The 67,623-nt window shown below is 34.2% G+C and overlaps 3 protein-coding genes and 1 non-coding gene across 4 annotated transcripts; 2 read left to right on the top strand and 2 right to left on the bottom strand.

Moving 5' to 3' along the window:
• Positions 1-1,396: 1,396 nt before the first annotated feature.
• On the top strand, positions 1,397-13,120 carry LOC104906291 (hypothetical protein). Its single transcript, XM_010695027.3, has 4 exons — positions 1,397-1,563; positions 7,387-7,847; positions 11,381-11,996; positions 12,463-13,120. The coding sequence occupies exons 1-4, from the start codon at positions 1,477-1,479 to the stop codon at positions 12,922-12,924; spliced, it is 1,626 nt and encodes a 541-aa protein (XP_010693329.1). The 5' UTR covers positions 1,397-1,476; the 3' UTR covers positions 12,925-13,120.
• Positions 13,121-25,744: 12,624 nt separating this feature from the next.
• LOC104906290 (translation factor GUF1 homolog, mitochondrial) lies at positions 25,745-44,056 on the top strand. The gene is made up of 11 exons (XM_010695026.4): positions 25,745-26,199; positions 27,318-28,068; positions 32,748-32,904; positions 33,000-33,054; positions 33,747-33,814; positions 33,907-34,011; positions 34,133-34,204; positions 36,154-36,267; positions 38,099-38,239; positions 38,345-38,404; positions 43,521-44,056. Exons 1-11 carry the CDS (start codon positions 25,894-25,896, stop codon positions 43,684-43,686), a joined length of 1,995 nt encoding a protein of 664 aa, XP_010693328.1. The 5' UTR covers positions 25,745-25,893; the 3' UTR covers positions 43,687-44,056.
• A 6,295-nt stretch (positions 44,057-50,351) lies between these two features.
• On the bottom strand, positions 50,352-50,457 carry LOC125495292 (small nucleolar RNA R71). Its single transcript, XR_007271931.1, has one exon. It is a non-coding gene; the product is annotated as a small nucleolar RNA R71 (small nucleolar RNA).
• A 1,745-nt stretch (positions 50,458-52,202) lies between these two features.
• LOC104906298 (probable WRKY transcription factor 72) lies at positions 52,203-54,832 on the bottom strand. Its single transcript, XM_010695035.4, has 3 exons — positions 54,275-54,832; positions 53,902-54,015; positions 52,203-53,449 (listed from the first exon to the last, which is right to left on the bottom strand). The coding sequence occupies exons 1-3, from the start codon at positions 54,809-54,811 to the stop codon at positions 52,505-52,507; spliced, it is 1,596 nt and encodes a 531-aa protein (XP_010693337.1). The 5' UTR covers positions 54,812-54,832; the 3' UTR covers positions 52,203-52,504.
• Positions 54,833-67,623: the final 12,791 nt, after the last annotated feature.

Genomic DNA, 67,623 nt, shown 5'->3' with positions numbered 1-67,623 from the left:
CTAAACCACGTCTTATTATTCATGATTTACCAACACATCATGTAAATTATTCATCATTATCATATATAGAACACTAAACTACATCTTATTATTCATGATTTACCAACACATTATGTAAATTATTCATAATTAAGCCAAGAAGAGTGTCAAGATACTTAACTAGCAGACTCAGCATCACTGATTTCACCATTGATATTGTTAACACCAACCGTAGGATGATTTGGAACATATTCATCATCATCATCGTCACTTACATCCTCTTTAGTATTTCCAGATTTTGGAACATTCATAATTAAGGTTTTTGCTGGTTTATTTTCTTCTGAACCATTATCATGATCCTCGAGAACTTCAGTCTTCTCAGATCTAGAACAGAGGATTTGACCACGAATTTTTCTAGAATTAGGGCTGAAAGTGTGAATATCTTCACAGTCGTTGCCTAATTCACAATACGGATATTCCGAACAAGAGTAGGTGTCACTTGGAATATCATCCTTTGATGAATGTGAAAAACCTAAACTCATCTCCAAAATCTCAACAAGGGACTGAACAGGGGACTTATGACAAATTTGAACGGAAAAAATCCAAACCAAATTGATCTGAATTGTGGACGCTTTCAAGCAAATTCTATCAAAAAAATTCAATAAAACAGTTTTTCGGATCTGGAATCAAGAAGGGGACGGATGCAAAATTTTCGAGCATAAAGATGCATTATATAGGGAACTTACAGTATATGAGATGAATAGATTTGGATCGAAATAATTTCCAGGTATGTAAATTGCAAATTCATTGAAGGAAATCCAGATGTGAACACTTGAAAAGAGATATTGACTAGACATTTTTAGAGTTTGTGTATGAACAGAGAAAAGAAGAGAGGAAATGTCAGAGATGTAGAGGAGAGAGAAAGTAAACAACAGTTACCAAGTTGTGAGGATTAATGAGAGAGAAAATGGTGTATAAACACTTACTCAGTAAAAGATTCCACCGAATGTCATTAATAGGATACATTTTCACATGCTGAACTGAGTACAAAAATGTAAATAAGAAAAACCAATTAGGGTATTTTAGGTAGAATCGTCTATGACCAAAAATATAACCAAGCACTATATTTTGGAACACCTGAAGAGAAAATGAAGCACTTTATTGTGGGACGGAGAGAGTATTTTATATATATATAATTAAAGTCGAGTCTCAAGAGAAGAAAACGAAGCAAAACTTAATTGTCAAACGCTAACGCAGGCAGTAACACATGTTTTGGTGCAGAAAAATGAATTAAGTACGCAATGTTCTAAAGGAAGCCTAACATGATACGCTAAATGGCAGACGTCAAGAAAATTTATTATAAAATATTAAAATGTAAACGAAGAAAGTTCCCATTAGTAAAAAAAAAATGGTTCTACTCTTTCAATTTCTAGTATATAAAAATAGGGGAAGCATCAACCATTAGATGTATATGTAGTTTCTATTTCTCTCTTGGAAATGGCAAAACGCCTAAGCCACTCTTTCATCCTCCTGGTTATTAGTATTACACTTCCATGGATTCTCGTAACAGCAAATTATGATCCTGTAAGTTTAATTCTCTTTCTTTTTTATTTTTTTCGTATGCATGTATTGAGGTAATGAATTAGGGAAGTAATAAAATGAAAATAAATGTGAGTGGTGATGACAAAGGATGATGTAGTTTTGTTGTGATAAGGAGAGAAAGAGGAAGAAACTATTATTCCTTGAATAAGGGTAATAATTAGAAAAATTTGTCAAAAAAATCTTTTAGGAGTTTAATTTTGCGGAAAAAAAAACTAATAAAACATTTTTTGCGAAAACAAATGAAAAAGTTAACTATTTTTGCAAGATGAAACCTGAGATCATTTTCCGTTGTTGACCCTTATCTTTCCGGCGTTGACCCTAGCAATTTCCCTCCTTCCTTCATAATCACCACCTAGCCACCACTACCAACACCTGCCGCCAGCCTCCCACCACACCAACCACCCCTCTCCCTATTTTCCTCACTCATCCTATCTCTCACTTTCCATGGCTCCTACTTTCTTCTCTCGCACCTCTCCTCCCCCTGTGTGTTGCCGCTTCAGACTCTAAGCCCCATCCCTTCCTGAATTACCTCCCTCTTTCCATGGTTCCCACTTTCTTCTCTCGCACCTCTCATACCCCTGGTCATGTGATGGTGTGGTGGGTTCAAATTTTCTAGGTTGTCGAGGGAAAGGAGATAGGGTAGGGGCAAAGGGGGGGGGATGGGGTTGCCGCCTGAGGGGCCGGGGTGGAGGGAGGGGTTGGGGGCTGCTGGTGGGGTGGGCTGTAGTTGGTGGGGGTTGGGCTGGGGGTAAAGTGGGGGGGGGGTGGCGATAGGTTTTGGTAGTGGTGGCTAAGTGGTGATTATGGAGGAAGAAGGGAAATAGAGGTGGTCGACGCCGAAAAGTATATGGTCAACACCGGAATATGGTCTCAGGTTTCATCTTGCAAAAATAATTACGGGTCGTTCGGTATTACTGTGGTTTTCTGTTTTTTGGTTTTTTGATTTTCAAAGTCATATGATATATGTCCTATAATGAATAAAAAAATTAGTCAAATTTATTGAAAACATGATGACTTTGAGAACTGACAACTAAAAAGTGAAAACTATTTTTTCTGGTTTCCTGTTTTTGGTTTTTGGTTTTTAGTTTTGAAAAAAAACTGAAAACTGAAAAGAAAAAACGATAACGAACTTCCCCTAACTTTTTGGTTTATTTTCGCAAAAAATTCTTTATAAGGTTTTTTTTTTCACAAAATTGAACTCGTAAAAGTTGTTTTTTGGAAATTTTTTCTTAATAATTATCGTAAAGGAATAGTAGATAGTGAGATAACTATTACCACCATAATAAGGAATTAAGGATAATAATTCTCCCCTTCTCTTTTCTTCTTGCCAATACTAGTTTATACTCATCGCGTCACTAAGATTGTGAATACTTTAATAAACTTAGTGTAACTATGTGCAAAATTTGAATCATCGTGTCGCTAATGGAAACTATGAAAATGTTTCTCTTTACAAAACTTTGTACAGAATTTTTCTTGAGTTTGTCTTGTAAGAGACCGCCTACTTTTAAATTAAAATTAGGCAATGCTAAGCCCAATATTGAAGCCCAATAGTTACTAGGTTAATTTATTTCGGTCACTAGTTTAATCCATTTAGTTAATTACTAGGTCTACTTTTATATTAAAATTAGACCGTCTCTTTTAATAATTTTTCATTTTTCTAATAAAATATACTAGATGTAATTATGAAATTAATTTTACTTTGATAATGATTTCGCACACATAACGTGTATATAAGACTAATACTCTCTAACATTACCTTATTCCTTTTATCTTCATGACCACCTTAGTTTGACTTTTGTTATTCCTAAATCCGTGACCTTAATTCAAGTAGGGCCTAGGGGTATAAATTCTTGGTTTAGACAGACAGTTTGATCAAAAATATTTATTAGATAAAATATTAGTTGTATAAAATATTAATAAACCACATACATAAGAAAAATAAATATGGAGCTTTATGAACATCATATATGTATGTTAATATATGATTTTGGACTTCCAAATTGTTACTCTTACGTGATTTAAATGGTTCTCGCTTGTTTATAAAAAAAACTTATTTCTGCCTTATATTATATTTGTATTTATATTTTTCATTTGATAATTAAGTATTAATGAAAATGAACCATAACTATATAGTTCTAAGAGTTATTACAAGGAAGCTTCAAACTCATATTGCTCATGGGTTAAAAATAGGAATAGAACATGAGATCGTCGTTATTTGATATAGGATATTGACTAAAGTTATATGCTGTGATGCACATTTTGCTTTTTTTGGTATATGTTATGATATGGAATATGAGTGTATAACCAGTATGTGCTTAGGAGTTTGATGATAATTGGTTCATTAATAATTATGATAAAACTTAGGATAATACCGAGATTAACCAAAATCAACTCTCCAATCTCTTAGGGATTATTTTATTTTAAAAAATTGATGGTTCATTATTTCATAAAAAAATATTTTCAAACTAAGTTACATTTAGTGTTAGTTTATGTTTATGTAATAGAATTAACACTCACGATCAATTATTTTAGGTGGAAAATTATTAGGATAATTGATTTATAATAGTTGATTGATGGTTAGGATGATTTGTTTTGGTTTTTATTTGCAATTGATTTTTGGAACATTGCTCATAGTCCGTCATGATTTTAAAAAAGCGAAAAATCTTTCATACTACATCTACTCCTATTGACTTAGATGTTGTTACCCATTTCTTTATTAGGATGTTTTCGCAGTTGCTTCTATTAGAAATATTACCTTCTTTATATAACATAAAAAAAAGTAAGAGAGGAGTAGTAAAGAAAGGTTTTCTTTGGATCTTTTCCCACGTCCACTGACCCCTAGCAACAACATAGAGAAACGAAAGGAACATTACTAAATACTAAGTTTTGACTTATATAAAGGTGAATTTGAAAGAAACAATGAAGGGAATTGTTGAATTTAAAGGTTTTCAAGGCTAGAATGAAGAACAAGATAAGAATAAATATTAAGAACTTGTTGTGTCGTGGCAAACAAACCACTGCCTTGAAAACATGATTCGGTGCAACCGGGTGCATAATGTACTTACCGATTCGTTTCCTAAGGTTTTCACAACTCTCAACACACAATGTCACTCTTGGGTGTGAGATGGAGTAACACTAGTACAGAAATAGTGATTTGCGTCAAACCAGGGACGCTCATTTTCATCGGACATCGGTTCGACGACACAAGTCTCGACGCAGATGAAAAAGATGGGATCTGTGTCGGATGAGGGTAGGACACATATGTTGAGACATTTGCGTCGGATATAACCCTACGTCCGACGCACATGATGCCTTGCCAGCACCAGCCAACGCCATTTGCGTCGGACCCTGCGCTATATGCCACGCAGATAAGTGCCATCTGCATCGCACATAGCGCAGGGTCCAACGCAAATGGGTATTATTTTATTAAAAAAATATGAAGCCATAAATATTGTAGAAGCTTCGTGCGCATTTCTGGTGTTTACCACTAATTATTAGAACATTCAAAATTTATTACAAACCACCATAATCATTTGAAAAAAATATGTAAAATAGATACAAACAAATTATATTGCAGTATGTAAATAAAATGTAAATCTAAAACTGAATCTAGAACAATCGAGGAAGTAATTGAATAGCCTATCATTCTGCGATGTTTTCCGCCAGCCAGCGCCACACATATATCATATGAACAACCTGTAAAATGAAAAAAAAATTCAGAATAGAAATAAAACGAAAATCCTAGGATAAATGCCAAAATAGATAAACAAAAAAATCAGATATAGGAACTAAAAAAACGAAAGGTCAAAATAGTAAACGAAAGGTCACCAACATCAGTAGAAATTTTTTAGTTTTCAAATCTAAAAATGCAAAAACGAAAATTAATCAAAAAATGAAAAAAATGAAACCCTAAACGAATCAGACCGAAAAATGAAAAAATGTTGAATTTGTGTAGTCGCCGAAAAAAAAAGGCAAATCGAGTAGTTGGAATAATCAATTTCTTCAATGGCGATTTCGAGTGTTTACCAGAAAAATCGAATTGGTCATGTTCTACCATTATCAATTTATTCAATGGCAATTACGAGTTCAACGATAAGAGACTAGGGTTCGAGTTCAGCGTCGTCATCTTGTTGGAAGAGAGAGAGAGAATTACATTCAGATGGGAAGAAGAGTGATTTTAGGGTTTAGAGGAGAGGATGAGAGGCGCTCAAGAGTTGAGAGGCGAACGGGTTTGCATAGTTAAGTTGAGAGGCGAACAGGTTTGATGAGAGAATGGAGAGAGACATGAGAGAGAGAGAGAGAGAGAGAGACGCTAGAAAAAAAGAACGGCTGTGAGGACAATGGGAAAGTGTGAGGAGACGTGCTAGGGTTTAAAAAAAGTGAGTTGGGCTTTTGGGTTGATCTGCGTCAGATGGGCCAATGGATCCGACGCAAATTAGCCTTTTGCAACGCATATTAGTTAAGTGTGACGCAGATATGGCTTCAAATTTTGTCACCTGGATGCAGCAATGTGCGTCGGATGGGCCTCAGTGTCCGACGCACATGAGCTATATGTGGCGTACATCAATATGGTACGATGCATATGGCTCGTATCTGGTGCTTACGCAATGATGTTTTGTGACGCACTCTAGCTTCATAGCATGCGACGAAAATTAGGTTTTTGCGTCGTTTTGCATTTCATGCGATGCAAATCGTCCTTTTTCTACTAGTGAGTCACTAAAACTAATGCCCAAAAGAGATGAAGAAAAGAAGAAGAGAGAGAGTGGAAAGATACATGTCAAATCAGAAAATGAAACATATTTATAGGAGTAGATCAGAAGAAGAAGTAACATCCCAAAAGCAATCAAAGGATTCCAAGGAATCCAATGATAAAATTAATCCACTTGGTGTCATGAAGATGAAGAATTGAAACTCTCATCATCAAGAGAAATAATTGAATAACATAAATTACCATCATAAGGATGAAAACCATCCTTAATCACGTAATTAAAAGGGGGTTACACAAAGCATCCGAGAAAATAATTAAAACCCGGGAAATAAGGTCTCTCGGCCTTCGGTCTAGCCCCGCCCGATCTGGTCCGAGACGAAAATCAAAAACCATCATAGGGATCACCCGACTGACCGAAACCCACCCGATCCGGCACAAACAGCGACTGTCCAATCCCAGCGCCCCATAATTTTCCCGTTTTCCATCTTTACTTCCAACAGGAATAAACATAATCATGGTACTCCCTTTAATTCTTAAGTTTTGTCCAATTCCATTTTGGTTATCTTTTTGTATGTGGGACAGTAGAAAAAATAGAGAGAGATTATAGGGATTATATCACCAAAAAAAAGAGACAATTTTTCAGGGGCAAGCTAAAATGGAAAGTGAGATAATACCTTAGATAGAAATGGATTATTAATAAAAAGAAGTGTTGAACACAAATCTCCGGCCTTAAATTTTCCGAACTCATGTACCACTTGTAAGTTGTAAGTGTGGCATAACAATTCATCGAGCATTATACGCTTGAGTGTATTTATAACACTCATTATTTTGGATCATATGTTGGAGAATGTGAAAGAGTGTAAAGTTACACTTGAATTTAAGATGTTAATTATATGTATGGGTTGTTATTATCACTATGATCCACCACTTTGTAATCAAAACTTTAAATCGCACAATAATTAACTAATAATAAGATCCTTACAAAGATTATGGAATAGATTATTTTTTTCTCCTATATACACAAGTAGCATCATGACACTCAATATAGTGATGTCAAGAAATAGTACATAATCATGCTTATTGCTTATTTATGACAGAAAAATTGGCTTAACCATGGAGGAGATTTACTGAATAGAAGATTTGCCTCCAAAGAGACCAAGATTAGTCCACAAACCGTTCATAATTTGAGACTAAAGTGGAGATTTGAAGCAGAAAGAGATATAACAGCAACCCCAGCAATATACAATGGAGTTGTATACTTTCCTAGTTGGGATGGCTATGTTTATGCAGTCAAGGCTTCAGATGGCTCTCTCGTGTGGAAGAAGTTCATTCAAGAGCTCACTAGGATTCCTTCACCGGGCATCGTCGCCAACGTTAACGTGACCGTTGCAAGGGCAACACCCACAGTAGCTCCAGACCTGGGGCTACTGCTTGTTGGAGTTTATGGACCATCTTATGTGCTTGGCCTAAGGATTAAAGATGGTTCATTGGTTTGGATGACTAGATTGGATCCGCATAATGATAGTATAATCACCATGTCTGGAACTTATTATAACAGGTTCGTTTTCGATCAATATTTGGTGATTGCATATTAAGATAAGGAAAATGATATACATAGCCCTTAGGGCTATGTATAAGGTGCTTAAAATGGAAATAAAATTTTTGAATCAAGTATTTATTACCTCAGTTAATGTGAAAATGTGTCTTGAATTCTTAAACTGTTTCCATTTAAAGAAATGTATTTAATGCTTACCCTTAAGATAATTGGTTTGTAATGTGAGATTCGGGTAGGTGAAATGGGCATGTGATCGGCCATCTTTGAAGGAAAAATCTCGGGAAAATATCATCCAAGGTGATAGGGTAACACTTTCAACTTTAGGAAAGGGTATAAACGTAATCTTACTTACCATAAAAAGAATTTCCACCAGGTTTCCACGAGGCTGTATAAAAATGCCCAAAGTGTCCTCATGCTTTTAATAATGCACCATGTATCCCTGTGTTAGAAAATTATTTTGATTTAACCTTATAATCAAGTCTCCTTAATTACAAATTTAATTTATTGACCAAATACCATGTACTTTTATCTAGTTTTATTTCTCCTATGCCTAACAAATAGGGATGAGTATGGGTCAGGACCCTACTTAGATTCGGTTGGACCTGGCCCATTTTTAAGGATCTGGGTCTAAAATTTTGAGCCTCATTAGGTTCGGGTCGGAGCTGTATCTAAGTGTCTAACAACGGATCCGAGTCTGATAATTTTAGACCCAGATCCGACTCAGAGACCCGGTGTGTTTTTTTAACATATAACATATAAAAAACAATATAGAATATATAAATTAATTTTACCTTAAATCTCTACACATAGGCCACAAGCCCACAACTAGGGATGGCAATCCAGTCCGGATCCGACCCTAGTCCGCTCCGATCCGAAGGAAAAAATCCGAGTTGACTCCGACAAAAAGGTAATCCGACTCCGTTTAAAAAGTCCGACTCCGAGTCGGAGGAGGGTCGGAGTCGGATCTCATAAAATAGTCCGACATCCGAATCCGACTCCGACATTGAGTCAATCAATCCTTTTTTCTTATTTATGTTAATGTATTATTTATGTATAAACTGACTTCGACTTTCAGCCAATTATATTATATATGATTTTCCCATTAAAGAAATGATTGTTAAAAATAATAGTAATATTTAGATTATTTGTACTATATAAGATGTCCATATGATTATTAAAACAAATTGTAATGATTAGATTATTGTATTATAGAAGACTATTCTATCATAAAAAATGGGCAAAAAATAAGTCGGGTCTAATTCAGAGACGGATGTTCGGATTTCAAGTCGTATGTTCGGATTTTCAGTCGGATGTTCAGATTTCAAGTCGGATGTTTGGATTTCAAGTCGGATTGGATTTGGAGTCGGATGTCCGGATTTTAAGTTGGGCCGGAGTCAGATTTTCGGAGTCGGATGTTGGAGTCGGACTCAGATTTAAAATCCGAATTCTTGTAGGGTCGGAGTCGGATTATGCATAATCCGGTCCAAGTCCGACCCGTTGCCATTCCTAGCCACAACCAACCACTTCGAATTTCGACCTTCCCGTTTCTCTATGTCTTCCTGCTTCACTTCGAACTTTGAATCCCTAGTTCTACTTTGAAAGAATTTTTATTATTATTATGAATTTGAGTAACTTAAACTTATTGTAGACCAATTGTGAGTTGTAACAATTTGGTATTACATTGTTGTGGTTGTTTAATTTAGGATATTTTGTGAAAGAATTAAACTACTATTTTATTTGTCCCATATCATTTTAATTACTAAGGAAAATGTGCGTAAAAAATCACAAAGTAAAAAATTAAATAGAAAGTCAAAATATGCTTGAGACCCATTTTGGACCCAAGACCCACCATACCCATTGGGTATGGGTAAGGGTCCAAATTTTTTAGACCTTGTGGGTCTGGACGGGTCTAGATCCAAATAAAAAAATGCGGGTTTGGGTTGGGTCTAGTTGGACCCGCCCCAAGTTTGGCTCATGCCCATCTCTACTAACAAATCAGCAAACGAAGTGATCCCTTCCCCTTTTCAATTTTGGCGAATCCTCCACTGATTCGGTGACCACCAACCATATCATATTACCTAATCTTATTGTTATTGTTATTGATATTAAATTGTTGTTGTTATTTTTACTATCATTTTTTTTGAAATAATAATAATAATTATTATTACTATCATTATTATTATTATTATTAGTATTATTATTATTATTATTATTATTATCATTATCATTATTATTTTTATATTAAAGTATTTAGGTAGCTTTTAGTTTGTGAACAGGGAAGTCTCTTACTATTTTAGATATCTCTATTATATAAGTGAAGGAGGGAGGAAGATAGTGTCCCTTCACAAAAAGTCTAATATACCCCTTAATGATTTATTGTCGTATATATTAAATAGTCTTTTCTTCTTACTACTTGCCATATATATTGAACAAGTTAATAATGGAAATGAATTACGAATTTCAATCATATGTTAAGTTAAGGAGAATGATTTTCTCTTCTTAGATATGTGAGAAAAACTCTGATCAAAAATTAAATTGACAATAGAACTTGATTGAAATTACAATTCATACAAAAAATAGAAACTTGAATTTCATATTAATAATTATAATAATAATATCTCAAAACCTAAATGTTGAAATAATTCAGTATTCTCTATTATATTATAATATTAAATGATTGAATTTGGTACAGATTTAAGCACAAACTTTCTTCTGCTTTGTATTTCCTTCACTTATATAATAGAGATTTGAATAATGATGAACAAATAACTAAAAACACAAAAAAACATTGATTTAAGAAAAATATATTTAAAAAAATAAAAATCATTGTAATTTTTTTTGAATCAAATTTTTTGTAGCACTGATAAATAACTAATTATAAAAAAGAATGTTAATATAACATGCAGGCATAGCGTGCAAAAAATACTAGTGCAACAGCCAACAAGTAATCAAGAGAGGAGAGACAAAGAGGCATGGGGCATGGCTATGGAAACCCGAGCAAAGAAAAAAAGAAAGGAAGCTAGAGAAAAGAGAGAAAGGAATGAGTTAACTAAGCGGCTTTTTTGTTTGAGAAGAAAGATAACAAAACAACTTTGCCCTCCACCTCTAAAGTTTAATCTTAGATTTCCTTAGGTTGATTTTTGTTACCCTCTTAATACATTACCCTGAATTCAAGCATATCCTTAAAGGAAAAGTTATTTCATAGTTTGATTTCGCGCTTTGTCTACTCCTCCTATTATCCATTTGGTACGAAACTTTATATATTAGTTATTAACTGAATGACACTTGATATTAACCACATAACTATATCATTAGTGGTAAAATGCAAGTTCAAAAATAAAATCTCATTATGAAACATTCTTTTGTAAGAATTGAAGAAACTCTTACCGGAATGCATGCTTTAATTTATTAGTACTAGTTTTAAATTACATGACTAAAAACCTTTGCATTTGCACGGGGGATCTTTAAATAAACATGAAAGTCAGCTTAGGAAGATGAATTAATCTTGAATTCCTCTTAAAAATATTCTATTTCAGGAAGTATTATGTGGGAGTGTCATCATTAGAAGAAGAAACTAGCATAGAAGAATGTTGTAACTTTCGAGGTAGCTTTGTAAAATTGGACGCAAGAACTGGTGCCATACTATGGCAAACGTACATGTTGCCAGACAATCATCAGCAACGTGGGGAGTATGCTGGAGCAGCTATATGGGGAAGTAGCCCACCCATCGATGTGTCAAGAAACCTTATTTACATAGCTACTGGAAATCTTTATTCTGCCCCTCAACGAATTAGGGATTGTTCAGAGAGGGAAAACAATCAAACTTTCCCAACAAATACAAGCTTGTGTGTGGAACCTGAAAACCATTCTAATTCATTCTTAGCCTTGGAATTAGACACGGGTGACATTAAATGGTATCATCAAATAGGAGGATATGATGTTTGGTTCTTTGAATGCAATGATATTTCTGTTAGTCCAGATTGCCCTCCAGGGCCTAACCCCGATGCTGATTTTGGTGAAGCACCCATGCTAGTAACTATTATGAATAATAATAATAGGACCAAACGACCACATGATATTGTTGTTGCAACACAAAAAAGTGGGTTTACTTGGGCTCTTGATCGAGATGATGGAAACCTCGTTTGGAGTACGGTATGTATAATTTAAAGTTATAATAATTTTTGCACATTTATCTTTTTCAATTACCGAAATATTTTATTGAATATCATCTAATAATATATATAATACGGTTTCTTCACCATATACCCTGAGTTTTCAAAAAATTCACCAAGTACCCTCCATGTTCTCATTTCTCAAAATTCACAAGGTACATCATAGTTTTATGTAAATATAATCAAATGACTTTAATGACTCAGGTGTATTTTGATGTATTAACACAAATTAAAACTCGAGGGTACCTTGTGAATGCATTAAGGATATTTTGATGTATTAATACAAAACTCGGTGGTACCTTGTGAATTTTGAAAACATGGAGGGTGCTTAGTAGTGAAGTTTTTGAAAACTCGGGGTACTTGGTAAAAAAACTGTATATTATATATAATTGTTCATTTCTTATGAATAAAGATAATGGAATCTTACATAACATTAAATATTGCAGGAAGCTGGGCCAGGAGGTTTAGGAGGAGGAGGGATTTGGGGATCAGCCACAGATAACAAAAGAATTTATACCAACATTGCAAACACTGATCAAAAAACTTTTATCCTTAATCCATCTAATGAAACCACAACAGCTGGTGGATGGGTTGCAATGGATGCTTCAACCGGTAAGGTATTATGGTCTACAGGAAATCCTAGTAATGCCTCTAGCAACGGCCCTATTACAGTGGCTAATGGGGTCGTTTTTGCGGGATCAAGCAATAGTACAACGGGACCTATTTATGCCATGGTTGCTGAAACTGGTAATATTATTTGGTCATTTGACACTGGAGCGACTATCTACGGAGGTGTATCAGTAAGTGATGGATGCATTTATGTTGGACATGGCTATAAAGTTGGGATTGGATCTTTTAATCCTGCTTTCAGCACAGGAATAACACTTTTTGCTTTTTGTGTGGATTAACAATAGTCTAACGTTAGATTTGCATCTCACATGCCATGTAATAATATAAAAAAAATACTTAAAATAGTAATTTACAATACAGTATCTGTTGTTGGCCCCAGATGATATGATTATTTATTTTAGTTAGTTTCCGATTAGTTACCACATAAACAAATCCTATGGGACTTCCGATAATTAGTAGATTATAATTTTGCCATTGTTAGGTTATTATGCTATGTTTTTATCATCATATATCATCATATATAATATTAAAGCAAGAAAAAATTAGCCTACGTGGCAGCCTCATAGAAATTTTGCTCTCACAATTCACCCTACATTCATAGAGCAATGAAATAGATGCCACGTGTCACATTCCATTAAAATGATTATGTTTGATTCCTTTATTATTAGTTTCCCAAATTTTGAAAATCAGTCATTGAATGTTTAGGAAACCTCCAATTTCCTTAAGTTGAAGATATATCCGTGATTTTGGGCTGTAAAAGTAAGATTCCTCACTGGAAGGAAATCTCCACTTAAGCAAATCTTCCAAGGTTTTTCCTTTCCTGTCAAATATTCCATTCAGCTACTCTTTTTGAAGTTGAAAAATATTTGCAGGATGATTTTAGATTTGATACTGAAATTGTTTAAGAAAATTTAGTTACACACAATTGAATGACCGTATTATAAATCCGTGCAAGAATATATACACAATTCAAAGCCACGTGTCAATCCTATTAAAATGATTTCATTGATTTTTTTTAAAATTCTTTAAGGAAATTTAGTTACACACAATTGAATGATTGTATTATAAATCCGTGCAAGATATCAACATGCATCGACATCTTTTTCTCTCTTTTTTTTTTTCTTTGAGATACATGCCTGTGCTGAAGGATGTTCAACAATTTTTCTAGATCATTTTATGAGAAGTTTTTTTTATCCAATAGTTACCGGTTTTATATCCACTAATTAGGAAATTGATTGTTTTATAATTGCTATAATTTAGGCAAAGAAAGGACTAATACCAACTCTATAACCATAAGTATTCACAAACATTATGTTAAACCCATTAAATATTACATACCCACAATTTCAAAACATCTCACCAAATTGAGAATCCTCAAATAGAGAAAATTATGATAAAAAAAGGTGAATAATCAAAGGTCGGAGAAAAATCGAACCAAAAGCAAAATAAATGAGTCGGCCATGGACATGAGCAATCAGTAAGTTGAGAGCGAGTGAGTCAGCTCATTTTTGCTGTAATTCATCCAAAAATGAGTATCAATTCGATCAATTGGAGTAAGAAAAAAAGAGAGAGAGAAAAACTCCTACAAAACAACAATTCATACAACCTGCACAACAACAACAGTAGCAACTGGGAACCAACCAACAGAGAGGAAAGAGAAAAACTCCAACCCCAAAACCGCCATTAGATGAGAGAGAAACGAAAAACCCTAACAATTAAAATTTCGCCAATGAGAATAATTTGAAGTGACTAACAATTTTCTCACTTCTCTAGAAATGAGATAGAGACAGGAAGAAGAGATGGAAGTATTCAAGTATTCTCTTTAATGGGGAGATCGAAGGATTTGGAGGAGAGCGAGAGAAAAAAGAAAAATGGTTTATGCAGGGGGTTTGAGTTTGAGTGTGGTGTTTTTTTTTCTTTCTTCATTCCTTCCTCTGTTTACTCTTTTACCTTTTTCGCGGTGTTCCTATATGACATAATCATCCTATTATATATCATACTTTATGAAAGAATTATAAAACAACTCATGGGTGATGGGTTGAATGAAAAAATTGCAAATGTGAAGCAAGTAGTATATGATATCCTGATAATATGTTAGCCAGCTAATTAATTTTCTTTTTTCTTATTCACTATTGGTAATGAATATAATGAGATGCTAGCCCGTGCAGGAGGAAATGCAAATGCAATAATAATAGTCACACCATGACTATGATCAGAGGTTACATATAACAAAAACAATAATAGCTCAATCTTTAGTCCCAAAGTGGTCTAAGGTGGGCTAATATGAATCATCATAACAAATCATATCCACGACCAATACATACTAATTTATTTTTTAAAAAAAAAAACTGAGATAGGGCATGTTCTCTTTACCATAAAACAACTGAACTGAATTGAATTATAACTAATAGTAATGATAACAATTTAGAAATTGAACTGAACTGAAAATAAGTTGGGGAGAACAGTCCCTTAAAGTGAGAGAAGTAAGACAAGAGACAATATATGAAACAAGAAATTAAATTAGGTAAAAAAGTGAAAACCAACATATAAGGGTCGGTTCACTTCAACTTATTTTGACAAAACTATGACGATATAAGTTCGAAAAAATTTAGATGATTAGGTGATCCAACGGTTGTCAACCCTCTAATTATTGAAATTTCCTTGGCCAAGAGTACATTCAGACATTAATTTTATGATTGTTCTCTCTCCAATTTATTATATATATATATTATTACTATTATTATTTATTGTATCTAAGAGATAACCTTAGGATCACTCAAAATTTTTCCACGCTCTTACATTCAAATGAAACAAAAAATATAAATACATCCACTTATGAACTTATGCTTGATATTAATATCATTTTTAAAGAAAATGTACACTTTGAATTTGGCCCATTTTATATTAAAATTCTAAAATAAAGGATTAGCAGAGAGAGTGCAACATGGCCCATGTGCTTAAATTATAAATATAGCTTTCTTTAATGAGCTTCGAGACACTAATTGAGAAGGTGAATCAACAAAATGAGTTAATTATATATCAAGCTTATATATCAAAAGAGGGATTTATAAGTATTCAATTTTAGTTGGTCTATAAGACAGTAAAACTGTTGTTGAAAGATTAGAAGTTATCGAATTAGAAAAGTTGTTAATTTGCCTATGCACTTTGTTTTGACAGCTTCTTTTTTCTTTGATGTAAAAGATAATATTGAAATGGAAATCATATGGAGAACTTATATAACACACAGACATTATACAAGTATTGTGTATTTATATTTGTTTACTATACAAAATTATCATTTTCTAAATTATTCTTAATATTAAAATTGTGGTGGCTTAATATATTCTAAAATTGTTTTTAGGAAGAAACTAATGAGTAAGGATTATTTCAAGTAGCAACGGGGAATAAGGTATTTAGGCAAAAAAGTAAAGTGGGAAACCCGTATGATACTCATTACGTCAGATGGAACGGGGAATAAGGTATGATACAATATATCATCGAAATGATGGTAATTTCAGGTAGCAATAGGGAATAAGGTATTTATACCCCATATTATGATGTTTCAAAAAATACACACAATTTGGAATAAGGTATGATACAATATATCATCGAAATTGTGGTATTTCAGTTAGCAACGGGGAATAAGGTATTTATACCCCATATGGTACTTATTCCGTCAGTTGGAACAAAATTTCTTATGATGTTTCAAAAAAGACAGTTTTTTCGACCATGTGTTAAAAGTCAAGGACAATCCCTATCACATGGTAGCTTTGTATCTCCCGAGACCAGTTCTTAGTCATGGCTTATTTTATGTAGTCATTTCTCAGTCACGAGTAAAAATTGCCTAATAGTACTAATTTATGAGAAAGAACATGGGAAGTCTAACACTTTAAGGCCATTTCGAGTAAAAAATGAAGACTTTAATGTGGAGAGGGTTTCTAAGACAATTGACCCCTAAGTGGTTACTAGGATAAGACCAAGTTCGTGCAAATTTTCTCCCTTTTTGAAGCAGTTGAGATCATTAATTTACCTTTGTCATCTCAACATAAGGTGTTGTTGGATTTGCTTATGACTATGTTATACAACCTCCGTTCTTTTTCTACTGCAACAATAATTGAGTTTTCACGTTTGCTAATACACTATTTTAACTATTAATATCTTTAATTACTTTTTAGTAAAATTATAAAAATTGATATTCTGAAGTATATATCGAGACGAATCTAACAAGACCCCACATGACAATATTTTTCCTGACATAAAAATCATAATATATAGTGAAAGGTTATGATGGTGAATGGATAGTGTAAAAATCTCATTTTGCAATATTATAGAAATAGAACGGAGGAAGTAACTTCTTAATAAATTTCGTTTTGCACTAAAAAGAAGTCTTCCAAAACATATTAGTATCATGTATATGTTAAACAACTTTATAATTAATATAAAGGTGTATATCTCTTAAACACAAAGTTTTTTTTTATCAAGTTAACGTAAGAATCGTTTACACGTTTTCATTGTAGCTGATATATAAACATTTTATTATACTAAATAGTTCCCGTGCATTGTGCACGGGCCTAAAACCTAGTTTATATAATATGCACACATTCTAGGCTAACTCATCAAAGTTCAGTATCCTATTCATTGTGCTTTGTTTTTTGTGCAACTCATCAAGGAATAACAAGCAAAATTTAGTACCTTAAATATATAAGTTAAAAAAAGTTGAATTTCACCAAAAAAAAAAAAAAAGAAGTTGAATTGACTATCTTATTTGCAATTTTTACAATTAGGGTGCCTTATTTGCAACTTTAGTGAAAGTTTAGTACTCCACATTGTACTTAACTCTATATCCAACCAACAATCAAGCAAATATCACTATCATGATTAAGATACTGTACAAAATATCAAAGATTTAGGGAAGATAAAACCTTGGGCTGTAAATTGAACACTTGAAAGATAAATCAAATCATTACTTGAAATATAGCTGCTTTGACTAAATATGTTTGGACTGTAAAAGCTAGGCAAGATAACCTTTGGATTAAATGGGTTAATGAGGTTTATATTAAGGGTGTGTGGGACAGCTAGCATCAGATGCTGAGTCAGCAAGTTAGTTTTGTTTTTTCAGTTTTAATTTTCTCTTTTTCTCTTGTAATAAAATAGCTAGCTTAAATATAAAAGCTAGTTTTTAGTTCTATTATTACATTCATTCAGTTCATAAACTTTCTCTCTCCTGTAACAGTGAGAATTCTTTTCAATAAAAATAGTTCTAAGCCTTGAACTCAGAGTTGAGAGTTGTGATAAATCTGTTGTGTTCATTCTTCTTTTACTTGATTTGCACAAGTTTTGACAGGGTGAGGACTGGTGGAGCTATATTTTTCCAAATGACTGTTGTTGGTATTAGAAACAAATTTGTCTGATGAAACAAGAGGTGAAAAGATTCTATTTTCAACAGGAATTTGCATCTATCACAAAGTAGAACATTCAAAAGATGTATAAGAAGATGCTTGGAGATTCTGATAGAGTCAACTGGGATAAGCTTACATGGAATAGGCTTTTTATAACTAGAACATAGGTTTATTAGTTGGATGGTGATGCACAAGAAGTTCAGGACTGTAGATAAGTTGGTTTAGTTGGGTGTTATTGTAGGAATTTATAAGTACTATAAAGCGGAATTTCATGAATCTAATTCATAAGCACTTAAATCAGGATCACATGCATATACAATTAGGGATCACATATAAGTTTAGAAATAACCTTTGTAGCGTGAAATCTACAAAGCTTGAATAACCCGGATTGAGAATCTCAGATGTGATTCCTCTACTTAGTCCACCAACCCGGATCAACACTCCACCAATACTAGTTGGAAAGGAAGAAAAGTTCTTCTTTGGTTTCTTGGAGTATCACGTGACTTTGGAAGAGAGAGAATAGGAGATGGGAAATAATAAGAGATATCTCATCTATTTTATTTTCTGCCTAACCCAAATATATAAATATATCTTAGGTCAGAATCTTCTCTCCTTTTCCCATCTCTTGGCCGGCCACCCTTGGGCCCTCTCTTGGGCTCTAGGCTTATTTCGTTGATCCAAGTTTAATGTGTGACCTTGTAGGATCCGTTACATTGGGCTTCGGGTTTATTTATTTACTAATTCGAAATTCTATAGCTTTCTCTAGCAAGACATATAGACGACCCAATATAATGAATTTATTATCTCTATAATACGATCCATTATATATTAGTAATTGCATTTAAGTCGGGGACATTAATCCTTCAGTTATGGATGAAGATCATTTTTAGTTGTGTAATACAGGTGTTGAATCCCATGTCGTCTATTTTTTAGATGTGATTAATTATGTAGTGAGAATTTTTAAGCAAAGTTAAAAGCTGGCTGAAATTCAATACATTGATGTTAGTTATAACAGGTTACTGCTGTTAGTTCCTGGGAAATAGTAGAAGAACTTAGTTTAGGAAAAGAGTTATTGGGGCTATGTTAAATGGTTTGATTTATTTTGTTTGGTGGCTGGGTAAGAAATGAGACTGTGTGGAACTATGTAAGATGGCATCCTGACATAAGATCAGAAGGATGGTTATGGACAGGATTCAGTATGTGCTACCAAAGAAGATCCCTGTAAAGGACAAAAACTGGATAGATACAATATGTTATACTGATGTATAATTGTTCATTTCTTACTCTTAGCCCTGGAGGGTCCAACGCAATTGGTTTGTCCATCTAAGACTAAGTTTTAGGTTGTAACTAGTTATTGGGCTCGGGCTATGTCCCGGGTAAGAAAACAATGCATTTTTTAAAATATAATACTTTATGATAATAACACTAAATACAACTTAGCCTAGTGCTTAAGACTTTAGTATATGCACTTGAGGTCTTGGGATCAAACCTTATACTATGCAATTTCTAAATTTTTTTATTGACATGGATTATATGAACTAAAATTCCTTAGGGAGAACGCCACGTGGCACAGTTTCTTGTTTATGCAAGCCTTTTAATATACTTCTATAGATAAATTGTTTTCTTGGTGTGAATATATTATCTTACTTAGCAAAAAAAAAAAATGATAAGATCAAATAAGATAAGATAATTGTTCAAGTATTTTTAAGTTATTTCAGAAAAAATAAAGATAATATTAGATAGGATAAATTCAGATATCATAAGTTCAAATAACATAAGATAAAATAATCTTATTTTATCTAAACTTATTTTATCTGAAACAAGTTAAAGTAAAATGAATATAACAAAGCCTTAATAGCTTAATTATGTATTGGATAATTCTTTTATTGAAGTTGACATATGAACTTTGATTATATAGTTAGAAAAGATTTCTTAATTATCTTATGGGTGTTAACATTCAAATTTTATTACTACATAATCTATTTTTAAACTATTTACCAAATATGTTGGGTTTTAAGTAGGGGCGGTAATTGGGGGAGTGGGATATTGACATGGATTATATGAACTAAAATTCCCTAGAGAGAACGCCACGTGGCACAGTTTTTTGTTTATGCAAGCCTTTTAATATATTTCTAATAGATAAATTGTTTTCTTGGTGTGAATATATTTTCTTACTTAGCAAAAAAAAAACGATAAGATCAAATAAGATAAGATAATTGTTCAAGTATTTTTTAAGTTATTTCAGAAAAAATAAAGATAATATTAGATAGGATAAATTCAGATATCATAAGCTCAAATAACATAAGATAAAATAATCTTATTTTATCTAAGCTTATTTTATTTGAAACAAGTTAAAGTAAAATGAATATAACAAAGCCTTAATAGCTTAATTATGTATTGGACATTCTTAATTCTTTTATTGAAGTTGACATATGAACTTTGATTATATAGTTAGAAAAGATTTCTTAATTATCTTATGGGTGTTAACATTCAAATTTTATTACTACATAATCTATTTTTAAACTATTTACCAAATATGTTGGGTTTTAAGTAGGGGTGGTGATTGGGGGAGTGGGTGCGAGCGAGGATGATTCCTCCACACTTGTACCCGCATAAAATTCCCGTCCCTATCCCTGCCCCACCACCCATTTTGGGAGAAATTTCAAGATCCATCCCAGCTCCAACATATACATAATAAAACTTATCCCGCCCCACCACCCGCACGGATACCTATGCCCGTGTTGTACCCATGATCTATACCCGCAACTATCGTCCCAATTATCAAACAATCTACCAGTACTACTTTACAGTATAATATAGTAAATAAATAAAAATTGATACGTTAAAGCTCATATTACAAATGTACATTTTTCAAAATAAAATTATTATTAATATAAGTATATAACATGAATTTTTATGATAAATTTTCTAATGTATAATATATTTTTCAATAAATAAAAGGGTATGAGATGAAGGAGATAGAAGCGGGGTGGCGGAGATTTGGGAAAGGTATAACTTAAAATCCACACCCGCTCTACCATACATTGCGGATACAATGTTCATCACTATCCCCACTCCATCCCCACAAAACCTAAATCCATCCCTACCTCAATTGGGACGGATCTCCTACTTGACCCTTTTTAGTGGCAGTCCTAGTTATAAGTCAATGAAGCTTATGCACAAATCATTGTTATAAGAATCCCAAACTAGATTTTATTGATTTGTTCTCTATTCAGGCCTAGTTTTTTTTTTCTCTATCTTCTTACTTATCTCATTCCACCCTTATTCTCTTTCTAACTTGCGGTTGCCTCATCAAGAGCCAGAGGAATATCCGAACAATGTCATTCTTAGCTCAAACTAGACATTCAACAAGAATGATGGGTCAGACCATGCAAATTATGCAATCACATAAAATCTGCTTGGATCACAACCATGAATAAAGTATATATCAAACAAGCTAAGACTAAAATGTAAACATTTATCACCAAAAAGTATATGTCAAAGAAGTTGTCAAGTTGAGACTAAAGATTTATCACAAAAAATCTCCTTCATGATCTCCATAAGGAAGAAAATATTGATGTTAAATAAATTCACCTCAATTTTTTGTTTTTAGGGATATTCCATTTGGTACCATTGTACTTTTGGCTTTTCCATTTGGTACCACTATTTTTCAGATAGTCTACATGGTACCACTATAATTTGATTTTATTCTTTATTGTAGCATTGAACTAAGTAAAGTGTTAATTTACGTTAGAATAGGCTAGAGTTTTAGTTCGATTTACATGTTTTAAATTCCGTTAAGGTTTTAGTAATCGTTTTTAGACGTTAAGGTCAAAGTTGAGGTCATATTTGACAATAAAAAGACATAGAATATTATGATCATTTTTATGAAAATTTTGACTGAAAAATAGAGCTTTAAGAGTTCAAACGACACCCTAAAATCTTAATTTAATAAATTTTTGCAACTGCAAATAGAAACATGCAAACCCAAACAAAATCATATTCTTGTTCAACCATTAACTAACATTTTACTTAAAAAATAGTATGATAAAGAATAATATTAAATTAGAGTGGTATCATGTGGAATTTTAAAATAACAGTGGTACCAAATGAAAAAGCCAAAAATTCAATGGTACCAAATGGAATATCCCTTGTTTTTAAAAGGTAACACGAAGGGGGCTTAGTTGAGGGGATAAAGGGAATTTCTTAAATGAGTCCCAGAAAGTTTGATCATAAGTGATGCCACTACTTCACTACCTCAACCTCCTTTTTCAATATCAATTAAAAGAAGAATGAATACTATTATAACTGTATGATATACTGAAACTAATCTATACAAATATATTAGAAAGTGTTCCTATCAAATAAACGGTGTCACGTGGCACTTTATTCAAGTTTATAATACATGTTTATGATCTCATTAAAAAATATTAACAATGTGAAACTACTAGGTTTCGAACACATGACTTTTGAATTAAAATGTAAGAGTTTAACCATCAATCCAATACAATTTCAATGTTTAATGTTTCAAAGTAAACTATAAGAAGTTTTATAATTATATGTAACTATGAAAACATATATAGACAAAGCCTTTTGATCTCTAATACTTTTATTAAGGTAATAACATTCTCTTATCCCAATTTCATTGACATTGTTATTTTTATCCTCAATTTCTTGAAAATTTCTAAAATAATTTATCATGCGATAACTCCCATTTTCCAATTTTGCACTAGAAAGAAAATTATGAAAAACTAATATAATCAATTATGAAACTTATGAGCAATAATATTTCTATTATATAAGTGAAGGGCAGGGCCGAACCTGATAATTCTTGGGCCCAGGGCGAAACAAGACATTTCGGCCCTTCAAATTGTAATGGAAATTTCTGTTACTAAAGTCATAATTTGAACTTAATATCATGCCTAATACATAATTTTATTTATTTTTTGACGGTTGCATAGTACATAATGGATGAACCTTTTTGTTAACAAAATATACAAAGTGAGTGACCAAGGATGAACCTAAACAAACTATAAAGCACTAAAGTTATAATAAAAATTGTAAAATAATAGAATTTTTTTTTTTGAATAATCGATTGTTAATTAATACTTATGAGTTATGAGAAAGGTGAGGTGATTTTCAATGAGAAATATAAATGAGAAGCATATATATATACTTCCTCCGCTTAGAAATAGTTGCACCGTTTCTACTTTTCACGCATGCCGATGTATGATTTCAACCATTAATATCTTTAATTATCAATAAGTAAAAATTATAAAAAGTTGATATTAAAAAAATTTACATCGAGACAAATCTAACAAGATCCCACATGACTATGTTTTTCCTAAAATATAAACCACCAAAGACAATCTAAGTGTAAGATGTGAATAGTGCACAAAATAGAAATGGTGCAACTATTTCTAAACGGAGAAAGTATTATATATGCATTTATGCTTATACAAACCTTATGAAGAGGAAGTAAAATAACTTTAGAAATCCAATCGAGATCACTATATAACAAATTATAGTAATTGTCTCTGGGTTGGTTTTCTTCATTATGCCTTTTGATTCTATGTACTTATAATACTCCTTTGATTATAATAAAGCAAAACAAATTATCATAAAAGAAAAAGGAGTTCTGAAGCATAAATTCAAATATATTACTATAGCCGTTTTAAACTAAGAGCATCATTAACCATGAGTGAAAAAGAAGAATCATGAGATGATTGAGAAAAAAAGGGTCTTAAATGAGAGTGATTGGGGCAAAAAAATGGGATGGGGTGAGTGAAATGATGATCAGGCGTGGGAGTGGGACCCACTGCCTGATCTGACGAAAATCAATTTTTTTTGGCTTTCCCCTAGCCAAAACGACGCGTTTTGGCTGAAAATTAGCCAAAACGCGTCATTTTGTCTTGGGGAAAGCCAAAAAAAATTGACTTTGTCAGAATTCTGATGCGTGTGTCAGATTTTCTGACGCGCGCGTCAGAATTTGACAAGTGTCAAATTCTGACAGGTGAGAGAAATAATACAATTATAAATATTAAAAATGCAATATCTTAAAAAATACAAAGCAGAAAAAAATAAAAAAAATACCAATGGCTCTATTTTTCAGAGATCTACAATTAGAGACCCATTTTGTAATATTTTAGATAAATGTTTTTTCTAGCTATTTACTAGTTTTCTATAATTTTGCTTATTTTATATGAAATATATCCCACTTTTACACTTTTAAAAAAATAAATAATATTTTTGTACATTTAATTTAGTTAATGCTAATAACGCTAATTATGTATTTATAAATTAATTTTTTTATCAATTAGTAATGAATATTTAATATTATTAAAACGTAAATAATAAAAATATTATATAATGGTGATCGGGTGATGAGAGAGAAAAAGTAGTTGGGTGGGATAAAAAAGTAATTGAGTAGGTAAAAGTAGTTGGGATGATTGAAAAATGATTCATGGTTAAGGAGATGAATGGGGAAAGATTGTGGGATGCTATTTTTTAGAGAGAGAAAGTTAGAAAGAGAGTGGGATGATTGAATTTTTCACTCATGAGTAATGGTGCTCTAAACATTTTTTTTTCCGTAAAAATTAATCAACGCCCTTAACCAGAGTAAAGAGAATGCATATTGATAATTGAGGAGGATGCTAAACATTTTTCTTTCCAATATTTACTCCTGTCTAAATGTAACAGCTTCCACATCTAATGGGCCCCTTTGAGGTTCGGGCCTTGGGCGGCAACCCCTTTGGCCTACCTCAGGACCGACCCTGGTGAAGGGAGAGGCATGGTGTCCCCTTATTAAATGACTATATTACCCTTACTTTTTTAATTACATCAATTTTGTTTAAATTTTTAAAATAATAATGGGTAATCAATCAATAAAATTATTTGCCAAGTCTAAAAATTACAATTAGAATAACTTAAAATTTTAGGTTAAAAAAAAGGAAAGACTAAAATAATTTACAAAAAAAAACAAAGATAATAAGTTCGTTTAAGAATAACAAAATTTTCCACCAAAGGAAAAATTGCCAAAATAAAAAATCACTAATATACTTCTACAACATTATAGTCATGTAAAAAAATAATCAATTTAATGGGTTTATAAAATTTCAATTTGTGTAAGTCAATTACATAGAGGATAATAAGGTTAAATAAAGAACTTAACTTAATTTATTTTTGCTGAAAATAACTTTTAATAAGTTGGACAAAACATAGCTTTTATTGAAAAAACTCCCAACTTAAACTATTATAATGAATTGTCGTTGCATGTATTGCGTGCATGTAAAACTAGCTACTCGACATTACGAGATATCACAATGAAAAAATTATTTTCGCACGCATCCCGTGCTTAAAAATCTAGTATTTGATTACTGTAATTACCCGAGGAATTGCTCGGCTAAAAATACTAGTTAATATCAATACCAAGTTTTTCTCATTTTTTCACTATCTTATACATCCCCACCAGCTAAGGTCCAAGTGATTTAGATTGCTCCTTTCAATCTTGAGGTTGCGGTTCCAATTCCCACCAAAAGCACTTCGAGGATAGGGATTTCTCTTATCCTATCCTTTTGCTTTCGAAGTGCCTATCTCACTAATCCGAACCAGATTGATGTGTAAAAGGTTTTGATCTAATAGGCCAATTCTTAATACTAGTCCCAAAAAAAACTCTCTCACTCCCCCCAATTCTACTCTTACATGATTGGTATTTGGTACCAATTTGGTAGAAGATTTACTGTCTCTCCCATTTTCATTAGACGTCATGTTAGGCTGTTAGCCATGTTATGTGGTAAACCAAATAAGTAAAACCCTAAACCCTTTTGTCTAAAGGACAATCCTCTGCAAATGGGTTTGATGAGTAGAATCTCAAGAACTCGAAAATTAATCAGACAAATTCCAACTTTAAACAGTTCATTGATTTATTCAACCAGAATAAACAATGAGTCAACCTATTCATTTTGTTCAAAATCTAGGAATTCTCGGAAAGAGAATGACATAGATTTGAGCGAATACCCATCTGACAAAATCCGCAATTTTTCCATTATTGCTCATGTTGATCATGGCAAATCTACTCTTGCTGACCGTCTTTTGGAGCTTACTGGCACTATCAGGAAAGGCATTGGTCAGCCTCAGTACCTTGACAAACTCCAGGTTTATCGCTTTCTCTAACATTCTTCTTCTTGCTTTACTACTGTCATCGTTGTCATTGTCATTGTCATTGTCGTTGTTGGCATTGTCATCGTCGTTGTTATTATTATTGTTATTGTTATTGTTATTGTTGTTCTTGTTATTGTTATTGTTGTTGTTGTTGTTATTGTTATTGTTATTGTTGTTGCTGTTGGTGGTGTACTGGTGTTGTTGTATCTGTTTTCCTGCGTTCTAGGGATATGTCGCGTACTTTCTATTGTCACCATTTTGTGGTTTCTTTTTGGGGGTGAGGGAAAGGTGGGTTTGAGATTGTTAAGCTTTTAATATAATCCTGGTGTTCTTACAGTTATTGTTATTTTTAGTGGCTACTTTGGTCTATAAGCAAAATTTCTTGAAAATGCATAAATTATCGGAAATGGCTGTATATATGCTGTGTGCACATTTATGAAGCTGAGTGTGGAAGGTATACTTGAAAAATTGAATTAGGATAATCAACATTTCCTGTGATTGATGGGAAAAAAGGGGAAATTTTGAAATTTGCTTGTTCTGTGAATGATGGATGTTGTGTAGTCAGTTTTTGGGGTTGGGGTTTTTGATGCTAAATTACTAATGATGCTCTTGCTAGCATGTCCACTTAGTCTAATCCTTCCGGCTTGAGGTGGCTAAATATGTTCTCTTTATAATAAGGGTGATTTTTTGGGAAAATGCTTTTTTTTTTTAAAAAAAAAATTCAAAATTGGGCTGATACTGGATTCATCTGTTACTGCACTGTTTTTTTTTTTTTTTTTTTGAAATATTGTGCTACTGGACTGTTGGTATAACTTTTGGAAGTAATTGATAGGGCGCTGAGAAGAGACCGAAGTTTTGAAAATAGCGTCTTTTGCTATTTTTTCTGTTTCTAAAAGCAAGTTCCATGTGCTTTCCTGCTGTGTTACCGTTCTAGTTGTATAAGCATCTTCTGCTCTTGGTTTTTCTTTATGTTGCATACTAGATCAATGAATTAGCATGCAGTCATTCATCATCAGCTGGCATCTTTCTTATGCTCACTTTTTTTTTGCTCTGCCTTCCTTTCTTTCCTCACTTCTCCTAACTCATGATACTCTAAATTTGAGTTGCCTTAGGTGGAGAGGGAAAGAGGAATTACTGTTAAAGCTCAAACTGCTACTATGTTCTACAAGCAGAACTCGAACACAGCAACCAGTGCTAGTACTGAAGGCAACTCGACGTTTTTATTAAATTTGATTGATACACCTGGTCATGTTGATTTTAGCTATGAAGTATCAAGATCCTTAGCTGCCTGCCAAGGGGCTCTCTTAGTTGTTGACGCCGCTCAAGGGGTTCAAGCACAGACCGTTGCCAACTTTTATCTTGCTTTTGAATCAAATTTGTCAATAATCCCGGTCATAAACAAAATTGATCAGCCTACTGCTGACCCTGATCGTGTTATGGCCCAACTAAAGTCAATGTTTGATCTTGAACCAAAAGATGCTGTCCTCACATCTGCTAAAACAGGTCAGGGTCTTGAGTACGTCCTTCCTGCAGTGATAGAACGTATACCTCCTCCCCCTGGAAATGCTGGTTCGCCCTTGCGCATGCTTTTGTTAGATTCATATTATGATGAATACAAAGGAGTTATATGCCACGTGGCTATTGTTGACGGTACTTTGTGCAAAGGTGACAAGATTTCATCTGTTGCGACTGGACACACTTATGAAGTTTCAGATGTTGGGATCATGCATCCAGAGCTCGTGCCTACTGGTGTCCTTTTCACTGGCCAAGTGGGATATGTGGTCAGCGGCATGCGTTCAACAAAAGAGGCTCGTATTGGTGATACCCTGTTTCATGTGCGTTCTGTCGTAGAGCCCCTCCCAGGTAAATGTTTCATAGATAAAATTGCTAAATGTTCTTGCACCTCTAGTACAGGGAGACAGCAATTGGCAACCTGTTGGTTGGTTGCCTTTGCCCTCTTATGGTTGTAGTGGAAAGCATGGAAAACTCTTGTCTTTGAGTCCTTAATTGTGCTTGTACAAAAGTAAATATTTGAAATAAGTATGCTTCAACTTGATGGTTTGCAAGAGGAACATGGAGGGAAGGTTCAAATGAGGGTGATATTGTTATTTTGCCATTTTTACAAGTGAGAGTATACGGCACATAACTCTCTAGAGAGCTCCACATCTGATAAATGATAATCTACCACCAATTTATATACTTGCCATAGTCATATCATCATAAAGGATTAGGGATCTGAATTTATTTTAATATAAACTTCATTATATAAATTATTGCAAAATTAATCTTGTCAGGCCTATTTTATATCCTCAAATTTGACACTAATACCCTTGATTTATATGAGGAAAGTGGCATTGATATTGCCCATGCAGAAAATTTTATTGTGGAGCCAAAGAAAATAGCAGATTGTGTTATTTAGACATGGACACTAGTGTTTGACTCAGCATGATGTGCCAAACTTGCTACGTTATAATATGCATGTTTTATGTCCTAAATGGAGATCAAAGTCCATACAAAAAAGGCCCAAGGCGCACTAAGGCATTAGGGGCGCAAAAGGCGTAGGCACTAGGAGTGCCCCATGTTGATGTGAGGCACCTATTCAGACATTCAAGATATTTAGTGGGTTAAAAGACTTATTTAAGTAGAATAATTGTTCAATTAGGAAGAAGTAATTTTAGAAATTAAGAAGTAGAAAAATTAGTTGATCAATGCCTTAACCAATTATCTCTCATGCAACGAGTCAATGCTTTAATTCTAAAGTGGGGGTTAGATATTAAAAAGTAAAAAAGATGCTAGAGAGAGAATAAGTCCTGGCTAGGAGGAGTTCTCCCTGGAAGGAAAGAAAATGACAAATTCCACCACCCATAATAGCCCCTCCTATTCTCATTCTCTTCTTTAGATGCTTACAACGGGGTCTTAGGCACAAATATATGCTAGATAAGTAGTAGTGGCCTAGTGGGCCTTGCAAGTTTAGCATTGATTCCTTTCTCATGCTCTTGAATGTTAAATTGATGCTTATGAAGGTAAAGGTGTTTTAGCTAGCTATAGTGGTTTTCACGAAGGAAGTGGAAACTGTTGGTGTCTAGTAAAGGGATGAAGGGTCCTGGTATAAGGAGGCGATGATAGTTATGGACTTATGGTTAGGTTGATAGTAATAATGGCAGTTTTGGTTCATTGCTTTCTTCACCTATGTTACTTGGAGTCAGTCAGTCGAATACCCATGTCGGATATAGGTATGTGTCTAAGTGTGTGAGTCGACTATATTATGAGATTTTTACATTATTTCTACGTAAAACAAAGTGTTGAAGTGTCCTTACCTATGTTTGGGTGTCGAGGAGCCAACATGGTTATTGACACATATTGAAGAGTACGAACAACATAGTCTTTCACACATTATTTTGTGGGGAGCTGGTAATTTCATTCCACCATCATCTATGGCCCTATCTTTCTTCCAACAACATCCAATTGACAATTTGGTTGACTCCAAACCTATGAAAAAAGCCACTCCATCCTTCCAAGTAGAATCGAACACCACATTAAGAGGTATGATTGATAGAATGTACTCGCTTTGTTCCATATTAATTAATACAGTTTGACCGGCACATGGTTTTAGGAGCTTTATCTAACTTCTATAGTTCTGAGTTTGTGTTTTTACTTTTTTATTGTAGTTAGTGGATTGTAGGGCCTTAACTTTTTTAAGTAAGAGTGTGGGTGATGTTTTTTTTATCTAATTATTGGATTTCTTATAAAGAGAGATAAATAATATTAAATTAGTGAGATCATGCCATTTGAGGAAGTGTACCAATTAATGTGGGATGGACAAAAATAGAAGGTGTATCCATTAATATGGGATGGAGGGAATTCTTTTGTACTTCTATTTTACTAGGGGGCCATGTCATTTGTACTAAAACTTTATTCTGTTCCTTATTATACTCGTACTTATTGAGGATACCTCTCAAGGGTGGAAAAGATTATGGTTGACTTTGTATAGTTGGGCTGTCCATCAGTTTTCAGAGAATTGTATTAGGAGTTGGTGTTCCTTGTAATTCTAATGTTCGAGTCCTAGGAGGCTAGGAATGTGTTTTTCAAACAATACTATTTTAGTTAAGTGGCCGTGTTGTTTCTCTTGGGATCTGTTTGATTGGCAAATGATGCCTTTTCTTCTTTCCCATTCTTGTCGTTTGGTAGGATAAATAAACGTAGTTTATGAGGAAACATTTTTCATTTTCTTTAACAAGGATTTATTTCTAGTATAAAAAATGAGAATATCCTCTTCACAATAACAGTTTTGATGTCATGAAGTAGTGGAAGCCGGATTGCGCAGGTGTACATCCACAGGCGTACCTATTAAGGGTCCTGGGTCCCCCCCCCCCCCCCCCCCCCCCCCCCAACCAAAAAATTATATTTTCTATTTTTTTTTACGTCGAACAGATTTACAATAAAGTTAAAAGAGATATCCGTGCAGTTAGATTAGACAATGGAATTTGCTCCAGTGGTCAACTCCTTAATATTACCTTGTACATGTGGAAATCTGCACACGGGTTCGATTCCCCTGCTAACACCAATACAATCTTCAACTTTCTTTTTCTTCTACTTTCCTTCAGTCCTTGTTTTTTATTTTACATTTTACTTTTTATTCCTTGCTCATTCTCTTTTCTATTTCACAACTTTTTCTTTTCTATTTTAGCTCATCAATTCATTATTTAAGTAGTATCTATCACTTTTAATTTAACCTTAACTTTGACCTTTTTTTTTGATATAACGATTAATCATCATAATGTTTTCAAATAAATGCAACTATTTGACTTCATAACACTATATATATACTTCCTCTGTATCAAATTAAATGCAACAATTGGGTTGACACGGACTCCTAGGCAAAATTTCTTAAGGGTTAATCAACAAAGAGGGCAAGTGTTTAGTGTAATTAATCACCACCAAGTACCACCACCACCTAATGCTGCCACCATGTACTGCCGCCACCACATACTGCCACCACCACCAACACCCCCGAATCGCCACCACCACCATGTACAGTCGCCACCAGCTACCGCCACCACCAGCACCACCAAGACCACCGACACACCACAACCATCAAAACACCTCCCTGCTGCCCCTAGAATTCGAAACCAAAATAAACCAAAAACCAACTTCCTGCTGCCCTCGAAATTGGAAACCCAAATCAACCAAAAACCACCTTCCTACTGCCCCCACAACCACACACCGTCAAAACCCATTCCACCTCCATAACAACTTGAAGGCGAGAGAAAGAGCTCGAAGAGAGAGAGATGCAGGAGAGAGAGCGAAGGAAGATGGAGGTGAGAGAACGACGAGAAAGGAGATCGAAGGTGGTAGGGTGGTTGTGTGGTGAGAGAAAAGAGATCGTTGGAGGATGTCGGTGAGAAAAAGGAGATCGATGGAAGATGGAGGTGAGAGAAAGGAGATCGATGGAGGATGTCGGTGGTTTTGGACTGGTGGGGGAGGAGATCAAAGATGGAGTATCACGAAGGTGATGATGATGGTGGTGGGTGGCGGAGGACGTATGCAAGACGCCGGCAAGAATGGTGATGATGATGGTGGTAGTGGAGGAAAGAAAATAGTGATGGGGGATGGAGGATGGAGGAGAGAGAAAGAATGATTGAGGATGGAGAAAATGGTGATGGCAGGATGGAGGAGAGAGAAATGGTGGTGGGTAGATTAATTTCGAAGATTAATTTTGATTAGGTTTGTAATTAATTTGATTTGGATAGTATAATATGTGTTTTGGTTTTTTGATAAGGATATTTTGGTAATTTTAGGGGTAAAAATCATACCAAAAATAGAAAGAAGGAAAGTGTTGCATTTAATTTGAAACATCCGTTTTTAGAAACTATTGCATTTAATTTGATACGGAGTAAGTATTAAGTATGACCAAGATTTATTTACAAATACTTGAAAATAAATCTCATAATGTAAATTTTAGATTTGTCTCTATTTACATTTACTAAATTTATATCAACTTCTTATAAACTTTAGTAACATAATTCAATATATTAAAGGTAAAAGTTGCGTCTCTGGATAAGTTAAAAGTCAATCCGTTGAATATAGTAAAAATGGAGATAGTATGAAAATATCGATATAGTGAAGGTATTTCGAATAAATAACTTGAATAATGATCATTGTCTATTATTCTCATTCGTGTATTATGATAATTGTCTATTATTGATTGGTTTAGTTAGGACCTCCCATAGTCCCATATTCAAAATCCTAGATCCGCCTCTGGGTACATCATGCTTCAAAGCAGTTGTGGCAAATTGAAAAGACAAATGAACTTTATCATCGTAAATGAAGGAATATGTAACATATATTTTGACATCACACTTTCCTTCTTTGTTGTTTCTATATCCAATTGTTATGTTGCTTATGTGGGATGTTATGTGCGGAACAATGAATTGGGGTATGTTGGGAAGGGGTGCGTATTCCTATTGAGGTCTACAGGAAGCTTATTGAGGTACGTTCTTTTTAATTTCATTTTCTGTAATATACTTTATCATAATTTTCAGGTTTTAAGCCTGCTAAGCATATGGTGTTTTCTGGTCTATATCCTGCTGATGGATCAGACTTTGAAGTACTTAATCACGGAATTGAGAGGCTGACATGCAATGATGCCAGTGTTTCTGTCTCAAAAGAAACTAGCTTGGCACTTGGCCTAGGTTTTAGGTATATGGGTAAAAGCAATCACATTAATCCTTGTCAGCATGTGACATGTGATCGGTATGAATCCCTTTTGATTTGGATATTTCACTCTCTTATAGGTGTGGTTTCTTAGGCTTACTTCACATGGATGTTTTCCATCAACGGCTTGAGCAGGTAAATATTTTTGTGAGTTCTTCCTGATGCTAACATTAGATCTGTATTCGTTAGTGCTTTTGGGTGTCTTAGTCTTTTGTATATGAAGCCAAATGGCTTGTTTGGTGTAGCTGGCGTATGCACATTGGTATTGACATATCAATGTACAAACATTCAAGTAAACAAGGCAAATGACAAATACAATCTCATTGTAGAATACACTAGCTAGCATCGCCTAATGCCATGTAAATACATGATGTACTTTCTCTGTAGCAAAGAAGTAATTCACCTTTTAAGAATGTTTGCACTTATACTTGAATAAAATACTACCTTTTGATTTGAAACTTTGGGGTATGAGTAACCTGTCTGCTACTCTGCTTTCAAATCTAAATTTCATTACTGTCTCGATAACATACATATTAAAGGGACACAAAAGTCAAAAGCACTGTACACATCTTACGTGGGAGAATGAGAAAATGAAAATAAAGGACAAGTTGGATAGAAGATAAAGAGAAGATAGTTTATCTACATTGTCTAAAATTTGTGAAAACGCAAGGTGAATATCCTATGCCGGATAGAGTGTTATCCTGCATGTTACGTGTCTACATTTTAGGCAGCTGTTGTAAAATAATGTTGAAATTTCTTTAGAGTTACTGATATTGCCACTTTGGAGTTGAACACAACTTAGTGCTTACGAAGCTTGATGACGACAGGAGTATGGAGCTCGAATAATATCCACTGTTCCAACTGTTCCATATATATTTGAATACTCTGATGGAAGGTAACCTTTTTAGTTCTTTGATCCATATATGAATCACATTCACACCTAGAGGTTCTGATATTAAATGTTCTGCGTTTTGCTTTCCTCCATAGCAAAGTTGAAGTCCAAAATCCTGCTTCTTTGCCGTCCAATCCCAAATCACGAGTGACAGCTTGTTGGGAACCAACCGTTCTAGCTACCATGATTTTCCCTAGTGAGTAAGCTCTCCAATTCCCTTGTGATTTTAACAAAAAGCTTTTAGAATTTTCCATGCTTTCCCTTTTGTTTCACAATATGAAAAGAAAGTTTTGATCTGCTTGGATTGTGATCTCATTGAAGGTATGTTGGGCCTATCATAACCCTTTGCTCTGATCGGAGGGGGGTGCAGCTAGAGTTCTCCTTCATAGATAGGTAATGTCGTTTCTCCTGAGAACTGGTTTCTTGGATTTTTTTTTGTGTTTGTATTCTTCTGATTTCATATATATTTAGGTTGATTGTTGTTTGCTCATTTTATTTTAACTGAATGCACTTAGGAAACTGTGATGGTTATTATTTTACGAAAAACCCACTCTGGTTGGCCATATCGGTGATCCAGCTTTATGAATCCTAGATGTAGAAACAGCTCTAGGAATAGATACAGAAGAAAACCATGGATACAAATGCACCACCAAGAGGTAGGGAAACTCAACCTGAAATACGGTTGAAGTGCTTAATATGCAACTGTTGTGAAAATTCGTGTCTTTACCCATCAGAACCATAAGAGTCTATAGCCTTTGTTTCTATTATTATTACAGGAACATAATAATTGCTATCAGTGAAAGATGCTAAATTTTTGGAGTGTAATGAACTAGGTCTTCATCCCTGGGCTATGAAGTGAAGGAAGTCATGGACTCATGGTGATAGTGATGAGGCGACTATAGGGGTGGGTCTACTCCATTATCAAGCTTGCCTTATTGTAGGAAACTTACTTTTGAGTCATTATATTTCCTCATCATCATAATAAGAGGACAAATTAACAGTACTTAAGTTATCAGAAACATTGTATGCTCCGGTGATGCTCAATCATGTTTGCCTTTTCTCCGATCTTTACTAGCACGTTGAATGGTCCATCTACCCTTGGTTATAGTTGTGATATGATCCTAACCCAATGGTACCCCGGTACGTGCCACGATTTCGGACGTGGTACAGATATGGGAACAGGGAATGCTACCAGCTATAAGTTGGGTTCGCTGGGTCATTATATAAATTATCAATAGTAAAATAATGACTGATGGTTATGATTGGTCATTACATAATTAAATACTTTCAGATTTTTTTAATGTATATGGTTGAACTGGAAATACTCAGGAAAGTTATTTGCTTGGTCAAAAAGAAATTACTTAGATAGTAACATTTAGCTGATGACTTACGTGGAGTACATCTGTCTTTACTTGTGAAGTAGGAAGTCGAACAGCCATAACCTTCTCCACAATATTGAAAAAAAAAGAACTTCTCCCTTTAAATCCACCTCATCTTGTTCTTCCAAGTAAGCACTCTGTCTAACGAGCCTTTACAAACCCTTTGGTCCATTTTGTTGCTTCGATAGCTCTAGGGTTTTCAATCTTAACCATAAAAGTCAAAGTGCTCTTGATTTCTCACAAAGTTTGAATTGGCTAGATCTGGAACAGAAACAAGTGGATACCTAGGTTTGGCAAAGTGAACAGCGATACAAAGACCTAGATCGCATTTGACCTGAGGTCGCATGGACCTATTGTCCCAATCCGGGGTCTAAATCGCACCTTCTCTTGAAATTTATAAGCTATGCAATTGTGTACTTTTAGCTAAAACTCCACATCAATTGCCCACTAATCTACACCTGTCATACAGTTCGACGATTCCTAGATACAAAAATACCACTAAAGAGTAATCAGGTAAAGAGAACCTATGGATACACGGGAATAATGCTATTGCAACTGGAAAAGACATGAAACTAATTGATATATAACTAGTACAAGAGACTTGGTCCCACCATAATTTTATTCCCTTATTCTATTACTGACTCCATAATATATGCTATTGGGTGAACAATGCCGGACTCTTGGATTGCAATGCAAGTAAAGTCTTAATTGTTTAGCTGTGAAGTGATGAAAGTCTTTAGATTAGGTACAATAACAGCTATGCTTTTGCTAATATGGTGTACTCTTTTGTCAACTTGATGTGTATGTTTTCAAACTATTGGTACTCTGACTTTTGAGGAGACATACTGACCATAATGCATCTATCACTCTATCTTGTCTCTGCTTATATCATAGTACGTAAATATCAGACCTATTGAGATGTCAGAATCCCTGTAACCACTCTGTTCATTGTCATTTCTGCAGTCAAAGGGCCTTAATGAAGTACCGATTACCTCTGCGAGAAATAGTTGTCGACTTTTATGATCAACTAAAAAGCATTACTTCAGGATATGCTTCGTTCGACTATGAAGATTCAGAGTAAGATTGGATCTATACCCTTCTCTTTCACAAAATGATGTGGGCATCTAATTATCATGCCTTTCAAGAATCTGAATAGCCGCTTGACTTAGTTACATTGAGACATGATCATTGTATTTGACTATGATTATATCACTCACATCTAGTTTTTAGGTTGGACTTGTGCACATGCTCGTGTTAGACTTAGCCACTTGTGAAGAATTTTTGTGTTATGGTCAAATATGAGGTTTCAAGTGTCCATATAAGAGTGCCGCCAAATTAACATTGTTTACGGACAGCTTTACTGTTTTAATCTAAAGAACAATAGATGTACTGAAGTGATTCAAGACAATTGGCACATTTGACAATACCTCTATAAAAAATTGTGGGTCATTAGTTAAATAATCTTCAATTGCAGACCTTTGATGGAGACTTAAAATCAGATACTCATAAAAGTGCATCATTACCCTATTAAGATACACCATGGAAAAGGCAATAAGATGAGGAGATTTTGGGTCTCCTTGTCTAAGCACCGTCTAGGTTGAAAAGGAAGAGTGTCAACTCTGTTTACAAAGCTGGACACTCCGAGTCATGACTCATGATACAAGTTATTAATTCTACAAAGTTGCAGAGAGATGTAGTTCAGATTGCTCATTGTCTGTCATCCTGGACAAATGCAGACTGAGTTAGCCATGAAAAATATGTTTATTGTACATGCTGTTTGTAGTTCAGCGTTGGTGTTCCTGAGAACAGTCATTTTTTGACCTTCTGCACGGAAGTTTTTAATTAGTTTGTGTTACTAATTGTAAGCCACCTAGTCCTTAGATTTTACTGGAGTTATTGTCCCTCAGTTATGGACGATTTTTTCCAGTTATTTCAAAGTATATATCTTCATAAGGAAATATGACTTCATGTTAAAGCTGACTCTGAACTATTAGTGGTATATGTTAAATAACAGGAAGTGAGGAAGTTGCTCCCCAACACCACCATCACATTTCATACTTCCGTTCTGTAGTCTGTTTTTTTTTTTTAGCGACAGTTCAAGAATTTGAAGTTTCATCTCGTGCTTCAATGAAAAGAAATGATGCTTGCTCTTTTATCATTGCACATAGCTACAATTGAAGCTTAAATTTCTTTAGTGAGCTATTCTACAAACTGGAAAACAAAAATATGCAAGCTTTGGTAATGTTCGGTGCAAGTTTTGCACATACGACCAATACATCAGATCATTTGAAACCAAATTTTCTTTTTTTGAATTATCTGATTGTTGTCGAATTGCTGTCTTTGTGTGGGCCTGAAGCAGTGAAACTCAAGCCCACCTTTTCTGTTACCCTCTTGTGAGTGTTTTCAAATTGCTGTCTCATGCTACATATCTTACCACTATTATTCTGCTTTCAAGCTAATGTAGTGATAGGGGAAAGTGCGACTGTGAAGTCAGGAGCCTGAAGGGCCTGGCTTTTGGTATATGTCGAGACTTCATAACAAGCAATATTGTGGAGTGGTCACTGGTGAGATTCGAGTGGATTATGGAAAGTCTGATACTCTGGTTCAAATTCAAAATTGTTATGAATCTAACTAAGATATCTGTATATTTGTAGAGTTATAATCTCTGAACAGAATGTTAAGCAGTATTGTTTCATCCATTTCCTCAAGAGGGACTGGTTCCTTGAGAAAAACTTCTTTTTGTTTCAAATTGAATCTTAGCTTAGAGGAAACCCATGAAACCGTGACTACCTCTGAGCTACAGGCCCCACCCAACTTCGCAGACTCTTAAATTCAACTCTCTGCCTTGCTTCTTTAGTCTGAGTCTTGACGGTTGAGTCTTGCAAATGTTGCTCCATTGTGTTGTCAGGTATCAAGCCACTGATTTGGTGAAACTGGATATCCTTTTGAATGGACAACCAGTTGATGCAATGGCAACCATTGTCCATAGTTTGAAGGCACCACGACTTGGTCGGCAATTAGTGGAAAAGTTGAAGCAAGTCATAGACAGGTTCGTTTTGGTTTTAATAGAATTTTCTATTCATTACAAGATATCATTTGCTGTTTGGAATTATTTTCCCTCTCTTATGGACTTCAATGCTTTCATGATGGATAGGCAAATGTTTGAAGTATCAATTCAAGCAGCAATCGGATCAAAAGTGGTTGCAAGGGAGACGTAAGTACTGTATTTTTTTTAATGTCTTTGCTATATATGGCTTGTTACTTATATAATTCATCTCAAGGCTTGTTAGGAAGTGAAAAACTACAAACACCTAGTAAATAACTTTGTTGGATCACATTCAGCCTGTGGCGGTTCTCCTCTTATGCAGGGCTCTCCTGTGGGCAGTGTAGTAGAGAGTTTCGGACTTTCAGTACTTAAACTTAAGTCGATATATGCTTAATTTGTTTATCCTGTCCTATTGAGTTTAAACAAATCAAATGGTGTTGTCTTGTACAGTTATCTTCAGAACACTGGAAATATATTAAAGTTGTCCTACTGTAAAATATGCAGCTTTTTATGGGTGTAGTGCTCTTTTTTATTCTTCTCTTGTCATTTTAGGTGCCTATCAGAAATACTATATTCCCTCGTTTTTTTTTAATGAGTTGTTCCATTTGCTTTTTTAAGGTCAAAGTCTGTAAACATTAACCTTACTTTTTTCTAATATATATAGATTCGAGATCTGGTGAGAAGGATCTTAAAATGAGAAGGGTGAGGAGGATTTATGTGCTTATTTTTTGAACTGAATGTGCATAATTATATGCTCTTGGAAAAAAGAACATTTGGTTTAAAAAAATGCACATACAAAGAAATGCATAATTAGTACAACAATATGCACATTTAGTTCAAAAAAAAAAATGCAAAAAGGTCCTTCTCATCCCTAGAATTTTCTTTTTTGATCTTAAATATATACTTGTGTTCTTTTTCTATTGCAACATGGGTTTGGACAGGTTTTTAAGAAAGTGAAAAGGTGAATATTTTAACATAAATATAGTCCTTGAATTAACTAGAGTAGGACAGAGAAATAACTCCTTAATAAAGTAAAAGCAACTTTATGAGGCAATTAACATTAAGGGGGCGTTTGGTTTGGGGTTTTCTAGAAAGGGTAAGAGAATCAACTAGCTTGATTCCCTTGTTGTTTGTTAAGACAAATCAATCATTTCCTTTACCCTCTCCTTTCCCTCAAAGTCCTCTACTTTCATTCCCCACCCTCCCCCAAGGTTTCACTTACCCTTTCTTTCTTTTACCCCATGATGGCCTTGACCAATCATTGACCACTACTCCAACCACCAACCCAGCCACACAACCACCACATCAACCACCGAACCCACCACCTTAACAACTAAACGACCACCCCAACCACCATTACCGCCACCGAAACCACCATGATCGCCACCGAAACCACCACATCAACCCCTAAAATTACCATCAACAACCGAAACCACCACCCCATGCGCCAAAACCACCAACCCGTGGCCGAAACCACTAACCCATGTACAGAAAACCGCCAACCCATGGTTAAAACCACCAACTCATGGCCGACTCAACCACCACGTCCAAATCCATCCACACAAAAAAAAAAAAAACCAACCCAACTAAAAAACCCAACTCCAGTGCTTGATTTTGGCTTTAGATTGTCAAATTCGGCCATAAAAACTTCAGATATGAAGTTTTATTGTCGAATTTGACTTTTAAAACCTCAAATGTGGCTTTTAATGGTGGTAAAGAAGGAAAAAGAAGGAAGGGGGAGGACCGGTGAGGTGGAGTTGGTGAGGTGGCGTGGGTGAGATGCGTCAGTGAGGGGAGCTGATGAAGGGCAGCAGTGACATGTCGGTGTTGATGGGTGGTAGTGAGAGGGTGGTGGGAATGGTGGTACTTGAGACTTGAGAGAGAGGGGAAAATAGTAAAAGGAGGAAGATGAGTTCTCAACCAAACAACATTCTTAATCAAAGGGTTTTCTTTTTCTTTCTCCTTGTTTCTCTTTCTTAAACCCTTTTCCTTTCCCCTTCATGAACCAAACGCCCCCTAAATGTTAGTTGGTGAGTAATTAATGATGGTTTATATAAGACAAAGTAAGGGAAACATTGTCAACTATAGTTTATTTTTACCAAAAGTGGAATTCTTGCAATAGATGTTAAATTACCCAAAATGGTAATCTTGCAATACAAAAAGAACATATATATATATATATATATATATATATATATATATATATATATATGGGCAAGATCACATGAGAATGCTTCTTACATGAGAAATGAAAATGAATCTCAACCACACGATTGGATTAGAGTTACAACACTTATTCATTAGAGTTATGCCCCCTAAAAAATTTTGAATTCAAACAATTTTTTTTTTTTGAGTTTTTTTTCCTCTAATATTCTTTTTTTGGAGTTACATCACTTTTTCATTAGAGTTACATCACTTATTCATAAGAGTTATAGGGCGTAAAATTCATTCTCATTTCTCATGTAAGTATGCATTCTCATATGAACTCACTTTTATTTAATATATATATATATATATATATATATATATACATACATACATACATACATACATACATATATACATACATATATATATATATATATACATATATATATATATATATATATACACACACACACACACACACACACACACACACACACACATATACATACACATATATACATATACACACACGCACACACACTCACATGAGAAATGAGAATGAATTTTACGTGCTAGAATTCTTATGAACAACTGTTGTAACTCTAATCTAATCGTGTGGTTGTGATTCATTCTCATTTATCATGTAAGGAGCATTCTCATTGATCTTGCCCCTAAATATATACCTCCTCCGATTCTTTTTAAGTGACACATTTCTTGTTTTCACGTTTGCCAATGCATTATTTTAATCATTAATATCTTCAATCATTAATAAGTAAAAATTATAAAAAGTTGATATTAAAAAAATTCACATTCAGACGAATCTAACAAGATCCCACATGACTATATTTTTCCTAAAATATAAGTCACCAAAACTAATTAAAGTTTAAACTGTGAATAGTAAACACTATGCAAATGTATCACTTAAAAAGAAACGGAGGAAGTATATATATACATATATATATATATATACATACATATATATATATATACATACATATATATATATATATATACATACATACATATACATATGTATACATACATACATATACATATGTATACATACATACATATACATATGTATACATACATACATATACATATGTATACATACATATACATATGTATACATACATATACATATGTATACATATGTATACATATCTACATATGTATATATATATATATATACATATATACATATGTATATATATATATATAACGTATGATATGCATATTTCGAACAAATAGTTGATGACTTAAGATTTCTAGCTAATTCATATAATTACTCATAAACCAGAATTCATATATTTAATTTATATCTTTTTTACGAGCTTTTTTAGCCGATATATCCTCACTTTGACCAAGCCGCTAGTAGCTCATCAGTAGGCTAAGCTCGTTTTCTCCCCTAGCTCCAACACCACCACCACAACCTGCTAGAGCAGTCTATGAAGGCCTGATGTTGAGATGATGATCATGACTTATTCCTCTCCATGACTGATTGAGGAAGAATAGGAAGAGAGGCAATGGTGCGCTTTACCTAGATTTATGGTCACTCTTTTAGCAGGATGTAGTGCGGAAGAGATGGTCTTGTAGAATGGGGAGAAGAGGTGCTAGGCAATATGGCTGGGATTCGGGGGTAGGGATGGGATGGGTGGGAGGCCTATATTTGATCCAATAAACCAAATAAACTAAAAGAAATGGTGCAGTGGGCCATAAATGATACTCTCGTTCAAACGTTTGAGCTCCTTTGCTTGGAGACTACTTGGAGTAGGTGAGCCTTTAGATATCCTCTACTAGGTTTGTTTCTCTTCTGAATATGTTTCCTGCTTGTTGATTTGAGGTTTTTGACACCTATACCTCAATAAATCTTGTCCAGGATCATGCCATTATCGGGATCTCTGAGCGTTTATCATTGTTGCCTTAAGCCTCTTGTAAGAATATAGAACAAGAGTAGCCAGTAGGCTTCTAATTAAATTTAGGTCAGTCTATCTTGGGCAAGGTGGGCGTGAGGGGTTCAAAAGATATGGTTCTAGATTGAGAGTGTCTTGTATTATCCGTTTGGAACAGCATATTCGCAATAAGAACCTTTCTGTTTGACTTGCTTGATGGACATTATGCATTAAAATGCGGGGAGAGCGCAACATCCCATCTTTATCTTGTGTCTTAAATCTTAATTGTGCGTGACTGATAGATCAGTGTTGAAGTCCAGAGTAGTTACTGTTGTCATTAAATGCTTTCCTTTGGTGTGGGAGACTGACCAATAACCACAAGAGGCTGCTAATGTGGAATTGAGAACATTTTCAGCTTACTTGTTAAGCAATACTACAGCAATCAAGTGCCATGACTCCTGTCAAATTGGGACAGTGAAGGGCATTGCACTTAAGGCTGTTTCTGGTATACTCTGGGACCTGGGTTGTGTACATTGAACACTGGCATACTTCTCCACACAAAATTGCAGTAAATTTGATTTGGTCTACAATAAATGAAGCCGAAATCTATATTATTTGACATGGCATTTACATGAATCAGTTGTTATCGTACTATGGGTTAGTTGTTCAGTGTGCAAGAATCTTCCCGAGCAACACAGAATGGGAGTGATATTAGCCATTGGCACTCCTATGTCTCCCTTGCAAGGTTTTAAATTGGCGATAGAGTGAAATGGCTGATACAAGCGGTTTATTACTCTATAATATACTTCTTCTATTTCTTAATACTTGCAACACTTTGACTTTCACGTGTGTCAATGTACAACATTGATCTTTAATATCTCTAGTTATATGTTTATTTGGAATTATAAGACTTCAATATTTTGGAAATATGATACTACAATACTTTATATAATGACATATGATTATTGTTAATTTAGTATTAGCAAGTAGTCAACATTGATATATGAATAGTGCGAAAGTCAAAGTGTTCCAAGTAGTGAGAAACGAAGGACTTCAACTCATCATACATACAATATGGAAGAAGCAATGGTGGGGCGCCACCCTCTCACCTGTTCTATATGTTGGTCTTACGTAATTTTATGTATTTGGTACAGCTGAATGTATGTAGTGTTTGTAAAGCAAGCTTTATCCCGAAATAGCTTTGTTCCTTCACTACTGTTATCTCACTGTTTTTAACATTTTAGGATTACTGCAATGAGAAAAAATGTTCTAGCAAAATGTTACGGTGGTGATATTACACGAAAGAGGAAGCTATTAGAAAAGCAAAAGGAAGGAAAGAAACGAATGAAGCGTGTTGGTTCAGTTGATGTACCACAGGAAGCATTTCATGAGCTCTTGAAGGTTTCATAGAGAAAGGTGCTTGCGGAGCGAGAAGCATCATTCCAACTTGTAACTTTATATTTCAACCTACAATTATAGCATTCTTTCCATACTACTATTTGTAGTTTCAAGTGAACTGACAAACTGTTGTTAGTCCTTAGAACATTGTCTTTCCGAGAAAATTTTGTTAATCAGGTGTCTTATTGTCAATAATCAAGCCATCCTTGTGCTTCATGTAAATTCTCACCTGGGTGTAAGATGAAGATTGTATTTAATTGTCTGTATGTGACCTAAAATGACAAGCTTTTATCCCTCATATACTGCTCAAATTAGCTTAGTTGTATAAAGATTAAAGAACTTTTGATTCAAATATTTCAATAATAAACTTCTGTTTAATTTTCGTTCTCTGGTGCGGTGTAGTTGGAGAAGCTATTGGTGCGATGATTCGTTGACGCAACACTACTAGTATTTCTACTTACTTGGACAGAAGTTGTTAACCGAATTATGATCTACATCGTCTGTTGATATGATCGGCAAGGATCATCCAAGATTGTCAATATCATACGAACACCATTGAGATTAAAGTAGTGCTTAAAAACTAAAAAGCCAATTTCTCTTGAGAGAAGACACAAGCCAATTCAACAAATAAAACACTAATTGTAGGTAACCATAAAACTTAGCCTTTTATTACCACGTATATAAGTTTAATATTTCATTAACTAGTTGGTCATAATGATATTATAACATGGGAAAGCTTGTTATTGTATTTTCAATTGTGATTGCTAGGGAATTATGAATATAGACGATGTCGAAAGAAATATTGATACTCTAAATTTTTTTGTTGAGTTTTTAGTTTAGAGTTTAGTAAATGTTAAAGGATCAATTTAACTAAAACTTTAAGTTAATGGTTTGAAGTAGCAGGAATAACTTTGTACTCTATCTGTAAATAAAAAATATTATTAACTAGTATATAATTCTTTTTCTTATAGTCAAATTGGTCCGAACTTTACTTATTAATTTTTTGGCATAATCAATCTTGCCGCTCTGATTCTAATGATTTTCTCTTTCTCACATCGTCCATCGAAAGTAGGATCCAATAACATAAAGGAAATGATAGAGGAAGGTGTGTTAATAATATGTCTAATGAAAAAAGTGTGTTACAACGAGTTTCCATTGAGTAAATGATAGATATGATATGGCGACTTGATGATAGAGCTAAAGAATGTTTTGAACGCTGTCTAGATTGCAATAATCCATAATTTCTTTTACATAATGGAATTATAAGTACAATGTATTATGGTTGACCTTATATATAAACTTATATATATGTATTATGAATTTGTTGATTTTTATTTTTTTTCCTAATTTCTTTTAAAATCAATTTTTATATATTTCAATTTTCACGCCTCGACGTTGGCAATATGGATTGCCTCAAATACAAAAGGCATCTGAATTAGGTCTAAAGATTGTAACTTATGTACTGGCTTTCATCTTTTTATGTAACAAAGAAGAAGAGCTTAAAGATAAGGGTGGATTAATACTTGTTGCTTTGATAAATGAAGTTGGTATGGAGTGTATCATAAGGTTTAGGTGGAGATTTAGAAGGATGATGAGCACGGTATGGATAAGAAGTAGATTGAACTTGGTAACCAAGACACTAATTTTTTGCCAAACACAAGAGGTTCATACTACTAAGTTCAACAATTGGGAGAATGGTGATTACTATTCTTTTGCCAACAATTGAGATACAGTGGATTGTGAAAAATGCAAGTGTCATCGAGAATTTCAATTTTTCTTATGATTCATGTTTTAGATAATTATCTAATGTTTTGTCAAATATTAAGTATTGTACATAGACATTTTGAAGCTTATGCTTTGTTATGAAAAAAAAAGTTATTTTTTTCCATTATATCTTATAATTAGTAAATGTTTATTTATTTATTCCATTAATTACATGTTTAAAAGTAATATAAAAGAAATATGAAATTTTTAAAAATATTACAAAAGAAATTTGAAATTTATAAAGCGATAATTTAATTTTTCGATTAGTTACACATTTGAAATTTATTAATAATTGTGTTACGTATTTACAAGTATTATAACAGAAATTTGGAATTAATATAAGAAGTTATTACCCACGTATCAATATTAAAAAATATAAGATCATTAAAGTTTTCAAGGCAAATAATAAATTAATAAAAATCATGTACAAAAACATCAACCGTGTGTATTTTACTAATATTTATATTTTATAACCCTTATTTGCCCTACTATTCTATTATAAGTCATGATAATATTATCTAATAAAATGACCATAACCATAATTCGACCTAATTGGGCCATGTAAAAATTTGTATAGTTCTTTATTATAAACTTCTTATATATATACATACTTCTAAATATCCTCGGTTATTAAAAGTTTAGAAGTATATAATTGATAGGCAATATTATTTGGGCCCTATTTTTTCAGAATTATTTCTTTGACCCTAATTTGTCACTTTAATTTAGTATTATGTCATATAAATCTTACATATCTTATACTTATATGTTAATGTAAATATTTAAGGCAATTTATAATATCACATGTTTTTTAGTTGAGAAATTGAATGGTAAGCACTTTTGTTTTGGAAACCTATGTTAACATAAATGAAAGAAATTGGGTGCGCCATATACGGAAAGAAAAGGGATTTCATTAATATTTCGCCAAACGGCACTTACAAGCCATTTTTGAAAAACATAAAATTCTAATAAAAATACATATCACCCTAGAAATGTAAACATTGCAGATTTGACTTAATTTTGCCTTAATAAAAATCTTCATCTGAAGCAATGCAATCTGTGAGTTCGCTCTGGTTCGGCATACGATCTGCAGATGCGGAAATTTTGGGATGAACGTACTCCAATAGTCTTCCATAATTTTACAGAAGTTGTGAAACCCTAATTCTTCAAAAACCAACACAATCAACATAGTAGAAAAAATCACCATCTAAAAGATGGGAACTTTTATTGAAAGCAAATAAATAGGATTTTTCGGGGCTTACCACTGGTTAAGATACCAGTGGTAGCCCCCAAGAAAAGGATGAAGGAAGAAGAGGAGGAAGAAAGAGAGAAGGAGAAAGCTTTGAAAAAGTGAAAACCCTAGCCGCAGAGGCTAGGAAGAAACCCTCCCAAGGAAAAACCTAGAGGGAACAAACTCTCTCTAGAAAACTAGGAAGAAACCCTCCCAATTGGGTGCGCCATATGAATCAAGTCATATATTATAGTTTCTTTAATTTCAAAGCATTTCCCTGTTGTCCGATTTTCTATAGTTAAAAATGACACCCTTTTCTTTCATAAAAACGACAATCTATTGATTACTTAAGGGAATTCTTTTAATATTTTTTTCGATTTTTAAGGCATCATATTTAGGAGATTTTTTTGAGCCACAAATTTAGTGTTTGTAATTGGAGAAGTTTTAGTACATGACAATTGACATCACCTCTTTTTCAAGTTATTATACAAATTGAATCATATTATATAAAGGATAATTTTTTTTCTCTCAACTCCACTAAAATTACTAAGAAGCTTAAGTATTAAACATGAAGAGGCACTCTCTCTCATTGTCAAATCCATTCAACCGTCTCCCTATCCAAATCATACTTTACATACTTGGACCGTTGGACGTATACCATATAGCATCTCAAGCTCCATTTGATTTCTTCAAATGTAAATTAAACTAAGGTACTATTTTATAGACGATCTTGTTTCTATTCAAATAAAGAAACTAATGTTTGTGTTAATATTTTTTCTTATTTGTATTCAGTTGCAAGATGCTAAATAATATGTTAAATGAAAAGATTTTCTACAACAAGTGTGCGTAGAGCAAATGATGGATCTTATATGAAGATTTGATCAAAATATACAAGAATTTTTTTGAAGACTTCTGTTAGGCTCGTTAGCTTTTTGCGGCCTAAGTAACTTTTGAAGGCAGTTCCTTCTTTCAAACCTGTCATCAGGGCTAAGACTGACACCTCCTGCTGCAGGCTGGGGATGGTGACGGCTTCCGCGTTGAAACGCCCTATACATAATTCCTCAAGCTTTCATAGTCTCCTTGCTTGATGGACATAAGCTCGCGAGTAGTTTTGTCCCTACGCTTCTTACTGACAAAGTGGGTAGCAAACATGGATGTGAACTGGCGGAAGTCGAAGACAGTTGCCGGTGGTATGCTCTTGAACCATGTTTGGCCAAGCCCAATTAGCGTAGAAGGGAAAACCTTACACCATAACGAGTCGGTATCAGCGTATAGCAGCATGTGTCCCTCGTAGGCCGATATGTGATCCTCCGGATTAGTCTTGCCGTCGCATTTGCATGTCGGCATCTTGATCTTTTCCATGGGCTCTTGAAGGATGGCCGTGGAGAAAGGTTAATTTCTCAGGGATACCGGTGCCCTACGTCTGTACTCGCCTCCTTTTCTGGGCTGGTTTGACTGCTGGATCTCCGTTTCTTGCACCTCATCCTCCTCTTCTTCCTCCTCCCCAGACTGCTCAGTGGGGGTCTTGGAGTCGGCCACCTGATCCTGGTCATTCCGGCCTTGACCACCCTGACGACCCGTCCCTAGTGAGCGCATCTTTCTCACTGGGCTGTGGGCTCTGCTCAAAGGACGCTTGTCGGTTGGATCGATCGGTGGCATCTGGCTAGCCATCGCTTGAAAGACCTCCGCGGCACTCTTAAGCTGTTATGGAGTGAACATGTGCTGGAGCGTCTCGAAGATATTCGTTTGAGGGGTCTCAGCAACTTTCTTCCCTTTATCAGTGGGCGGTTTGGGCAATCCAATTGCCGGTATCGGGGTTGAGGACCCTGGTGGTTCTTTCCCTATAGGGATGTTGTTTTCGTAAGTTTACGACATCCCAAAATTCTGATTAGGATCCATGAGAGTGGTTTCGCTGGTAGAATTGTGGCTTAGACTTATTAGTATAGTTCACCCCTCCTTCTAGCGCCAATTGTTCCGGTATGGAATAAATGGTAGGGTGTGAACCGGTATATTCTTCGTGTACAAGCCGGTTTGGTTTCCTGCAAAAGAGAACACGTAAGCTAACCTCGGGGTTTGATCCGAGGAACGCCTCTCCGATGCCTAAGTTAGTAATGGGTAAACTGGTAGCTCTCAAGTAGAGTATATTGTGTTTGTGAACGCACCTTATGACTCAGATCAACGAGGTATTTATAGGAACCGACAAGAGTCATTGTTCAAGTACGACTCTGCTCCTATTGGTTGGACGTAAGTATATCCTTTTAGAATATACTTTTCTCCTCTATAGATGTTTATCTTTAGGCCCATAGGCGCATTTAGATAGAAATTGGATCAAGCCCAGGCCATGGAGAATGGCCCAGGGAGGAGTACCGTCTTGGTATCCTAGTGAAATCGATATGACGAAGTCAACGGTTCTGCGGTAAGTATATTGACCATGACAATGCATATAAATCTAGGTGGACCGGCATGGAACTTAGTCAGCTCCCATACATATGAAAAAATGTTGAACTCTTATCTTCGAACATCGTCATTCTCAGTATTTCACCGAGTTGTGTTTTTTTACTGAATTTATAATTAATTTACAGCTGTGTTTGTAGAACATATACTAATGGTGGCTTTCACATCAAACTTGTGTTTTCTTGCTTTGGCTTATTGTCATTGGCACCTTTGCTTTCTCTTATACTCCCTCCGTCCTCTATTAGTTTACTTGTATTCCTTTGAAGGGTGTTCCTTATTAGAGTTTACCCCTTTCTTTTTTTTGCTGTTTTTGGAATGGTACCACAAACTTTTCATCACACATAAATTCAACTTTAATATAAAATAATAGTTTCTCATACTTTCTATGACCCACAGCATTATTTCTTCTAAAACTTTGTGCAAAAGAAAGGGGTAACTAATAGAGGACGGAGTGAGAAATTGCCAATAACCTATATCTAAAACATCAGTGCTAGGATCACTTCTTTGGCGTGCCAGGAATGTCATGATGGGATCACTACTAGGAGCGGTTTTTTGTTTTCCTCTTCGTAAACTTGTCCTACAGAAAATTCTATTGTTTTTGTGATCTGAAGCGCATTGCAGATTTTGCATTGCATAGTGATTGACAAACGCACTTGACATAGGTTGGGCCCATTTGGCGCTGTTGTCGGGGACTAACGATATTATATTACTTTATCTTTGATTTATTTAGCTAAACTTATTTTTTCGATCATTATTACTCTATTTGTTGTTTGATCTCTTTTCTTTCAGTGTTTTTTGTTGCATGCGCACTCGTAGCAATTTTTCACAATATCCAATTACTCTTGATCGTGAAACCGAAGCTACAACAACAAGAATCAATAATGGGAGACGAAGCACCACCAAAGTCTCTATGGTAATATGTTATGCCCGATGAAACCACGACCACCATTACCAGACCAACTACAACTACTACACATTTCGAGCTCATGCCACAATTTATTCAGTTCATCTCACAGGACTCTTATGCGGGAACACCCAAAGAGAGCCCTACTGATCATTTGGCTAACTTACTGATCATTTCTGATGATTTGATTCGATATTGTGCTTTTCCTTTTTCTCTCAGGGACGAAGCAAAAGAATGGTTGAAAGAAGAAGAAGTGAGGAAGATTGCCACATGGCAGAACTGAAAAAGGCCTTTTTCTACAAGTTCTTCCCTCCTATGAGAACTTCCTACTTCATAAATGAGATATTTGGTTTTAAACAACATGTATTGGAGTCTCTCTATGAGGCATGACAGAGATACAAGGCTTTGCAAAGACAATGTCCATACCATGGCATTCTTGAGTGGCTATTCATTCAGACATTTTGCAATGTTCTGAAGCATGACGTTTGAAGTTCTATTGATGCCGCATCTGGCGGTACTTTCAAGGCCAAAACTCCAGAAACTGCGAAAACATTGTTGGATGCTAGGGCAGCTAACAATTATTTAAATGATTGGAGTCTGTCTCGCGGAACCCCTAAAAGGGGATGTAAGTATGAGGTTGATGCTATTGCTATTTTAACTAACATTGTGCATGTTTTGAGTAGCGGATCAATAACACCTGTTTGTGAGATTTATGAAGTGCAAGGTCACTCATTGAATGAGTGTCAATACAACACCATGTGAGCGATAACTGAACAAGCTAATGCCCTCCTGAACACAAACACAAGACCACAAACAACCCATACTCAAAGACATATAACCCAGGTTGGAAGAATCATTCAAATTTCTCTTACAAAAATAACCAACCAACCTATACACACCACTTACTCCCAACCACCCGGTTTCCAACAAAGGCCACCATTCAACTCTTCATCCTCCTATTCTCGATCTAACCTTGAGACTATCATGGAGAATTGAGCTTCTTCTCAGGCAAAGCAAGTTGAATATCAAGCCAAGCAAAATGAATTCTTCAATAACTCTCTCCAACAAATCAATTCTCATGATAAATTGATGGGGAATCAGATGACCCAACTTGCCCAACAAATTAGTCATCTCTCTAAACCTTTAGGCCAACTTCTTGGGTAAATTGAACCAAATCCACTACAAGAAAATGCTAAAACAACGACTGCTTAACAGCGACGGTTAGAAACCATCGCTCTTACTAAAACAGCGTCCGCGGTAAGCCGTCGGTAAACACCGACTGCTTGTAAAGGATACAACAACTATTTAACAGTCGTTGAAAAACAATGATAGTTTCAAGCCGTCGTTAAGTTAATTAATGTGCCTCTGAAATTTTGTTTCCCTAAGGCTACGGTCTTAAACGGTCGGTGATGGAAGGAAAAAGGGGGTAACATAAAGTGGCCCTTTTTAGTAGGGCTTATTTCAACGCAACTTAAAAGATATTTTGAATCAATAATTAAAAATGTCCACTTAATTCAAAGCTCATAGCCTTCATTTATTTTGACATTTTCCCAAACAATTTCCTTCGTGAACTCACTCACTTAGCTTGACGCACTTCTCGTCAAGTTTCATAATATCTTGATGACATGATAATTTGTGATTCACATTTCATCACCTAATCAATCTTGTTGATGCACATTATCAGCAACACAATTGTTTCAGAGTACCTCTCTCCACATGACCTTGTAAAGCACTTTTCTTTATCATAATGCACATAATCATCATCAATTACTCTTACCATAATGGTTTACTAATCATAATTTTTATTTATTCATAAAACATAACATGGTCTGCAATGACTTACTTCGTATTCTCTCCCTCTTTGGGATTTAACCTGGCTTTGATACCAAATTGTTGGAAATAAGAATGCAAAAATAGAAAAATAATCATGGAATCAAATTAAAACTACTACATGCTTCATTTGAATCAATGAAAGATGCCATGTTAAATAGGCTACAATAAAATGTTGTTCCTAAAATAAAGCAACTAATACTAGAGATGAGGAGTGCTACATGATGTGTGGCTTACTACACGCACACTTAGTGACCCACTTTCATTAATTGAATTGTCTAAATTATACCGAGCAATGCAAACAACCTAACTAAAAATAAGAAAGACTAACTTAATACTACTCTGATTCATATATTTGAACAGTTTTGAGATATAGGGATTATGGAGTTCATATATTGAACGAGGCTTGATCAATTGAAGACTAAAAAAGAGCTAGCCAAAATGTTAATCAATTAACTAAAAACAAACAGTACGTACAGATGGAAAAAGGTTAATTACATCACGGTCATTCAAATTATCTATAAACTCCTATTTTCGTTTTCTCAAAGGTGGAAGTCATGATTAATTCCAAGGTATAGGTAATGCAAAAAAATCATGAATCAAGTAAGGGTTTCAATCCTTAAGTTAATATATCACAATATCTACTTAACCTAGTCTCTAAGATTTGTTGAAGAAGAGCTTTTAGACAAGGAGAAAGGAAATGGAGGTTGTAGAAACATAAAGTTTCGTGCAGACTGAGCCTTTGATGTTGATGACGTTGGCTGGTTTAAGAAAGTTGGTGCGCAACCTTTACCATTTTGATGATGATGAGACAAGGGACTAGTTGAAATTCCCTGAACTTGATCAACCCATTTCAAGTTTTGTGTCGAACTCTCAGAACTTGCACGATTTATATGGGTAATGTTATTGTTGTTACTTCCCACCATCGATGAAATTGCAGCAGCTACTGCAGATTGGAAACTTGGGTCTGAAGTAAGCACTTTGGTTAATGTTTCTGTCAATAATTGTTGAGAAGAGGAGGAAGAAGTTGTAGCTTGGTTTATCCTTTCCAAAAATTTAGCATGGCTTAAAATTGGTTCATTATGGGTTGGTTTTCCAAAATTAATGGATCCCATTGGAGGTTTATTCAAGGGTAGCAACCCATAATTTAAGGAATTAGTATTGCTCCAAGAAATTGGAAATATAGTTTTTGTTTCTGAAGAGAAGTCTAGACTTCTTGAAGAGTAATGAGATGGTGATTGAAGGAAATTATTGGAGGTGATGTGTGATGTTTTATTGAAATGTGAAGGAGGAGTACAAGTGAGGTCCAAGGTGATTGTTGGTGGTGTAGGTGAAGAAGAGCTTGGTAAATTGAATTGTCCGGTGTTTGAGTTGTTATAAAGGGTGAAGTTGAGGCCATTGAGATTCGTGGTGATCATTGTAGAAGGAGCAGAAGAGCTAAGGCCAGCTTGCGAGGTTGATGAGCCGGACAAAAGGATTGAAGCTGCTGCTGAGGTTGTGGAAGCCATCGCCGTGGCAGCCACTGCAAGTGGGTGGTTGTGGGTTCCTTCATATGTAGTTATTAGAATAGACATATCATTGGAACACCTTTGCACCTGGAATTTAAGTAGAAGGAACGATATTAGAAAGTTATAGCTATTTATTTGTATGGAAGTATATAAATTTCAATGCAGCAATTAGTAAGCATGCATGTATTTATTTGGTCCCCTTCATCTACAAATAATTGTCCTGGAGGATAATTTTTATAGGCCCTTCCTAATAGTTGCGTCAATCATGTTCATCTCTCCATCACTTGAATATATAAGATAGTGGCTTATGAGGAAATAATCATATTTTCGTTATTTTTCCTCTATTAATTTGAATTTATCCATTGAACTTCAAAATTCATAGAAACCAAAAACTCCAACTCATTCGTCCAACATCAAAGAGACACATTAATGAGATGTGGAATTTTAATAATTTTTACCGATGCATGTATCCTAGCCTGTTTATCCTAGATATACGTACTTCATCTTATCGTTTGGAGACGAAGAGAAAAAGAACTCACTTGTTTCCTAACTGGACATGATGGTGCTACTGTACAACGATAGTAGGCACGTGGACATGGATTTCCTTTCGCGATTTTCTGCCCATATTTCCTCCATTGACATCCATCATTCATCTGCATTGCATTTATTTACATTAAGTTTTTAAAATCTTATTCCAACTATACACTGATATTGGCTGCATAATAAACTAAAAATAATCACTATAATCATATTTATTTTGACATTATTGATGACAAAAAAGTTGTTTGACTTTTCAAATTTCCATGTTTGTATAGTTTTTTTTTCTGTAAAAGAGAAACTCGAAAACTGGAAATAGAAAATGATAACAAACAACTATATATTTAATGCAATTTGCAAGATATATTAACATACCGTAGGTGTATCACATCTTGCTCTTACAGAAACCCTAGCTCTTTTGGTGATGTTTGGTTGTGAAGGCTCGTCTTCCTCTACACCATCTTTCATTGTCTTCAGCAGCTTACTTGGACGCCAAGTATCTCCTACACCATCTTCTTTTGCATCGTCGATCTCAGTGCTTTTACCCGATTCCTTATCGGATAAATCACTTGTTGGTGGAGATTTGCGTCCGAAGCCTAGTGAAAGTCCTTCACTCATTAATTTTGTATCTTCTTTAACTACACTAGAGGTGCTACTATTAGTATTATTGTTATCATCCTTCTTGCGCTTGTTAAGAACTTGAAAGCCTAGGCTTAGTGAAACTTCGGGTTCTTCTTCTTCTTCTTCTTTACGTGTTTCAGTTGTCAAAGATTTATTCTCGGACATTGTTATTGAAGGTGATCGTTCATGTTGGAGGATGTCAAAGAAGCGTAGTTGCAGTGATCTGTAGTCATTTTCAATTCTTTCTAACATCTTCTTTAACCTTACATTTTCTTCTTTCACGTCAATCATCTCAGTTTTCGCTAATTCAAGTTCGTTAAGCTGAAAAACAATACATGGTAAACAATGACTAATTATGACTATTAAATAATAGAGTACATATGACACAATTTTTATTTTATTTCTGTCAAATAAGCATTGTTTTTCAAATAATGATAATGGAATTATATAACATATGTAATAAATCAAAGGCCAACTCAATAAGCCTTTTTTTAATATCATCCACAAAATTATCAATCACCGGGAATCATTTGGACAACGTTTAATGCTAATAATATTGTTAGAATTGGCTATACATTATACAGTACTACTAGTTACTCATCATACCTTTAGAGCCCGAGTCTTTCCATTCGTTTTTTGCATGGTGTCTAAGACATGTATTTGGGTGTTTGATCTTCAATTTACATATAAATACAATAGTTTTTCACCAAGTTCCCCCGTGTTTTTGAAAAACTCACCAGGTAGCTTCAACTTTCATGGTAACATCAAAATGCACTTAATGACTAATGGTAGTTAACTCCGATAGTCACTATACTCTAATTTTATTGTTAAACCCTAAATGGCCTTAACTAATCCCAACTAAGAAAACCTAATTAATCCCTATAATCTCTCTCCCTCCACCTAGCATCCCTCCATTTGACCCTTAGCCATCGCACTCAACCACCACCACAATCTGAACCAGTCACCACCTGACCCTTCCACCCCAACAATCATCATCACCTAATGATCCACCATAACCACCCACCTAAATGACCCAACCATCAATAAATCAACCATCACCTCAACCAAGCCACCCACCCACTTGAAAACCACCCACCATTTGGAAACCGCCACTACCATCCACCACATAAACCACTACGTATACTCACCCATGAAAGAATAGATATAAAGGGAGATGACGAGAGGTGACTTCTGAAATCGAAAGGGAAGGATGTTGTGGGTGCTGAAAGAGAAAGGAAGGGCGACTATGCAGCGGGATGGGAAGGAAAGAGAACGCCGCGGGAACTGAACAAGAGGGGAGGCCAACAATGCAACGGAAAGGGGATGGAGAGAGGTAAGGGCCTGCAGAAATTTAAGGGGAGGGGGAGAGGCACTGCAGGAACTGAAGGGGATGGGGCAACAGGAAGGGGAGGGGACGCCGACGACACAGTGAAAGGGGATCGGGACGGCATCGACGGTACTGGGAGATGAGGGGATATGTTGGTGTGAGGAGAGAGAAAAAGTGGAGGGTGGTGAGGTGATTTTCGGGCTGGGTGGTGAGGTGGTGGAAGGAGATGGACTTGGCACATTTGGTGGAAGGAGTTGGGGTGGTTGTGGATGGTTTCTGAGGGAGGTAAATGAGGATTACGAGTTAGGATTTTTAGGTTATGTAGTTAGGATTATTGGTTTAATTTTGGTTTATGGATTAAGTAAGGACTAATGGCTAACAGAGTCAACCATCATTAGTCATTATGTGTATTTTGATGTATTACCATGAAATTTGTGGGTATTTGGTGAATTTTGATAATTGTGAGCGTACTTGGTGAATTTTTTTAAATACTTATGGGTAGTTGGTAAAAAAAACCGTAAATACAAAGTATAAAGAATTTAAAATTTAGATATCATTCGGATTATTCTAATAAGATCTCAAATGAATATATGTTTTCTATTTTGTTTGATAAGAATTGCATCCAAAATTTGCAAATTAAAATTTGACTTGTTTTCTCCTTTTGTGCTAAGCAAGCAAGGAGTATATTGATCATGCTCAACCATTTACAATATATATAGCCAAACCAAAGGGAGAGCAAGTGGGTTGAATCCCTCACCCTAAGGTAGGCAACAAGAAAAAGCCTATATACATCAGGTTTAATTACAAAGTTTGGCTTTAGAAAAAGCAAAAATCTCTATTATATAAGCCAAGGGGGAGCAATGATGTCCCTCTTGGAATTTACTTAAATGCCCCTCTAGCCACCTAATCAACCCTAATTCCACGCATAAACTTGCCAAAACAAAAATATCAATCAAATCAAATTTAAACTCAATCAACTCATATAAGATTTAATCATATAAGCTTACCAATAAAAAGATTCAATCAAAAAGATTCATAATCAAGAACTTACCATACGTTAATACTACATACAATAACAAAAAAAATTACACGACATAACATCCTCTCAAATCAATTTTTCCATAACACAAACTCAATTACAAACACAAACTCCAAACAAACAAAAAAACGATTTTTTCACCAAATACCCCCGACAAATTAAAAAAATTACCATATATCTTCAATTTTCAAAAATTCACCATATACCCTTGACTTTTCAAAAACGTGCACCAGATGCCCTTTTTCTAACTTCCGTTAACTCACCGTTAGCATTGTTTACCATTTTTCTCATAATCGAATTTCAACATAAACTGCAGAGTTTGGGTCATGATCGCAAGCAAGCTCAACGATCCATGATGGGCTGAGCGAAAGCCAATTCCATGACTGCCAAAGCCAACTCTACACCTTGCTTGAGATAATCTTCAACTAATAATCGGCGGTCTCAATTGAATAGAGAGAGAAAATCGAGTGTATGGTTTGAATTGGGGGGAAATTGATGAAGATGATGTTCAATTGAATAGAGAGAAAAATATTATTGCCTAATTCAGAAATATGGGTATGGTAATTGGGGGAGTATTAGTTTGATTTGGGGGAAATGTCGTTGCACGCATCGTGTGCATTAAAAGCTAGTGATATATTAAGAGACGGAGGAACCAGAATTTAATCGAAATTGAATATTCCCTATGTAGTTGTATGAATTTTACATTTGGCTTAGGCACTCATTTTAGTAATTTCTTAGCATCGGATTATGAGCTTTCTGATAGATGGTGTAGAAAAAGAACATGAAATAAAGTTCATTGATACGGGGAGCTTAGGGTCCATCTTACATAGGATATATATAAGACAGTTTGTGTAAGAGAACGAGTTATTGCTCGAGGACGGATCCATATGGAAATATCATATGGGTCGGGTGAGTTAATAAAGCTTATATTAAAGCTAGCAAATAGTTATCTGTGACTATCACAAACAGTAATGCATAAAGTATATTTGAGAATGGAGGAAGACATAACATCAAGTATTTAGTAATACTGGTGTAGATGGTATGTCATAATAATAGGTCGACTGTACAATGTTACTGTTTAGAAAACGATATTAAAACAATGACTTTCTCAAGAGTCAAAAACTACATTGAGAACAATTCCAAAGTATTACCATATAAAACAAAACGATGACATCAAATATGTAGGAAGTCAAAGCTGAACCTTCTGCATAGCTTATCTCTGTTAAATGTTAATATTGTTATTGAAATTCAAAAATACAATTCAGTCCTACAGCCGACTTTTTCTTTTTGATTTCGCCATTGGCAATATAATATTATGATGTCCTGGTAAAAAAACTACAGTAATAGTTTTTGCTAGGGTTTGGGATACCCTAATACCCATCATTTTTACTTAAAACAACAAAAAGAACGCATTTAATTTGTTTTGAATAACTTCAGCTAAAGTTATCTGCATTAATTGTTAAGAAGAAGATTCATACGATTCTTTCTCATTTGCTTTTATGCGAGCTTACTTGTCGAATTATGCAGTCTGAGATGCATGAGACGAGGAATCATGTGATTATTTTCCTTTTCTAATATGAGTTGAGGGAGTTGATATATTAAATTATAACATATTGGTAATGCTAGCATATGATAATAATCCACCATTTCATCTGTATCATAATAAACTATTTGTTTGTTTTTTTTATCCAGGTGGAACGTTGCAAATTTTGACACATTATTGCCAAGGTGTAAGGAAAAAAATTAGATAGATTAGATACTGTCAAATCCCATTGAATATACACATTCAAAAAATTATTACCATTATTTTTGCACATTATTAAGATATTTATAGTCAAATATATAGATGCGTTGAAAATTGTGTTAAAAGAGATAATGTGATGTTTATTATGAAATATAAGGATATTAACACAAAGTATTATTCGTGATAAAACTATATCGTTTATGGAGTCATGTTATGGCAATTGCATTAGACGCCTTAACTTCAGTACATCATAATCATTTTGGAATTGATGTGATCGATCACTTAGGGATCTATAATTGCTTATTTGGCATAACAATTCACTACATCACCTAGCACTAATATACATGTGTATTCCTTTTGTCAAAATAATAATTGCGCTTATACTAGACATAACAATACTGGAAGTAATACAAGGACAAACTTGTGATAGAATATAGGAACCCTAATTATTTCAAGTAGCGTCACATGTTGACATGCACAAATCACAAAGAAGCAAAGTCAATTAACTTAAGTTACCTCTTTATCCATCCTTGGATTATCCTGATTGGGAGAAGAGACTATGGAGATGTAATCTTCATCTTTAATTCTTGGCTGAAACACATAATGTAACACAAAGTAAAGATTTGTTTTTTTTACTGCATAGATCTCAAAGTCTCAACCCATTTAGAGAAAATAGTTGGGAAAAAAATACAAAAGCAAATTTTACGTAATTAAGATAAAAAAAAAAAAAAAAAAACTTATGCTTTCGATCTTCATTTACCATCATTTCTTTTCTGAAATTGTCTTCCAATTTGACGATTACCCCGTTTTTTTCTGTTATTGTTTCAGCACCACAACTAGAGGTTGTCTCTTTGTTGGTATCCATCTTTCAGGAAATCTTAGTTTCAATTTTCTGATACTAATGTTTTTGTCCTTGACTATGAAAACTAGCACTAGTCTTTCTTATAGAAACTACCAAGCATTGACTTCACATTAAAAAAATCTGAAACAAAAAAAGACAGAAAATAAATAAAACTCTTAATCTCTTCCCATTACAGAAGCATATGCATAAGAGTGTCAACTAGGCAATCATTCTAGTAAACAATTTCGCATTTTTAAGCATCTTTTAATAAGATTAACAAATTAAAGAAGGGTTCAACTTCAAATGTGGGGTTAGTTATCAATGAAGAATATAATCAGATTTTAAAAAAAGATATAGGTAGCTCTCTAGGTAACTAAAACAATGGAAATTATGTATAAGTACTAATAACAACTAATAATGCGTGATTTTCTGGTAAAACCCCAAATTATACAATTGTAGAACTATATATTGTACTCCCTCCACTTCTTAAAGATCTTCCTTGTTACTATTCCTACAGATATCAAGGAGGATCCATTTGTGTGGGGGTGTGGGGGTGGGACGGGTAAAGTAGGAGAGAGAAAGAGGTTTCGATAAATAAACAAATAAAAACGGTTAAAGTAGGAGAAAAAAAGGGAGTAAAATTGAATTAATAATGTAATGGTGGACCATATGATAGGGACATGAGAGGCTAAAAAGCAAAAAAAAAAAATTACAAATAAGGAATAAAGTATAAGAGAGGAGATCTTTTGAAAACGCACTCAAACGGAGAGAGTGAAGATCTTTAGGAAACGGATGGAGTACTTATTTATTTATTGATTTTTAAGATTGCATATATCAAAACCTTACCATTAATTCTCCTTTAATAGGAGCTAATTAAAGACCTAGAGAAAAAAGGTAGAACAGATACCTTTCAACAAGTTGTTAGTTCGCAAGGTACGGAATTCAAACAAGGTGAAGCTTCGTATCTGGAGAATATGTCACATGTATACTAGTCAGAATAATACGATGAGTGGGATACCTTTCATCTAGTTGCTAAATTTTAAGACATAACGAACTCTAAACAAATTTCAAGCTTATTAATTAATAAATTAAAGTGAGACTTTGTTGTCCATTCCATTGACGCTTAAGGGTAATCTATTATCTTGTTGCTCCATAATCCATATTCTATGCTTAAATCTTTTTTATAAGTATGTTCGAAGGGTTGTTGACTGCCGTAATTACAGTTGGCAATGGTTGTATATACCCGCAGACTTGGTAAGGATATTCATTAACTTCGTAAAATATACAAGATTAAGTTGTAGACTAGTACCGACTACCGAGCTACAAAAATTGAGGAGAAATAACTATATGTTTGGCAAAAGTAGCTGCCGCGTGATACTTGTTTCCTTTCGCTTATTAATATTAGTTGTTTCAAGGCTAGCTATCAAAATAGCCTGAAAGCATTAGAGTTTGGTAAAACTAATAGTTGGTTTAGTGAAACACTAAAAAATAAAAAGTATGTTATCCGATCAAAAGCTACTCCAGAAGCTAATTTTTTAAATCTACCTCATGTTGCAATAGCGGTTAGCCATTAGGGCTTAGTCATCAAAGGAGCTTCCAAATCAATTAACGTTCAGTAAAATTAGTTGTTGTCCAGTGTTCACTAATGGAAAATAATTAGTTTTACGGGTTTGGAATTTCACACATCTATGTCTTCTATGATCATTTTCTTCCTTTTCCACTCCAATTTTCTGAAATCTAATAGGGGATTCCCCATTTCTATAGTAATGTCTATCCAAATTGGAACTTGAAGTATTAAATAAAATATGATTGCAGGCCTAAACTACGCTACGAGAACTGACTTGGTATAATTATTCTATCCATAGCTACGCGGTACTGGCCATTTGCCCCCTCCAACTTCTCCCCCTAAGAACATGGACACTCCGATATCAGCTGTAGTACTTTTCAATTAGTAGAAAATTAAGCATTTTATTAAGGGATTATCTTTGTTCTAAATTAGGTGATTGCTAACAAAATCTAAGACTTGAATTCTCATTATTTCTTTGTTCTTATGTTTTTATTATTTTTTTTGGGTCAGACTTGGCCTTTTGGCTTCATGGGAAGGTCGAAAAGTCGGCTTTTTCACTACTTCCAGCCCCGTAATCTGTGTTACCTAATTCTTCTTTTTCAGCATACCATGTTAGATTTTCTGATCATTATTATCTTGATTTCCAAGCAATTTAGTGTGACCATAATGAGTTTGAACTTTGTATGTATTTTTACAAACAAATCTCATTTCAATGTCTGTGGTATAATCTATAATGTTTGCCACGGCTAACAAATATGTGGTTATGTTCGTATATTTTTCATCATCTAAGTAAAAAGTACAACCTACACTTTAAAACTATCGGAAATGGGAATAGGTTTAATCTTGCAAGAAAAATGAAGTTTGTGGTTTTTTTCTCAAAGAATGCTGTAAAAGGCCTTTTTCGTAAAATTGAACTTTGAAAAGTTATTTTTTGGCAAATTTTCTGAAAAATTATGATAAGTTGGTAACTTAAAAGTTAAAAGTATACATCGACTGTCGAGAAAATGCATTACCACATTTAGGGTGTTTTTACCATGGCTCCATGAGATCTTGTATAATTACACAAAACTCATAATTATTACCTGCAGCGACCAAACAATTATAAGCTGGATCATAGTTTTATTGAATACTGTGTGTCCATAAGATGATGTCAGTAATTCAATTACAGGTCAAGTTAGCAGCTTTGCAGCTGAAGTTGTATTAATCTAACCTACCTCTTGACTTGGAAGACAGACTATTCATCTTGAAAATTATTGCCCCACTATATTAACTGTTTGTGCGCAGTTTGAATGACATCCATGGTGTTGTTTTATGACGTATTGGACTAAAGGTCTATATTTTGGTTCATTTTTCTAGTGTATTGTAAAGACTTGGGAGGGTAAGACTCAAGAGGGCTGAGTATATATTCGTTTGGCTGGTCTACCAATTCAAAAATTAACACCTTGATGTTGGTCTTGATGCTCTGTTGAATTTAACATCTCTTAAAGTCTATTAGGAGTGGGTAAAACATCCGATCCACTGCACGATATATAAACCGAGTTTTAGCTGATGTTCAGCTTTTCAACACGAACTAGGCGATAACCAGATTTATTGGATGTAATGTTAATCCAATAAATAGTTAGTATTATGGGTAAATTGATCATAGAAAGATTTGTGAATTTCCATTAATTACTTCAAAACTATTATTGATATAAGATCGTACGGTCCAATTAAACAACAATTAGATGAACAAAAAGAAGTTGCAAGTAATGGATATATAAATGTCTTAGTAATAAGGGTGGGAGTTCTGTGTTTGGATCCGATAGAGTTGTAAAACAACTCTACAAGGTAGAGTTTGAGCAATATCAACCATTGAATAAAAAATCAATGGCTCACATATTCTCCTTTCAAAATCTCCCCTATTTTATCTCATCAAAACCCACCTCTAAATCTTTCCCTTCCACCAATATGAGCCATTGATTTTAAAATGTATGGCTCAGATACAACTCTACCTTGCAGAGTTTCACTAAAACACTAGAGAATCCGGACTCGGGAGCTCTTCGGTAACCATAGCACTTTGCTCTTGGGTGATGGATCTAAGGCGAGATTATGGGGAGTAATTCGCTTCGCTACTAATTAGGGAAGGTTTTTAACTTGCTACGAAAGAAGGGATCTAAAATATACTTTGTATACGGATACCGCTCGAGCTAGTAGGATGCTAACAGTTATCCAGGTTGTCTCAACATGTTTTCTAATACGCGACGGACGAGTGTAAAGACCTTTGTCGTGAACTCAACAACATGCATGATGATATGCTACACTCCTCGCGAATGCAAAATGGTTGCAGATGCTCCAGCTAAAATGCAAGGAATTTATATAATTGCATGAATATATCAAGGAACTTCCCCTTTCCTTCAATTTGCATGAAGGTTTATGCTTTGGAGTACAACAGATTCTCTATTATGACTTAATCTAATACTATCCATATTTCACCAAAGAAAAAATGGATAAAATCGTCTATGAAAAAACCTTTAAATTAGTTAACATATACATATACTACATATATAAAAATAGATAAAAATGAAACAAATTACGTGTGAAGTTTTTGGTCTCCCAACTCAACAGATTAAATGGTCTTCTAGAGACCAGCTCTTCATTATTTAATCCATAGATTGGAGACATATAGGCCAACTGGTGGTTTTTAAATGAAAGTAGGGTCATCATACATAAATTAGTTGCTCATGAGACATGAATTGGTAAAAGACTCTATTTAGTTTTGATGTTCTAATGCACGAACTGAGCATTAAGTAAAGTATTCAGTTTTTTAAGTCTTTTATACTATAGTTTCATTGAGCTTCCTGTTTTTCTGCTGCTAATTTCTGATGTGAAACATATAATAATATCAGAATCAATGAAATCTACTAATTAAGATCAGAGGAATTGACTTGAGTGTTATAACTATAAAATTGACTTATCAGATTGATGTATAATTGGAAGTTTGATCAGTTTGAGGAATGATTATTAATGCCACTAGCTAAGAACATACTAGCAGACAGCTAAAGCATTACTTTTCTCAACTTTAGACTTGCACGTTGTTTAGTTTAACTGAAGCCAAAGTCAAGGAATATACTTTCATACTCCTATATGAAAACACATGGACTTTAGGTTCATAGAATTATTAAGACCTTTATTTGCTTTACCAAACCTCAGAATTTGCATCTGCTTCATGTATATCTTTATTTTTTGGCAGTTATACAACAAGAAAGACTAGCACATATCTGGAGAAGTAAATCGGGTTGCTGGTTACATTGCTTTTCTTATATTAGTCACCTCATGCTTGTCCACGTAGAAAATGACCCAATTATAAAAACTAAATTTTCTTATCTTCTTGCTTTAGATCAATTACTGTACAACTTTGATGCTTTCTTTTTACCTTAAAAAATTAACTTTCAGATCTAATAAGTTTTAATAAGTAAATAAATATAAATTAGTTTCAATGAGTTCTAACACCTTATAAAAGAAGTTTTAAAAAGTTATGTTAAATTCCAATAATTTCGCATAGCGGCATAGCTTCTAATAAAATAAGTTTTAATAAGTTCATATTAGTCCAGAAAATTTAAGAAAAAATAATGAGCTCGAGAGAATTCACCCTCAGTCTTCAAAGAAAAGTACCCTAACTTATCTATATATATCGTTCTTTTGTGGACTAAATTAAAAAGTTATACTCTCATTTCTAGTAAATCCTAATAATGATAGACTACATGTAAAAAACTCTCAATAAAGGTGCCAAAATACGCTCTTAAAACAATCCTTGGTGAAAATAATAATTGTTAATAAGAAATATCTTTTAAATATTTTAAAAATTAATATATACATTAAGATAAATTTAATTATGTCATCGACTTTAATGCAATTACTAAATAAAAAATGGATCGTATTATGGAGATAATAAATTTATTAAAATAGGTCGTCTATACGTCTTACTCCCTCTGTTCCCTAAAGATCTTCCCTCTTTCCGTTTAAGGGTGTTTCCAAAAGATCTTCCCTCTTTTGCTTTATTCCTTATTTGGCAAAACAAATTTCCCTATTTACCCTCTCATGTCACTATCATATGGTCCACCATTACCTTATCAATTCAATTTTACTCCCTTTCTCTCTCCTACTTTAACCCCTTTTTATTTGTTTATTTATATTAACCCCTTTCTCTCTCCTACTTTACTCACACCATGCCCCACACAACTTGATTTTCTTTGGTATCTGTAGGAACAGTAAGTGGGAAGATCTTTAGGAAACGGAGGGAGTATTAGAGAATGTTATAGAACTTCGTGTTAGTAAACTACAAACCCGAAGCCCGATTAAATGGATCATATTAGGTCATATAATTATTTGGATCAACAAAAGAAAAACCTAGAGCCCAAAAGGGCTCTAGGGTGGCCGGCCAAGAGGGGAGAGGGAAGGAGATTTCTAACCTAAATATACTTGCATATTCAATTAGGCAATCACGAGGAAAAGATACAAGATCTCTCTCAATATTCTTTTCTCTCCTATTCTTCCAAAAGTCACGGTTAACTCCAAGAAATAGGAGAAAAATATTCTTCCCTCCAACTAGCATTGGTGGTGTGTTGATCCCGATTGGTGGATCAAGTTGAGGAATCACAATTGCAGTTCTATCTCCAGATTATTATAACAAGCTTCATGGAAATCACGCTTCAAAGTTTAATTCTAAACTATTATGTGATCCCTAATTGTATATGCATGTGATCCTGTTTTAAGTGCTTATGAATTTGATTCATGTAATTTCGCTTTTAATTCTTAAATCCCTACAATGGTATCAGTTTTAGCCTCTTGCATATAGGTTTTTGGTCATAAAGTTTAGTTTTATTTTGACTTATATGACTAATTTTAATTTGATGAAGGGGAGGAATTGAATTATGGATTGTTTTATTTAATTGGATTAATTATATGGAGATTTAATTTGCTTAATTTTTTATAATAGCCGAAATTTTTTACTTAATTCGACCTAAATTATTTTTGAAATTTAATTATGGTGGCCGAATTTTTTAAAATATAAGCCTTATTTTAAAAATTCAATTGTAATTTTAGATCTCAAAATTTTTGAAAATTCGGAGAGTTTAATTCATATTATTAATCTAATTTTCATGGTTAAATTTTTTTTATGTATGAAAATTAATTCATGTGAAAAAAAGTTTTATGTGAATTAGAGGTTAATTTATATGAATACTGCTAAAATTAAATAAAATAGAGATTTTATGAAAAATTTTGAAACTTTTGGTCATATAATAAATCTGATTTTCATATTTAAATTATTTATATATCACAAATTAATTCATGTAAAAAGGAGTTTTATATGATTTTAGGTTGAATAGCCCTAAAAATTAATTAAAATAGTTTTAAATTAATTTTCAGAATTAGACATAAAGGAGTTTACATTTAATTTATGTTGATCACTAAATTATTTTACAAGAATTTGTAATTTAATTTAATTACACAAAGCAAAAAAAAAAAAAGGAAGGAGGAGCAGCCACGGCTGAGTGGCGCAACCACCAGCTGGTTGTGCAGGGTGGCTGCTCCAAGTGGTCTGGAAGGGCAGCCAATGGCTATGTTGGCAGCAACATAGTAGCTGCGACAGCAGCAGTGTGGCTTGCTAGCCATGTTTTGCTGCTGCCCAACAGCATTATTTTCAAATAATTTTTATTTTTTTTTGGAAAAATATTTAAAAAAGATTTTCAAAATATTAAGCAGATTTCCAGTTAAATATTTTCATAATTTCATTCTTTAATCTAATTAAAATTAGTAGGCTAGATTTTCTAGGATAGAATCTTTAGGTGGTTAGGAATTACTTAAATACTTTATCCTCTTGCTTTGATTAAGAATATTTGATATTTTAATTATTGGCAAGTATAATATGTGATATTATTATGTGGCTTTTATATTTTGATATAATTGCTATGAATGACTAGTGTGGCCCAAATTTAAGTTAGAAAATACGATCTGCGTATCGTGATGTATTCTTGTAATTTAAATACGATATGCGTATCGTTAAGTATTTTTGTAATTTATTTAATTTAGATATTATTTAAATTATTTTGATACTTATGTAATCCAAAGACAAGCCCATCAAGAGAAGGCCCATGGCTAAGATGGATGGAGATTCATGAAGAGTCGAAGAAGGAGCCCATGATGCTTAGTTTTTAGGATTAGGGGTCATGCTAGATCACATTTATTTTTTGCATTTTATTATTATTTAAAATGCATATAAGTTTAAGAAAAGGCCTCTGTCTGCTTAGTGTTACATGTTGATAGGATCTTGTTCATTCACTTATTCAAATGGGACATTATTAGAATTGAATAGGTGTTTAACCTAGAATAATGTTCATGTTTTAGGTTATTTTGTAAACATAAAATTGAACTTTGCTTTTGTTTTCTGTTTATAGATACCATGTCTAATAACACCAACTCGGTTTTCAACATTCGTCCTTTTCACGAAAAGGATAAGCTGAATGGTGAAAACTTCATTAACTGGGAAAGAACCTTAAGACTATCTAGAAGGACAAAGGCAAGCAAGTTGTCGTTGTTGCTGAAAAA

This window comes from Beta vulgaris, chromosome 2, assembly GCF_026745355.1.
Source record: "Beta vulgaris subsp. vulgaris cultivar EL10 chromosome 2, EL10.2, whole genome shotgun sequence".
Taxonomy (NCBI): domain Eukaryota; kingdom Viridiplantae; phylum Streptophyta; class Magnoliopsida; order Caryophyllales; family Amaranthaceae; genus Beta; species Beta vulgaris.
This window is presented reverse-complemented; position numbering and strand designations above follow the sequence as displayed.

What these genes read in the sequence shown, in the direction of transcription:
- LOC104906290 (XM_010695026.4), top strand. Translation starts at nt 25,894, where the DNA reads ATGGGTTTGATGAGTAGAATCTCAAGAACTCGAAAATTAATCAGACAA. An exon ending in GCACTTGGCCTAGGTTTTAG is followed by an intron (nt 32,905 to 32,999) that starts GTATATGGGTAA and finishes ACTCTCTTATAG; the next exon opens with GTGTGGTTTCTTAGGCTTAC. An exon ending in TTCGACTATGAAGATTCAGA is followed by an intron (nt 36,268 to 38,098) that starts GTAAGATTGGAT and finishes TTGTGTTGTCAG; the next exon opens with GTATCAAGCCACTGATTTGG.
- LOC104906298 (XM_010695035.4), bottom strand. Translation starts at nt 54,811, where the DNA reads ATGATTGACGTGAAAGAAGAAAATGTAAGGTTAAAGAAGATGTTAGAA. An exon ending in CAAGATGTGATACACCTACG is followed by an intron (nt 54,016 to 54,274) that starts GTATGTTAATAT and finishes AATGCAATGCAG; the next exon opens with ATGAATGATGGATGTCAATG. An exon ending in CATGTCCAGTTAGGAAACAA is followed by an intron (nt 53,450 to 53,901) that starts GTGAGTTCTTTT and finishes CTTAAATTCCAG; the next exon opens with GTGCAAAGGTGTTCCAATGA.
- LOC104906291 (XM_010695027.3), top strand. Translation starts at nt 1,477, where the DNA reads ATGGCAAAACGCCTAAGCCACTCTTTCATCCTCCTGGTTATTAGTATT. An exon ending in TAACAGCAAATTATGATCCT is followed by an intron (nt 1,564 to 7,386) that starts GTAAGTTTAATT and finishes TATTTATGACAG; the next exon opens with AAAAATTGGCTTAACCATGG. An exon ending in GAAACCTCGTTTGGAGTACG is followed by an intron (nt 11,997 to 12,462) that starts GTATGTATAATT and finishes TAAATATTGCAG; the next exon opens with GAAGCTGGGCCAGGAGGTTT.